This window comes from Opisthocomus hoazin, chromosome 2 (genome assembly GCF_030867145.1).
Source record: "Opisthocomus hoazin isolate bOpiHoa1 chromosome 2, bOpiHoa1.hap1, whole genome shotgun sequence".
Lineage (NCBI taxonomy): Eukaryota > Metazoa > Chordata > Aves > Opisthocomiformes > Opisthocomidae > Opisthocomus > Opisthocomus hoazin.
In genome coordinates, this window is record NC_134415.1 from 128,911,410 (window position 1) to 128,982,679 (window position 71,270).

The 71,270-nt window shown below is 49.1% G+C and overlaps 1 protein-coding gene across 1 annotated transcript; it reads right to left on the reverse strand.

The window, feature by feature from the left end:
* Positions 1 to 32,983: 32,983 nt before the first annotated feature.
* Positions 32,984 to 47,368, reverse strand: LOC104336472 (L-threonine 3-dehydrogenase, mitochondrial). Its single transcript, XM_075415031.1, has 10 exons — positions 46,088 to 47,368; positions 45,604 to 45,715; positions 41,388 to 41,589; positions 40,986 to 41,028; positions 39,462 to 39,532; positions 38,552 to 38,701; positions 38,290 to 38,462; positions 37,383 to 37,473; positions 36,212 to 36,481; positions 32,984 to 35,975 (listed from the first exon to the last, which is right to left on the reverse strand). Exons 3-10 carry the CDS (start codon positions 41,569 to 41,571, stop codon positions 35,836 to 35,838), a joined length of 1,122 nt encoding a protein of 373 aa, XP_075271146.1. The 5' UTR covers positions 41,572 to 41,589; positions 45,604 to 45,715; positions 46,088 to 47,368; the 3' UTR covers positions 32,984 to 35,835.
* Positions 47,369 to 71,270: the final 23,902 nt, after the last annotated feature.

Genomic DNA, 71,270 nt, shown 5'->3' on the forward strand with positions numbered 1-71,270 from the left:
GCTGTACCTGCTGGGGCTGAGCGTGTGCCACAATGCAAACCACGGTGTGCAGATGGGGGTACGCAGGCGTGTGCATGCCCACAGACTATGCTGAACATTCTCATGTGTGTAACACAGCCTTCGTATGTGTATGTGTATACAGGTAACATGTTCAAACCATTATAAAGTGATAATAAACTGCATGTGTGTGTGTACCACAATCACAGAACCACAGAATCAAAGAATCGTAGGGGTTGGAAGGGACCTCTGTGGGTCATCCAGTCCAACCCCCTGCTGAAGCAGGGTCACCCAGACCGGGCTGCACAGGACCTTGTCCAGGCGGGTCTTAACTATCTCCAGAGAAGGAGACTCCGCAGCCTCCCTGGGCAGCCTGTTCCAGTGCTCCATCACCCTCAGAGGGAAGAAGTTCTTCCTCATGTTCAGACGGAACTTCCCAGGCTTCAGTTTATGCCCGTTGCCCCTTGTCCTGTCGCTGGGCACCACTGGAAAGAGTCTGGCCCCATCCTCCTGACACCCACCCTGCAGATATTTATAAACATTTATTAGGTCCCCTCGCAGCCTTCTCTTCTTCAAGCTGAACAAGCCCAACTCCCTCAGCCTCTCCTTGTAGGAGAGATGCTCCAGTCCCCTCATCATCTTTGTAGCCCTCCGCTGGACTTTCTCCAGCAGCTCCTCATCTTTCTTGAAATGGGGAGCCCAGAACTGGACAGAGTACTCCAGATGCGGCCTCACTAGGACAGTGTAGAGGGGAAGGAGAACCTCCCTCGACCTGCTGCCCACACTCCTTTTGATGCATCCCAGGATCCATTTGCTTTCTTGGCAGCCGGGGCACGCTGCTGGCTCATGGTGCTCATGCTTGTGCACATGCGTGTATCACTGTGTGCATGTTGAACGCTGCAGTGTATGTATGAAAGCTCATTCGCACATGGTAAGTGTAAACCTCAAAGCGCATGCACAACACAGAATCATAGAATCATAGAATGGTTTGGAAGGGACCTTTAGAGGTCATCAAGCCCAACCCCCCCTGCAGTGAGCAGGGACATCTTCAACTAGATCAGGTTGCTCAGAGCCCCGTCCAACCTGACCTTGAATGTTTCCAGGGATGGGGCCTCCACTGCCTCTCCGGGCAACCAGTTCTGGTGTTTCACCACTCTCACTGCAAAAAATTTCTTCCTCATGTCCAGTCTAGATCTACCCTCCCTTGGTGTAAAACCATTAATCCTTGCCTTGTCACAACAAGCCTTGCTAAAAAGCCTGTCCCCCCATCTTTATTGTAGGCCACCTTTAGGTATTGAAAGGCAGCCATAGGGTCTCCCTGCAGCCTTCTCTTCTCCATTTTGCATGCCTGTGCATGTGTACCACTGTGTGTGTGTGTGCATCAGCGTGCAAACGTGTGTGTGTGTGTCTCATTGTGCTCTTGTGTGAGCACAACATGTGTGGGTGCATAGGGCTGGTACTGTGCACGTGGCTCACTGCAACACTCACTTTAATCTTCATTTTCAGGATGTTTCCTTGTAGAGCACCGAGCGGCAGAGCTGGGCTCCAAAGCTGAACATGTTGATGCTCCCAGGTGGGACTGCAAACCAGCCCTGGAGATGTACCACCAGCTGGGCCAAGCATGCCCGTGACCTCCAGCCACCTTGTTCCTGCCTGCGTGGTGCTCCTGTGGGCAAGGATGGGGGACCACCCCGCTGCTCCCAGTAGCTCTGGCCAGCGCAGGGAGGTTGGAGGATGGAGAAGAGCTGTGCTGGCTGTCCTTGGGGACTGGAGGTGCAGCGCACCCCTTTGGTACCTAAGTAGCAGCTCCCCAAATAAAAGCCACTGTCAGAGGATGGATCCTTGAGACACATTTAATTCCCAAATCCTCCTTTCCTCCTCTACACCGGTCTCCCAAGCCTGCTTTTTTGCATCGCTGTTCTCGAGCTCCTCTCCCCTCCCCAGCATCCCCTCCAACACTCTTTTTGCTCTGAAATGCCCTCGGCTGTGGGACTGAGATAAGGGCACATGCTTGAAAAGGATGCAGATGTTCTTCATTCAGTCTTGCCTTCCAGCTGGCTGCCAGAAACTCCTGCTCCAGCCCCTCTGATAGACAGAGGATAGTGCCGATGGCGCAGAAACCTCTCCTTGAGAGAGGAGCTGCTTGCTGGCTCACGTTTCACTTTCTCCTTCCCCCACATCCCAAACGGTCAAATATTTGCCTTTCCTTGTAGCATGTCTTTGTAGAAATAAAGGAGGGGGTGTTAACAAAATGGTCTCAGTTCATCCAGCCCATCTGTCCTGTGTATCAGTGTAGATCTCATTATAAGAGAGGACATAATTAAAAAGCAAATAAATAAAAAACGTGCTGGCCCTGCTTTACTGTTTAGTCATGTTCCCAGATCTTTCTCTGCTCAGCTGCCAGTGCTTGTCCTGCACTGGGTGTATCCAAGGGGATCCCTCCTCTTGACCGCTGCGAGGTTTGGAGCATTATATGCAAGCAGACTTCAAGTCCACAGCAGGCAGGTGCTGATCTTTGCACTGCTCCTCAAGGGCGATGAGGGACGGAGCCCCAGCTGCCCTTTTGGTGATATGTCCCTTTCTGCATGGAGCTGATTCATTGTGTCCATCTGCCTCAGGATCTCTGCAAGGCTGGGGCTGCACCCACACATGTACCACTTCCAGAGCTCTTCTGGGTACAGTAAAATATTTTTTCCCCTTTTTTTCCCCAGGTTTTTCATGGGGACTCTTCATATACTCCTCCAGCTCCATTGTTGCAATCTCCAGAGCTTGTAAGCATGGGAGCTGGTCTTAAAATCTACACACCTGAGCTTAGAGGACCTCGGAACTTTATAAAACCACCGCAAAAGCTCCCAATGCAATCGCTTCTCGGGGCAGTTGCTTTATACTCTGATGTTTTGGTGTTCAAGTACCAAAGCCCATAAGCCAGAGGTGTAGCTGGTTTGGATCTGCAAGGTCCCCTACACAAAGCCATGATTCCCCATCCAGGTCCTAAAGGATGACTGCTGCCACCCCAAGAGCCTTTATGGGCCCATCAGTCCAGGAAATGGCAGTGGCTCTCCTCATCACGGCAAGGGCCAAGTGGGAACAGGATTTCAGTGGGAAAGGATGAAGGCAACCTTCCCTCCTTGGGATCTCATTTTGAGGGTGCATCTACATTCTGGCCCCCATTTTTAAGCTTCTGCCATCAGTGTAAGGTTTTTCTGACCAAGACTGTGTTCAGTTGCTTTGGAGACCAACTGTCCACAAATTTCTCTTATCCCCTCCATGAATCTCCATACCCCCTGGGCTCTGCAGGGAAGGAATGCATCAGCCCAGGAGTCAGGAGGTTTTTGAGGGCTCCCAAAGGCTTATGCTCGAGTCCAGGTTGGGAAATGTGTCGACTGCATGTGCTTGGACCAGTGCTCAACCACCACTAAGGCCAGGAGCAGCCGTTCCCCACTGCACCATCATGGTTTCAGCCCTGCGATGAGGTTCATCGCACTCTCAGTCCTTCCCGAAAGGTGCCTGAGCTGGGGGGTGAGATGTGGGAAGGACCAGAGCTGCTCTGGCTTTTGAAGCTGCAACACCATATCTAAAGCAAGCAGCTTCCAGATCACGCAAAAAACAACCTCAGGCGATCCCCTCCTCCTCCTCCAGCACCCTTTTCCTCAGCAAGGCAACTTCAACCTCGTTCTGCTCTGGGGAGACAAGGGAGGCAGGGAGGGGGTTGCAACTCGAGACAAAACTGGGTTAATTCAGCATGGAAGGGTTTTTTGTCTCCCTGTTTCTCGCTTGTCAAGGGAAGAGTGTGCTCCTTCTCCTTCCCCTCTCTATTTGTATTCTGAGCTCATTTGCTGCAGTGGGAGCTGCACGGCCGCCAGCCGGGCTGGAAAGCACATCTGCATCCTGATGTAGACAGAAACTCGGATCTCCAAATCAATTACTGACCTTCTGCTTCTCCAGAAATTGCTCAGGATGGATTTGCATGTTGGATGTGGGAGGAGAAAGACTCTCAGCCTCGTTTTCTGCCTCTCTGCTTCTCTGGCTTCCTCAGAGGCCGCGCTGTGATTTATTTGGTGGATCTGATTAATTATACCTTGTAAAATTTCCCCATTTGTCTTTATCTTCCTTCTATCGGTATCAGCTCTGATTGTTGATGCACAAGCTGGTTTTGGAGTGGGTTTTTTCCCTATGGCTCTTATGAATGATGCCAATTGTGTATCCTTCTGTTTGTCATCCATCCCCTCTTCCCTCGGAACAACTTCAGAACCTCCTGATCCCTGCCAGATTTGACAGAGTAGCAAACCTCAGGGATGTCACATTCCCGCAAGTGTTTCTCAAGTGCTTTTCCATCAGTGTATTTATCCAACAGTGGACAAGCTTTAGACTAGCTATGTCCACACCAGTGAACTAACCAGTGCCTGGACTTGTCTTCTGTCTTGAGGCACCCCTGGCCGTACCAAGTGGCCACGAAGGAGGTGGATGTGATAACTGCAGACCCACCTTTCACCAAGTCCTAGGGAGCAAGTGATGAAACCATCAGGAAATCAGTTTAAAACAGGTGACACAAATTAGCTCTTGGCACAGTAGACATCAGAAAGAATAAGGATGCTGGGAAAAGAGCAAGAAATAGTCATGGGCAGCAGGGCCGTAAATGGATGTTAAAGACTAGGTCAGGATGTCCTCCCTAGTATCCCTAATCCCTGTGAGGGGTGAGGATGCTGAGGAAACACTCACGGACTGGCCCATGTAGTGGTGCTGGGTTCACGAGCTCCTCCTAAAAAGCATCGCTTTGGCAAGCATGGGCTGAAGGGACCATGCTGCAATCCCTGGAGATATTTCCTGTGTGCACTTCTGCTTGTACCACCTCTTGGGACTGATGCTCCCCACCACATCCCGAGGGAGCCCAAGGCCTGGCAAGGAAGCAGGGCAGCAGATGGGGGAAGGCAGACACACGTCACAGCCTCAAAAGTGCTGCAAGGATAGAGACCTTGGAAGACAGAGGACACTGGGTTCTCGGGGGGAGATGATTTTCCCCCCGGAGCAGCTCTCCATCTCTGTCTGCATCATGTGCAGAGCAGAGCTGGGAGTGCCCAAGAGCCAAGCGCCTGTGTTTGCTGAGCCATGAACGCGGAGAGGCTGGTGTCATTTGTCTCAGTAAACTGGTTATTAATTTTTGCAGCCAGGAGGGGATGCATTTGCATTTCCTTGGCAGTACCGTGTGCTGGCAGGAAACGAAAAGGCAGAAATGTCAGCTCTTCCCATATTTAGAGAACACAGGAACACCCAGTCAGAGCCAGGCTCTTCCCAGCCATCCACGGAGACACTCAGAAAGCACCTGGGATGTGTGCAGTCACTGCCAACACTCAGATCTACCTAAATTTGAGGGGTGCATTTTAGTCTTTTCAGGGAAAAAAACGAAACAAAACACAAAACACCAGCAAGGAAATCCAAGCCCGTGTTCATTTAAAAATCCCTATACATACAAACATGCCCAAGCACACCGTGCCAAGTTAATAAACAAATACAGGAAACTTGCTTTAGTTCTCCTAGGGTTTTACCCTCAGCTCACTGCTGGAGACCAGAGCATCTCCTGAATAATATCAGTAGTCGGCTCAAATTCCCAGCAGGCATCAAGGAGGCTCTGGAGTTGCTCCTTTCCTCAGATAAAATATCAGCTTTGGAGGAGGGCTTTGGGATATTATTATTTCAGTTTCTGTTAAATCCTTTCCTTGTTTTCCTGGTTGCTTGGGGCTTACGGGAGAGGAAGAGTGGTGGGAAATGTCCCAGCAGGGTGAATGCCAGTGGGGGGAGTCACAGGCTGGATTTGGAAGCAAGGGGCAAATGCTACAGGGACCAGAGCATGAAAGGATCCCTGAAGCTTCATGCTGGTCAAATCCCTGTCCCTCTGAGCCAGGGAGTTCTGTGTCTCTCCAGTGTTGCTGCACTCAGAGCTCTGCTGCCAACTGGGAGAGCCCAAAAGCTCCATTGGAGTCATTCAGACCTCCCCCTGCATTCAGATATCCCCCTGCAACTGCTTCTCCGGGGAATTTGGGGCTGCTGAGGTCATCCAAGCCAGCTCAGGCAAACTGCTAAACCCCAGGAAAAAGCAGAGATGGCTGGTGAAGTAGACTGGGGAGGAGGAATCTTCCTGGCTTTTCAAGGATCACAGTTCCACCAGCACCTTTGAAGCAGGGGGCAAGAAATCCATTCCCAGAAAAAGATGAGATAACGTCTCTCCGCCTGCAGAGATGAAAAAAGGCAGAAGATTCACTAAAAAGGGTTTCTGCATCCCTGGAAACCTTTGAAAAATGCTCTTTGATCAGGAAAAAAGGCAAAGAAGCTCCATGCAATGGATGAATCTTTACAGCGTACAGGTTTGTCTCCCACAGCTCCTAGGCTTCTTTCACCCATCCACACAAGACCCCCAGATAATCCCATAACCATCATTTCTCCTTCCTACATTCCCTTGATCTCCCAGGTGCAATACTTCCACTCCCTTCTCTCCTCCGTTCCCCTGTCTGCTATGCATCCTTGGCTCTCTGGCTGTGGATACACCATGTTTTGGCCTTGTTTGGAGCTATGCAGGTGCTGAGCAAGAGGGAATAAGCCCTGCCTGCCTACTGTGCCTCTGCTCTCATGGATATAAAGCAGTCTGAGGCACTTCCACCCCTGCCTTCCCTTCTGTTCCTACAGTAATGCATCTCCTGTCCTCCAGCCAGCAACCAGTTTTACTAAAAACCTGCAAGAACAAAATATCTTTGAGACCTGCATTCCTACATCAGACGTGGCTGTGATTTTTCACGTATTTCAAGGTGACTAACCGTGCAGAAAAGCAAGAGGCATAGATCTGCATAGCTGTGTAAGCCCCTTTCTTTAGGAGATCCAACAAAACAGCATTTCAGAGACTTGAGTTGGCTGTTGGCTGTAGTGTGGTTTCATTTCCTCCAAATGTTGCTATATAAACACTCATCAGTCCAAATTATTCAAATCACAACTGTCGAGCATGGAAGTAGTATTAATGAGAAAAAAAGGGAACAGATCGGTAGAGCAGAAAGTGTCCTTTGGCTGGAGGCCGGTGGCTCCCATCCAACACATGCAACTCACACCCCTTCCTCTCCCATAGCGTTGGAACTCTCTCCTGTTGGGAGAGAGCTCTGGGCCACGTTGTCCAGCCCCGGGGTTCCTGGCTGGCTAAACGTTAGGGGATATTTCCCTTTCCATGGAGAATATAAGCACCTTGGAGTCTGACTCCAACGCGAGATGTCCCAGAGACTGGAATTGCTCTGTCCTGCTGTGCTGCCAGGTTTCCAGATAGTGCAGGGCCACCATGCATGGCTACTGCAAAACCAGGATGGGTGTGAGTGCAAGGCTCTGTTTCATCCTTTCAGTGCCCCTGTGAAGACTCGTGATTCTTTTAACTCATTCCCAAATCCAGCTAAGCTTCAGGGCACTCTTAACACCTACGGCTCCAGCCACAGCCATAGTGGTTCCTGTCGGCAGACTTACACCAGGTAATGGTGCCTGATGCAGCTTGGGCTCATCTCTGGGAGACGAAGCAATTGTAGAAGTCTGTCATGGTGTCAGATGAACCCTTCATGTGGTTTGGATCAAGGAAGGCACAAGCCTCCAAAGCTCAGGCCTATGAAGGCCATGGCAAACAACGTTTCCCCGTGCAAATCTATGTCTACTATGGCTGCAGGGCTGCATGCATTCATCACCTCTCCCTGCCTGCCTCCACAGAGCTGTAAGACCAGGTAGACTATGCCAGACAAGGCAAAAAGGCTCTCATCTTGCCTCAAAGGTTTATATGGCATGGCCAGGCCCTTCTTGGCCTCCAAACACCAAATCATGGCACCTCACATCGGCTTTGATAACTCATGCCCCGCACATTGCTTACTGCTTAGTATCCCATGCAAAGATTACAGCTAAAGCCAACAAACACTTTGCCTAGACCAAAAAGGGAAGGCAGATGTTACAACTGGTTGTTGTTTTCACGTTTGGTGTTGGCAAGACTGGGAAATGACCCAGGATGCATCCTTGAAGGTCTCCCCAGGCCACTGCAGACCTGCTAAGGGGCTGACCATGATGTAAATAACACTCACAGCTCCAGGGCAATCATCTCACATCATGCCCACCCTCCCAGGATAAGCTCCTAAGCTGAAAGAGCCACAGTGTGGACACCACTAGAAAAACCTCTCCCAAAGCAGAGGACACAAGTGCACACCTCTGCCAACCCCTGCCCCAGGGTGGCAGGTAGGCAAGTCGGAGCCGCTATGTCAGCCTAGGACAGGAAACTGTAGTTGGTTCTGCTACAAGGCAGCAGCTTCTGCAAAAGAAGTAAAATCAAGTTCCTTGGTGGTGTCCCAAAGATGCTGTGGGACCTTTATTCTTGGAGGTATTCAAGACACAAACTGGACATGGCCCTGAGTGACCTGATTTAATTAGACCTGCACGGAGCAAGACATAGGATGAGATGAGCTCCAGAAGTCCCTTCCAACCTGAATTATTCCATGATTTCAAATTGCTGTTGTGCTCTGTACTAATAAACTACCTACTTCCAGTTGCCAGGCCAGGAATAAATTTCACCCCTGGGGGCTACGTCTGGTGTTGTTTTGTTTTTTTTTTTTAAGTGAACTTTTCCAGATAGGTTTTGAACATCAGTGACACCAATACCTGAAATAGATGTGAACCACTCCTCCAGAAACGTCACGGCAGAGCCTTGCAGGAGGCTCTTCGAAGGTGGGAATGGGGATCTCTTGGAGGCTGTTCAGATTCAGCATATTGGAGCAATTTTCAAAAAGCAAAGCAGGTGTTACATGAGGAAAGGTTAAGCCAGACTCTGAGAAGGGACAAATCGACATCATCCCATGGAAAGCTGCTGGTCTATGGAGAAAGCTGGCCAGAAATCACTTGTATCCATTGTGGCACCCAACTGCAGCACATACTAAAGCAGGAAACCATCAAGTCAAGTAAGTCCTTGAAGCTGGTGTTTAAACTATCTGGAAAATATCCCAGGCATTAAACACTTGGAGCTGTCTGAATAAGGTCAGAGTAAGAGAAATGACACTTGGGAAAGGAAGGAAGGAACCCATCAATCTTCAGGCCTGAGGAAGACCAATTTTAAAACCTTCAGGGCAAAGAATGTCGAATTTGGCCAGAGCACCACGAAACACTTCACCTAAGGTGTTTGGGTTTCCCTCTTTGCTTTGCTGGCAGTCCTGTTTTCCACCTGTCTGGCCCAGAAACGTGGAAAATCTAGGTGTTTTGCTTTGTGGCCCTGCTCCTTTCTCCACTGAGGTATGAAAGGACCTGTTGTCCTCATCTCTGCTTCAAAGGCAGCAACATTTTCGAGGGACAGAAGCCAATGTCTGCGTCCAGAATCTGGAGGGAGGTTTCTGTATTTCTCAGAGACTGGCTGTTACCGTGTTTTCTACCCAGGTTCAGTTCAATTTGGAAAGTGATTTAAAAAAATTCGGTTACCACTACTGTGGAACTACTTGCTGCAAGATGTTATTGCTGCTAAAATTTGTCATGAAGCTGACGGAAGACCAGATTATTTTGTGACAGTGAAATTCAGTGCTAGTAAATGAGCAGACAGAAACCACAGACAAATTCCGGAAAGCCTTGAGGCACAGCTGAGGCTGGAAGAGTACCTTGGGGAAGGATGTTTTAAGTTTGCCTTTTCCTTATGTATTCCCTAGGCATCACCTATGGACACTGCAGCAGAGATGTTGCGAAGACACACCTAACTCATGCGGACTGATGTTTGAAAATACAGTTTTGTCTGTCTGATCCACCTGGTTTTGTATGTCCCAACCCAGTGAAGATATTTGTCTCTTTGGTCGCTGAACTCATGCAATTCAGACTCTGGCTCTTTGTGTCTAGTGTGATCTACTCTTATTAACAGGGCTTGGGGTTTGGTTTTAGAGGGGTAATTTCTCCCTCAAACAAGAGCTCCTGATTAGCCTTAGCTGTGCTCGGCTCCAGCTTTCTCCTGAGTAGAGATGAGAGCAGTGGGGTCAGAGTATGCAACTCCAGAGACTCCCAGGCCACCTTCTGGTAGCCTACCACAAAGGAAACCAGCCCCCATCTGTGACTCCATGCACCTGATTTCCAGATGTCTATATTCTGCTCTAAGTCGATGTTTGCATCAAGGAAGCTAAACTGAGGTTGGGATTACGCTTACACCCTCAAAATGTTCTCTTCTGATGGCTAAAGAGCTGTGACCGATAAAGATGCTTAGGTAGGTGCAGCTGCCTCTCCTCCAGTCAGACCTTGCAGCAAAGTCAGCAACGTGGGTCAGGGCTGCTGCTCAGCCACCAGCACCCAGCAAAGCAACCCTTGGCACCCCTTTCAGATGCAGGTACCCCAAAACCCTTGCATGGAATGTTTCCTGTGGGCTTTCAGGAGTCTTCAGCATTGGAAGCACAAAGCAGTGCAGGGGGGGTTAGGTGGCAATTAATCCATCTGTGCCCAGCTCCTGCATCCTACTTACTGCATGGCAAGTTGGTTTTCAACACATCATTGATGCTGTGGATCAGAGCAATGGCAGATTTATTACCTACCCCCCAGCTCACTTTGCCTGAAGACAGTGTTGGTGTGACAGAACTAGCATTGCTGATCAATTATGCAGGCAAGACAGAGAAGGAGGAGGGAAAAAGAGCTGTGAGGTTTGCAGCATGATCCATTCAGGCATTTCACAAGGAGATGGGAAGCAGCAGGGCGGACTGAGCCCCGAGATCACACAGGCAAACTGCTCCAGGCAGAGGCACCCCTGGGGCCAGCCCTGGCTTGGGACTCATCCTTTGGTGAAGTAGCTGGCAGCACCATCCACTCCTCTTCGAGGAGTTACCCCTAATTTAGCCATCCCCTGCTTTGCTGGGCATCTACTTGAGCTTTTTGTAGAATGTCGCTGAAGCTGAGGGATGCATGCAGCATCCTAAACACTACACACTTCCCAGCAGCTGCTGGGATGAATGATGAGTGAGGACCTAGGGGCACTTCATAGCACCCATCACCCAAAGCCAAGGGATCCTCTGAAGTGGCCTTGAGAACCTGCAATCCTCAAGGATGTGTTTGAAAACCCGCTCTCAGGATCTTTGGGGTGGTGTTAAGGTCAGAAGAGGGCACCCCTTCCAATGGGACTGATTTTGGGAGGGAGTTTTGCCCATTGATCCCAGTTTGGTGCAAGTCTGGCACGAAGCAGGTACTTACCTGCCAGGGACACACCTTCCCCTCCATGACACCACATAGCAAACGTGGTCTCAAGAAACCTCAGACTTTGACCAAGTTAAATGGTAAAGAAACAAAGAGCAAGGATTACTGTTCTCCACCATGAGAAGATGTGTTCTAGATCAAGTCCTGGCTTGGTGAGCATGCAGACACCTGGCAGAAGGACCTCCATCTCTCAGAGATCATACAGACAAACAGTGGGAAAGAAGTCACTGTTCCCAGTCTCTCCACTGTCCTACCGCTAACTCTTTCCCTTCCAGATGTGAAGTGGAAATCCCTGATTTTGTAAGCTGTGGGCCATAACTGTGGGAGGGACCATGACGACCCAGGGAAGATGGCCATGGTCCAGTGAGTAGGTCCATCTCCTGGCATACAGGGACTCTGCTGGCCAGCACAAATGCAGCTAACAAAACCCACTTCAGCCTGCATCCACTTGCACCAGGCCTTGGATGAGATTTATGTGGGACTTCACCTCATATTAACCCCACGTTCTTTCAAGGAAACGTGACAGGGACCCAGAGTTCCTCAGAAGCCAGGACACAGTTGATTAGTGTGCAATTGCATGACCAATTACAGCAGAAAAACTGAAAGAAACCTAAACATAAGGGCCAGCCCCAACCACAAGCTACTAGATGGTATGCATGTCCTTGCGCAACTGCATACAAGACACAAAGGAAAGTTCGATGGCTGCAAGAAGTGTAATTAGCTTGCAGTGATGAGTGGGAGACTAGGAACAATATTAGTGCAGCATATATCATCTTTTAAACAAGTCTTGTTTACTTATGACAGGCTCCCATGACCTGTGCCCTGAACTTAAACCTCCCCCTTTGCTCTCTTATCCACTCATCTCTGGGTTTTTGTGTTGCTGGGTGAAAGGGAAGGTCAGTCTGATGGTTAGCAATCTCGCTCGGCCCTTCGGAAATGCAGATTAATAGATCTGGAAAGGGCCTTGCGAGGTTGTTCAGATCCTTTCCCTGCCCCCTGGGAGGACAAACTACACGTAAATCAGCACTGGAGTCATCTGTCTGATGGTTTCATCAAGTATCACACCTGGCTTGTGTACGTCACCTTGTGTCCTATCTGCCCTGGGTTTTCTCTGCCACAGACTGAATGATCCCACAGAATCACAGAATAGTAGGGGTTGGAAGGGACATCTGTGGGTCATCTAGTCCAACCCTCCTGCCAAAGCAGGGTCACCTACAGCAGGCTGCAGAGGTCTGCATCCTGGCGGGTCTTAACTATCTCCAGAGAAGGAGACTCCACAACCTCCCTGGGCAGCCTGTTCCAGTGCTCCGTCACCCTCAGAGGGAAGAAATTCTTCCTCATGTTCAGACAGAACTTCCCAGGCTTCAGTTTGTGCCCATTGCCCCTTGTCCTGTCACTGGGCACCACTGAAAAGAGCTTGGCCCCATCCTCTTGACACCCACCCTTCAGATATTTGTAAGTATATATTAGGTCCCCTCTCAGCCTTCTCTTCTCCAGGCTAAACAAGCCCAGCTCCCTCAGCCTCTCCTCGTAGGAGAGATGCTCCAGTCCCCTCACCAGCCTCGTAGCCCTCCGCTGGACTCTCTCCAGTAGCTCCTCATCTTTCTTGAACTGGGGAGCCCAGAATTGGACAGAGTACTCCAGATGAGGCCTCACCAGGGCAGTGTAGAGGGGAAGGAGAACCTCCCTCGACCTGCTGGCCACACTCCTCCTAATGCACCCCAGGAAACCATTGACCTTCTTGGCAGCCAGGGCACACTGCTGGCTCATGGTTAACCTGTCATCCACCAGGACACCCAGGTCCCTCTCCGCAGAGCTTCTCTCCAGCAGGTCCACCCCAAGCCTGTACTGATGCATGGGGTTGTTCCTCCCCAGGTGCAGGACCCTGCATTTGCCCTTGTTGAACCTCATCAGGTTCCTCTCTTCCCAACTTTCCAGCCTGTCCAAGTCACGCTGAATGGCAGCACAGCCTTCTGGTGTATCTACCACACCTCCCAGTTTGGTGTCATCAGCAAACTTGCTGAGGGTACATTCTAACTCTTCATCCAGGTCATTGATGAAGAAGTTAAACAAGACTGGGTCCAGTACTGACCCTTGAGGGACACCACTAGTTACCAGCCTCCAACTAGACTCAGCACCGCTGATGACAACCCTCTGAGTTCTGCCATTCAGCCAGTTCTCAATCCACCTCACCGACCGCTCATCCAGCCCACACTTCCTGAACTTCCCTAGGAGGATATCATGGGAGACTGTGTCGAAAGCCTTGCTGAAGTCGAGGTAGACAACATCCACGGCTCTCCCTTCATCTACCCAGCCAGTCATGTCATCGTAGAAAGCTATCAGATTGGTCAGGCACGATTTCCCCTTGGTGAATCCATGCTGACTACTCCTGATAACCTTCTTTTCCTCCACTTGGTTGTTGATGACCTCCAGGATAAGCTGCTCCATCACCTTTCCCGGGATGGAGGTGAAGCTGGCCGGCCTGTAGTTCCCTGGGTCCCCCTTCTTGCCCTTTTTGAAGATTGGAGTGACACTGGCCTTTCTGCAGTCCTCGGGCACCTCTCCTGTCCTCCAGGACCTCTCAAAGATGATGGAGAGTGGCTCAGCAATGACATCCGCCAGCTCCCTCAGCACTCATGGGTGCATTCTATCGGGGCCCTTGGATTTGTGGACGTCCAGATCACTTAAGCGATCCCTCACACAGTCCTTCTCGTCCAAGGGAAAGTCGTCCTCTCTGTAGGCTTCTTCTCTTACCTCCGGGGCTTGGGATTCCTGAGGGCCAGTCTTAGCACTGAAGACTGAAGCAAAGAAGGCATTCAGTAGCTCTGCCTTCTCTGCCTTCTCCATCACCAGGACTCCCGCCTCATTCAGCAGTGGCCCCACATTGTCCCTAGCCTTCCTTTTGCTGCTGATGTAGTTGAAGAAGCCCTTGTTGTTTTTGACATCCCTTGGCAGCTTCAATTCCAGGTGGGCTTTGGCCTTCCTCGTCGCATCCCTGCACGCTCTGACCACAGAGCGCCTCTGTCCCTGCTTGGTCCCAAGGCTCTGTATACACCAGTGAACCCGGTCCATCCCTTAGCTTTGTCTTTCCAGCCCTCGATGATGCCTACAACATAGAGAGGACAGCAGCAGGGTTCATCTCCACCCAAGTCCTGGTGGTGTCTTCTGGAAAATCCTCTTTTTGCCAAAATGCCCATTTTTTTCTAAGTCCACCACCCCCACATGCACATGTACAGGGTTTTTTTTGGGTCAGTGGGACTCATCGTGCCCAAACCTATGCCCACAGCCAAATGGGTGAGTGGGTGCAGAGCAGGTCTACAGCTCTGAGCCTGCCTGCAGCTTTATACGGGCTCTGGCACTGCCCTTCCCACGCAGCTGAAACTAAGTCAACTCTTTAATTATCCCACGTTTCCCAGAAAAGGCACAATCTTCTGGGGAATGTTCTTAAATATATGTTTAATGTATATCTCGAAGCAAGCACTTTCAGCAAGGCAAGCTGCGTGGCGGGGACAGAGAGACCTCCCAGCACTGAGAGAGGGATCTCTGAGGGGATGGGACCCGGGCACGGTGGGTCCTTGGCAGTGCTGGGGGAAAGGGGACCTGCCCCTCACTCAGCCTGCCCTGTGCAAGGGCTACCAGGGACAGACATGGGTCAGGCCCTGCTGTAAACTATGCAAATAAACTATAAATAAATGCAATTTCCTGCTGGAGTGTGTTTGGTGTTGTTTTAAGGGCCTGATCTAGTTGCTGAAGTCCCCATGAAGCCAAGGGAAGCGCAGGATGTGTTACAGAATCACAGAATCACAGATTGTTAGGGGTTGGAAGGGACCTTTGTGGGTCATCTAGTCCAACCCTCCTGCCGAAGCAGGGTCACCTACATCAGGCCTCAGAGGACCTAGTCTAGGTGGGTCTTGACTATCTCCAGGGAAGGAGACGCCACCTCTGTTGCTGCAGAGAAGCTCAGTCCTTCCCACACCAGTGCCCAGGCTGACCCCAGCACCAGATGTTCTCTAAGGCAGAGTCCCTGTCACCATGCTGTGGCCCGGGAAGTGGGTGCCCAAGACTTCCTGGTGTTGAAGACAATTCACCTCCTCCCTGTCAATGAGTCAGTTCCTTGCCATGCCTCCCTTTGACCTGCTGCATGTCCCTGGGAGGTAAGTCCTGTAGAAATGGCAAGTCCCTTGCAGCAGGATTAGAGAGTGGGAAAGGTTTTCTCACCAAAGGGCTCACTCAAGAAGGGAAATTCCTTAACTTCCATCCATTTTTTAAAGTAGCCCAGACAAATACTTGCCCGGATGAGTTTAGATAGCGTGATCCTACTTTGGAGCGAAGGCATGGGAATGGGAGCTCTCCTGACAACTCTTTGGTTCTGTGACCATCACCAGAATCAAAACAGCAGTGGCACAGATCTTACTGTGAGCCCTTCTAGCTGCTGGGCTTGGCCTTAATGTCTGCCCTATGCATGAGGCTTTGGCAGGAAGGTCTGTGCCATGCCCAGCTGCGGTGGTCATGGGATCCAGGGCTTGAGGGGGAGGTCAATATCCTCAGACTCAATCTCTCAGTTCATCTTGCAAACAAAAACATCCTGCACTCATTCACCTGCTGGTGCTTCCCACTGACACCGTGGAGTGATATTTCCACCAGCTGAAAAAGGGAGATCTCAGGCTGGAAAGGACCTTTGGCCTTGAGCACTCCCTGGCCAATCTGCTGCAGCAATCCCTTCCCACAAACCCAGCCAAGAGCTGCACATGTGAAATGGATTATTCAACAGCACCCTTACTTCTGGTTTGCATCCCATGGTGGGTGTCCCCTTGCCCTCCATGCAGAGACTCGCATCTCCTGGCCACCCAGCCAATGTCACCGGACACTGGGTCAGTGGCAATCAGGCAGGGCTCCCTCCATAGCTGAAAAGGGAGAGCAAAGCAGGGGAGGGCAGCGGGGCTGTCCTGCCTGCTGCTCTGCCTCTCTTTAGAAGCAAAACATCTCCAGCTTAACTACGGAACGCCTGAACAAGGGGTTTGGGAGCTAAGGCCGTTTGCAGGTACCACTGCCTGCTGCAGCTCAAAGTGCCTGTTTTTCAGAAAGCAATACATAGAATTAAACTGGAGGGCTAGTGCCTTTGACCGCAAAATCAGAGAGAATCTGTGCTTCTGTTTTGACTGGGACTTAGTTTCGAGGAATGAGCATTAATTCACCCAGAAACCACTAAAGCCATTTTTAGACTCTGAATAGCTCTTAAAGCCAAGCCCACGCTGACACTGAACTGCTCTTGGCTAGCAGCAGAGCCTCTTCGCTGCCTACCTGTGCCTCTAACCCATCATTTTCTATATCCAAGCACACAGAAATACAGCCCTTTGTCCCCTTGAGATGAATTCTGGCTTTCTCTTAGCAGCCAGGGCTCAGTGTTTTTCTCCCTCTGACCTGTAGACCCACCAGCACTGTGGCTGAGGAGGCCCCAAAAGGTGACATGAAGACCCTTTGCCTTCCCCTGGTTCCTCACGTGGCCTCCGCAAGCTGAGTTGAAGACCCCTCAGACAGCCTGGGCTCTCTCCAGATCCCTTTCCCTGATGGACTGTAGTAAGGGTGGCCACTCTGTTAAACAATCTCATGCATTCAAAGCCATCCTGGTTCTCCCTTGGTATTCTCCGAGGTCCCTGGCCATCCTTTGCTCCCTTCCTCCCCCCTCAACCTGCTGAAGTCAGAGCAAAACCACAGAAAGAGAAAGAAAACCTGTTCCCACCTCCAGCCGACGGGGAAAAGGTCTGGAGAGCTAATTATAGACTAATGCATCAGAGCCATCAATAATTCAGGAAGCTCTGAAACTGAGCTGGAGGTAGGATGAAGGACAGTGCTTGCTCAGCTCCTGAAGCACCCAACACCAGTCTGTCCCCGGGGTCAGGGTGGCCAGCACGTGGGATGCAGCACTATCACCTGCACATCTCAAGGGGCAGACACCAAATTCAGGCTTTCCATCCTTTTTCCTGCTTCACCGACAAATGAACATGGCAGGATCCTGCTTCTCTCAAGGCTTCAAGACACCAGGCTCCACCTTGCTGCTAGGCTCTCCCTCCCAAGAAACACACAAGTGTTGTTTTTCACCTCTTCCCACACTCGGCTCTGTGCTTTTCTCTACCCTGAGTAAGGTTTTGATCTTGCTGGAACAGAATTTTTTTTGTGAGGTTTGGGTTAGGGCATCCATACAGTACCGCACATTTTCTGGCACTGTAGAAATGCTCCACTCTTATCATCCTTGAGTTCTTGGGATGGAGCTGTCACATCTTTCTGAGCGTTCCTTAAATTCAGAGCTCATGGGGAGAAGGAAAACTGGAAGATAAGAGCCTGAAGCTGAAGTTAACACAAGAGCACGCGAGTATCTCTTGCTGAATTGGGAGTTCAACCCATTCTTGGATGTATTTCTTATCAGCTGAGCTTCTGGAAGGACATGTGCCCACCCCATCTTAGCTTCAGCAAAACAAAGGGATTGCATTTGCCAAGGCAGATAAATCCAAGCAATTTTGATGTCAGCATAGCCTGAAAACACAGCTCAAGAGTCTCCTGCCTGTCTCATGCAGACACCACGAGTGCAGACCTGGATGAACTCTCAAACACGTCCCGGTCAGTGCACACCTACATCCAGCCCCGCGGCCACACGTGTGTACCTATGTGTGCACCGGCTGGCCCCACGGACACACCACCATGTGCTGACACACATGGGTGTAAATCAACATGTTCAGATATGCAGAACATATTTGGGGAGGCTGAATTCAGGTTCTAGCACAGCAGAAAAAGGGGTAAGGAGAAATCCCACCCAAAGCACATAGCACCCACATCACTCAACGCAGTTAAAATTGAGGGTGAAGCTCCGAAAGGGCTTACAGCTGCTGTCCCACAGGGCACTAGTTGTTTGTGCTGACCACACCAGGATTTGTCTCCAAAAATTCAGGCCCTGACAGACCTGACTTGTGCACTAAGAATCCTCAAACGCAGCTGGGACCAGCTCCAAAGCAACTGTGTACTCTGTGATGTCCCTGTTAACACATTATTTTATTATTATTATTATATTGTTTATTATTATTTCTATTATTGTACAATTATTATAATGTAGGCTGTGGATGTTGTCTACCTGGACTTTAATAAAGTCTCTGACACCATTTCCCAAAGCATTTTCCTGGAGAAACTGGCTGCTCATGGCATGGGTGGGGGTAATCTTCACTGAGTAAAAAAATGGCTGGATGTCCAGGCCCAAAGAGTGGTGGTGAACGGAGTTAAATCCAGTTGGCGGCCCGTTGCAAGTGGTGTTCCCCAGAGCTCAGTACTGGGGCCAGTTGTGTTTAGCATCTTCATCAGTGATCTGGATGAGGGGGTTGAGTGTACCCTCCATAAATTTGCAGATGACACCAAGTTAGGCAGGAGCGTCAATCTGCTTGAGGGCAGGAAGGCTCTGCAGAGGGATCTGGACAGACTGGAACGATGGCCCAAGGCCAGTTGTGTGAGGTTCAAGGCTCAATGCCGGGTCCTGCACTTGGGTCACGACAACACCATGCAACGCTGCAGGCTTGGCAGTGTTAGGTTTACAGCTGGACTCGATCTCAAAGGACCTTTCCAACCCAAACAATTCTATGATTCTGTGATTCTATGATTCTTTCCTGGTGAGCAGCCCTTCCTGGTAGCTCTCACAGCTCTCAGCTGAGGCTTTGGCTCCCTCTCCTGACAACTTTTCCTCCTCCAGACATCCTCCCAAAAACTGATAGCTTCTTCCAGAAAACCATATTAATCACGCTGAACCAAACCAAAGCACCCCCCAGCTCTGTGCTAAGCGTGGCCGCTGGCAGAAGCGTACAGGATACACATCTTTCCCCCAGACCTACGGTGAGCTTCCCCCCATCCCTCTCTTTCCACTGCATCAGAGCCTGCACATGGGAGAGCTCCTCTTGCTTCTCAAGGCCCTGTTGGCAAGAGGTCTCTCCCGGGGTGGGATTTACAGCCCCCCTGACCCCATCAAAATCCATGCCATGGCCCCTGTGGGCTCATCTTTGGGACTTCCACAGTGAGGAAGGTGAAACCAGAAAAGAAGCAGCAGGGACAGGCTGGAGAAGAGAGCATCCATGACTCAAACCGGAGGGACCAAGTGGGGAGGTACCCTGGAGGGACATTTAGGAGAGGGATGATACTACCACAAGATGAGCATGTTTAAGCAGATATTAGTAGACCACAGGAGCAAGGAAAGCCTTCTGAAAACCAAGAATAATGACACTTGCAAGGCTGTGCTTGGTTCCCTCCTGAATGCATTGGTCCCCCACAGGGCTGCCAGAAGAAGCACAGGGACTCAACCTGCAGCTCAACCCCCGAATCTCCTGCTCCTGGTTGTCCTCTGCCCCTGCTCCAGTTCCTCTGCCGAGCTCCCACCAGTAGATGGCAAGACAAGCTCACATTTTGGGGTGAGAGCGGCCGCGAGCTCCAAGAAGAGAGACTTCTGTCAGGGAGGGGCTTCTCTGGTGTCTAATATGGGGTTCAGGTCACCCTGGGGCATCTCTCTCTCACTCCTTCCAGCTACCTCAAAATTTCTAGAGACTTGGAATTTTTTAATCTCCCTAGCCTTCAATGCAGCCTGGCTGCAATCAATCATGGGATGCAACTATTGCTGGGGGAGCGCTAATGGGCAGACAGACAAGCAGGCAGGCATATAATGCTTCATTTCCTTAGCAAGTAGGCTACAAAAATAAATATGGCACGGACTTCATGTCCTTTAGAAATACAACAGAAAAAGCAGTTCTGACTCTGTGCAAAACCTCCTTGCAGGTCACCTGGCTGGGTTCCCTGCCTGGATTTGACCTTCTCAGGAGAGCTCTGGTTCACTCACTCCCTCAGTTCCCATTCTTCATACCTTTGGGATTTATTCCAGGCCACCACTTTGTCTCTCTCCATAAGCTTCCCATCCTGACCTCCTGCTTACTGGGCCACGTGGGTTTCCGAGGCATCATGCATGGCTTAGGGCAGGAAAGCTCCTCTCCCCAGGGCTGGGGACCACGCTGTTAACCTCTCCCAGCTGCTGGCACTGGCTTGGCATTAGCGTGGCACTCGCTATCCTCTGACAGTGCCTGGAGTCACTTTTGGGGGCTGCAAGACCCACCATGTGACCAAATGTTACCACCATGCATATTGACCTTATCAGACACCCAGGTTTCACCTCACCAACACACGGAAGAGACGCAGGGGCAAAAGAGAGTTTAAACCAAGATGCGTCATGTTGCAGAATAATTGCACTGCTCAGGTTACAGAGCCATGCTGGATTCACCCTGAAGTGCCAATCCACAGCTGGACCGGGAAAAAATGGCAGGGAAAACAGCGATAAAGTTTGCTTGAAGAAGTTGTTAGGAAGGGAAGGACCGGTTTCACATAAATATGTGCATCGAAGTTGTGCACAAAAATTGGTTTGCCTTGAAAAAAAAAAAAACCCCAAACAAAAAGCCCAAAGAAAATCGAGTATTTGGGAAGTTTTGCATCATCAGCCCCTGAAATATAGCATGCACAAGGCCTTCAAAATCCAGGGTGGAGAGGGGAGACTTATTCTTATTTGTTATTGCTTTATTATATTATTCTTGTAATTCTAAAGAAAGAAGAATAATAATTCTTCTTATTCTTATTCTTATTCTTGTTTTTTATTATTTATTCAACTTACTCATCAATGACCTGGATGAAGGGACTGAGTGTACCCTCAGCAAGTTTGCTGATGACACCAAACTGGGAGGAGTGGTAGATACACCATAAGGCTGTGCTGCCATACAGCGAGACCTGGACAGGCTGGAAAGTTGGGCAGAGAGGAACCTGATGAGGTTCAACAAGGGCAAATGCAGGGTCCTGCACCTGGGGAGGAAAAACCCCATGCACCAGGACAGGCTTGGGGCAGACCTGCTGGAGAGCAGCTCTGCGGAGAGGGACTGGGAGTGCTGGGGGACGACAAGGTGACCATGAGCCAGCAGTGTGCCCTGGCTGCCAAGAAGGCCAATGGTGTCCTGGGATGCATTAAGTGGAGTGTGGCCAGTAGGTAGAGGGAGGTTCTCCTTCCCCTCTACACTGCCCTAGTGAGGCCCCATCTGCAGTCCTGTGTCCAGTTCTGGGCTCCCCAGTTCAAGAAAGATGAGGAAATACTGGAGAGAGTCCAGCGCAGGGCTACGAGGATGATGAGGGAACTGGAGCATCTCCTACGAGGAGAGGCTGAAGGATCTGGGCTTGTTTAGCCTGAAGAAGACAAGGCTCAGGGGGGACCTTAGAAATACCTATAGATATCTTCAGGGTGGGTGTCAGGAGGATGGGGCTAGACCCTTTTCAGTGGTGCCCAGTGACAGGACAAGGGGCAATAGGCACAAACTGAAGCCTGGGAAGTTCCGTCTGAACATGAGGAAGAACTTCTTCACTCTGAGGGTGACGGAGCCCTGAAACAGGTTGCCCAGAGGGGTTGTGGATTCTCCTTCTCTGGAGATATTCAAAACCCGCCTGCCTGGATGAGGTCCTGTCCAACCTGCTCTATGTGACCCTGCTTTGGCCGGGGGCTTGGTCCAGATGATCCCCAGAGGTCCCTTCCAACCTCCACCATTCTTTGACTCTGTGAGAGGATGCGCAGTGCAGTGCAGCTTTTTCAACCTGGGCTCACTGTCTGAGGATGGAGAATCCCCCACCTCCCCAGTTCTCTGAAATTGCTCCTTGAGCAAATTCTTTGGGGTCACAGAAGAAACCCAGGTCAGATGTACCTCTGACACCAACCTTGGCTGTGGAAAAGCCCTCTCCAAAGAATTCTCCTGCTCCAGCAGTGTTGCTTGCCCCAGTTACACCCCAAATCAGGGCAATTGCTGCACACCCAAGTGTTTCCTATGCCCAGAGGAGCAGCATCACTCACCATCTCTACTTCTGCACTCACCATCTCTACTTCTGCCTCCTGGCCAAAGGCTGTGCTAATTAATTCATAGCTTCATAGGAGAGGACAAGTCAAGCCTTAAATTAATGTTTCCACTTCAACAGCGCCTCAGCAGGGACAGAGACCCCTGCCCTGGCTGTACGACCAATAAAGCTGTGACAGGCTCCCCATGTCTTGGAAGAGATGGAGATGCTGCTTCCTGTGGCATGGCAGGTGGCTGCGATGGAAAGGGATTTGGAAACTAAGATGCGAGCTCAGCAAATACCTAATCACCATCCCTAGTAAAAAAAAAAACCATCAAGGAGTAACATAGGCCAGAGCAATGAGCAGAAGCTCTTTGGCAATAACTGCAAGGTGCTGGAAGAGCATCCAGGCTTTCAGTTCCCCAGGTGGAGCCGCTGGCATCATCGCCTCCAGTGTGAGCAGCAATCCTCTCGCTACATTTTTATCACTGCATTGAAAAGGTTTAAACAGGGCTTTTCTTTCAAAAATGCTGCCTGGTCCGGAATTGAGAAGGAGTACTTTTAAGCAAGAAAATGATCCCTGAAAAATGCTGCTTATTAAAACCCTGCAGTTTGGTAAATAAAAAAGTACTTTTTAATTATTGTTATTTAAAGTACAATTTTAAAAGTAAATATATAACACCGGAAAATGGAAGAGAAAAAAAAGACAAGCCAACGTCAACGTAATAAACATTTTTTCTGCTCCTTTGATGATGGAGACTGCTGGGAGTGGGAAGAAATTTGGAAAAATCTTCCCAGCTAAAGCTGAATCTGACTGTCCTGACCTCCCTTTGCACTCTGTGCAAGCGAGAGAGGCTGGAGGACACCACTAGTGCCCTAACTGGTGTGTGTGGTGGAGCTGGGACACTGCGTGTGGTTGTTTTTAGGAGAAGAACATCTGGCAAGGAGCTCTGATCACCCCGCACCACCGGTCACCCCACGTCCCAGAAACCCCCTTGGAAGGTCTCAAATCCTCATGTTCTGTCTACACAGCAGTTTTATGGAAATATAAAATGCGAAGACAGAGGCCAACAGCCAAATTTCACGTCTTTCTCCCAGCTTTTGGAATTCCTCTCTGGGTTCCCCACTGCACACCCGTTTCAGCTGTGGCCAACTCAGGGACTCCCCAGTGTCCAGGCTACATGGGGCCTTCACAGCTTCTCCACTTGGCCTCTTTAGGTGGTCCACTGATTATTGAATGGTGTAGTGAGAGGTACACAGACAACATGGAAGAAGGCCCCTGTAGAGATCTCACTGTGGGAGACTGACTGGAGTTCCTGTGTTTCTGCCACAGGAGGTGGCAGGTGGATTCACACCAGGGTCATGTCCAAGCCCCAGAAGGGCCAGCTGAAGGAGATCCAGTGGTGGTGGTTCACAGCCTCCAGTCAACAGCTTAGGAGCTGTGGACTGGGGTCGCTCATCCTCCTTGGGGTCCCAGTTCAATGACACCTTTTTCCTCCTGTGCACAGTGCAACTGCCATTGCCCATCACAACCCTCTTCACAGTGGTGGCTGTAGCTCTGTTGCAGTCTCTGGAGAGTCAAAACCCCTCCAAACCACCCTGGACCCTTGCACAGACTCACTGTCTGGAAGGAGCCATTGGGGACCCAATATATACTTACAAATATCTGCAGGGTGGGTGTCAGGAGGACGGGGCCAAGCTCTTTTCAGTGGTGCCCAGTGACAGGACAAGGGGCAATGGGCACAAACTGAAGCACAGGAAGTTCCGTCTGAACATGAGGAAGAACTTCTTCCCTCTGAGGGTGATGGAGCACTGGAACAGGTTGCCCAGGGAGGCTGTGGAGTCTCCTTCTCTGGAGATATTCAAGACCCGCCTGGACAAGGTCCTCTACAGCCTACTGTAGGTGACCCTGCTTCGGCAGGAGGGTTGGACTAGATGACCCACAGAGGTCCCTTCCAACTCCTAACATTCTGTGATTCTGTGATTCTGTGTGTCCCAGGGAGCGAGGTACAACCACTTCCACACGATGTGTGTCTTGCTGGCCCCACTCTCCCACCAGCTAAGGACCCACAGGGTCACTGGCAGGCCACACCCGGGGACATATGAGAAAAGTTCTCCCTCTCTCTCCCAAAGGCTCAGCTTTAGCTTGGGCAAATATCCCGGCCACTGTTGCCAGGCGGGCGGGCTGGAGATGGAAAATCTACTCCTGGCACTGATCCCTGGAGATGCTGCCAACAGAGCAAACACCCCGGACAGCCATGGGTCATCAGCAGCTCAAACACCTGCTCTGCCCTCTACGGCGTGTCTCAAGTGAGACTCTGCTGCTCTTGTGCGATTGATGGGGCAGCTATTCCACCCAGTAAGAAGACAGCAAGACTGGGGGTCAGTCAGACGAGTTGTTGCTGTTTTCTGGGCAGCTCATCAGCCATCAGAGAAAGCAACCAAGCAAACCTCTGGATAGACCCAGTCCTCTGCTTGGTGTCATCATGAGGCATTGCAAGTCCTCTGCTGTTAATGGAGGAGGACGTATTCATGGACAAGCACTGAAAGAGGTGGCACCACGGTGCAAATCAAGGGCTGAACCTTAGCCATTGGGTGTGGGGATCTGATGTCCACGGGGAAGATTGGACATGCAATGCAGTGGAGTGACGGGGGACACGCTGAATGTCTAGTGAGTGTTGGGGACCTGTTGCCCCTGGCAAGAGCTTAGATTTTGCCAGAGTCCACTTTCTACCTGCATGATGGATACAAATCCCCCTGGTCTCCATCAGCACACTCAAGCAGAAGCAGCTCCTCCAGGGAGGCTACTGCGTGGCCTGGTAGGGAAACCAGAAGATCAGCTGTCCTGGACTTGGATAAGCAGGATCTGCACCGCGTCGACTTCTTCTCCTGCCATGAGCACTGGTAAAGATGGCTGTTGCCTGATTTGGGATTTTTTTTGTAATATATATCAGGTTTCGTACCACCTTCAAGTGGGGAAGAGATTGCAGGAGGAATTGGGGCTATTTCCAGGTTCCAAAGCATGTTTGTCTTCAACAGGGCTAGCTGTTAGGCCCTGGCACAACTTCAAACCTGCTTAACCCACACATGGCCACGGAAAAAAAACAAGTAGATGTAGAAGGAGGAGAGATGGCATAAAAAAGGAGTAACACAAAGAAAGAGAATATTTCTCATTTATTGACCTTTCCTCCCTTCGCATTCCCCAAAGGCAAGTGCAACGGGAAAGAGCACAGAGGGACACGTGTGTGGGTGTGAGGGGGCTGGACTCAGGTAAACGGAGGGGGCATCTATTTGCAAAAGGAACATTTTTTACTCCATTATTAGACACCCACATCAATCTACTGCAAGACATAAATCCACACCAAACCACGTTTCCCTCGTGCTGGAGCTCCATAAAACACTTGTTCCATGAAGCAGCACCCTTGGGGTGGTTTTCCTGTGTATCTGAAGACACTCAGACACTCTGTGATGGGCTCCCTATAAGACACTCTACAGAAAATGTCATTTTAGCAGTTTTTATCACAATTTAAGGAATGTTGGCAAGTTGTATGTGAGCAATAACAGTGTAATTCCTGTGTTTACCAAAGGAATGTGTGAATATTGCTGTGGCCATAGAGTGAAAAACTGTGAGTCCACTAAATTAAGTAAGGTAATAGAAAGAATGATTATAAATAACATAACAATAAAACACTAAATATCTTCACTTTTTAAATTAATTACAGATTTTTGAGTTCATACAGTTCATTTTCATTTTCAGAAGATTATTTTTTCCTTAAAATTACAAGGGTTAGAAAGGTAGGAATTGTTTCTAAACATCAGTCTCTCAGAATAACAGTACTCCAGGAGGCAGGGCTGTAAAAATACACCAGATCTCATGAATTTTGGGCTTCAGATGCGAAGAACTGGCAGCACCGGTTGAAGGGGAAGCGGATGGTCTGTGGATGAACTCCGGACTTTGCTTTGTCTCCTCTGACACGCTGCTTTCGCAACAGTTCTGCTGATGATGGGTCTTTACCCTGGCATTACGGAAAGGCTGGAGAGATGAAGGACCTGTTGCACCAGATGGGTAAGGAGAGATTATCCTTGCAGCAATGATCCTTTCATGCCAAAACACGATCGGCGTCCTTGGAGCTATGCTCTGACATCCCCTGCCAAGAACCTCCTCTACTGAGGATTGGTCTAAATGTCATCCCACCCATCCAGCAACATGGTGTGACCTCACTGCAGGAGGGAAATTCCTGGAGATGCATTTATCCTGCTGGGAACATGGTCCCAGCCCTTTCCCCTTGGCAAGGAGAGGGTTGTGGAGCCCCACAGGACTGGGAACAAAGGCAGAGGCACACTGAGCAACCAGCAGCAAGGTGGAGGATGAATCTGATGAGCTTTAGAGAGCCAGGGGACATATCATTTGATTATGGGAAGATATTCAAGAGCGTCCTCATGCTTCTTGTCAAGCATGGATGGATGGCCAAGTCCCATGACCTTGGTGGAAAGGGTAGACTGGAGATGGCCAAGCCCATTGGAGTGGGACCCCAAGGAGGAACACATCGCAGTCCACCCTGATGCACCACATGCCCTTTCTCATGCTTCTTGGTTCCCCATGCCAGACACTAAGCCACGCATACAAGGGCCTGCATGACTAACCTGAACAAAGCCTGGGTCCTCTCTGGCTGGCACAGTTTGTACCTGTACACTGGACTTCTTTGCCCTCCAGAAAAGGGTCACTGCACCAAAAATGCCGGTTGGGTAGGGCCCTTGCTCTGGGCTAGTCCCTGACCCTAATTCCCAGGGATGGGGTTGGCAGGCAACATAATGAGCACACCAGCTGTAATCTGGGTAAAACAGTGCTGTTTCCCCCTAGCCCCCAAACTTCTTCCTGCCCCAGACCTCACTCCCAAAGCAGCAGGGGTTCAGACCTCAGCTGCTTTCCTCCTCAGGACAGTGGCAGATAGCGTCGATCAAAGCCATGGATCCAAGAATGTCCACAACGAGTGCACAGGCTGGGAGATAAATCATGTGAAGGGTCTCATTTGGTCCTCTGGGAAAATTTGGCTGAGAAACCTGAGGTTACATCTGTGCTAAGAAATAACCCCTCGTGCAGATGTTTTCCATTCAGCTTTACATAAACCTTCAGAAGAGCTGAGGGGATGTACAGAGATGTCTTCAAATCATCCAAGTCTATCTGCCTTCAACCATGATTCCAAGCCCATTTTCCTTCCCTCTTCCATCTGTCCATACCCACCTCTTGTCATACAGTAAGACCAAAACTCTAGAGCCAGAAAGATCTTCCCAGCCTTTCCCAGAAGGCCAGAAAGACCTTCCCAGGCCTTTCCCATCTTCCCTGCACAGTAGCGTGGGGATTGCTCTGCATTTAAAGACCAAAGTCACTACACTAATACAAAGAAAGAAGATGGCCTTCAAGCATTGACATCTGTAGGGTGTTTCTCCTTTTGCTGGTGCTCAGATGAGGTCTGCCCAAGCAGCCTGGGAAGACATGGCAGTTAGAGAAATTCGTTTCTGTGCTGGAGAAATGCCTTCTGGATCAGGAAAGGAGTCACTGGCTGAAACTCTCTGAGGTGAAACACATTTCAAGATAAAGGACTGCTCTGGAAAAATAAAACTGAATGTCCTGTTCTACTTCCACATGGGAAGTTTCTGACTTCACTCAGGAAAAGCCATTTATAGGAGATCTATATATTTTGCACATGAAATGTCATTGAAACCAGCACTTTTCCTGTTTTTTTGTCTAAGGTCGGCACTTTCAGCTAGAAAAACTCTTAGCTGTGAGTGCCTGCAGCAGCTCCCAGGAAGATCTTGGTGGGCCCTCAGGCTGGCTGGAGAATTTCACACCTTCCTTGGAAGGATGAGAGATAAACGAGGTGGCACCACACTTTACAGGGTGGCCAGAGGGAGAGTGAAGCAGAATGGAAACATGGAATGGTTTGGAGGGCTTTGCTTCACAGGATATCAGAGCTCCACTCGAGGTCAGAAGAACTACAACCCTGCACTTTCGATCTTCTCTGCTGTGGGCACCCATCTGAGAAAGGGAAGAGAGGGCAGTTGGGTATGTAGAAGGCACTCAGCCATTTGTAATTTTTGGCAAGAAGATGAAATCCCCTCCAAGCTGAACTCTAAGCTGTGCACTGCACTTCTCAGGAGCTTCGGTTTGCTCCTTTGGGAGACTGCACAAGGGCTATAGAAAATGCAGTCCGGAAGATATTAAATGCATAGAATCAATGCCTGGGTCAGGATGAATGACAGCTGCACTGGACAACCACTCCAGCGCTGAACTGGATCTCAATTTCACAAAACTGTTGGCTTGATTCCTCAAAAATACACAGATAATCACTGCCAGTGTGAATGGAAATGCCCTAAATTGATCCCAATTGCAGTATCGGGTGCAGGAAATAAATTTCTTTTCTGGCTGAGCAATGCCCACTCCAGATTTGAGGTCCACAACGGTGCTGCTGAAGCATAAATGTCTTCTGAATCCTGTCTCCACTGGCAAAAGCCAGCCTCTCAGCTGCTGTATGGAGATACGGTCATCTTTAAACGCCTGGTTTTGTTCCAGAAGCTGTCCCTGGCTTGAAGATGTAGGCGTCATCACAACCCCCCCTGCACGACATAAATGAAGCACCCAGGAAGGACGGCAACAGCGTCCTTCTCGTGACACTGCTACCCAGCTGGTGTGTGCGAGCTCACCCCTCCGCACCCCCTGCCCCACCCCCAGCCCCAGCCTGCCACAGGCCCTCAGACCTGTGGCGAATTTAGGACCATGTACAATTGCTGAAGAGCACTCGTCTGGCCCAAACCTCCATGCAAAGTTGTTGCAATGCCAGCTAACCTTCATCTAAAATAGAAACAGCCGGCCCCGAGGGGGCCAGGAAAGCCCCTGGCCCTGCCCAAAACTCAGGGGAGGCTTCATGGACAACACAGTGGGTAAGGAATTGGCTGGATGGTCACACTCAAAGAGCAGCGGTCAACAGCTCGATGTCCAGTGGAGATCAGTGATGACTGGCGTTCCTCAGGGGTCAGTACTGGGACTGGCACTGTTTATCATCTTTGTTGGCGACATGGACACTGGGATTGAGTGCACCCTCAGCGAGTTCACCGATGACAACAAGCTGGCTGGTGTCGTCGACACGCTGGAGGGAAGGGATGCGATCTAGAGGGACCTGGACAGGCTTGAGAGGTGGGCCAGTGCGAACTTCATGAAGTTCAACCAGGCCAAGCGCAAGGTCCTGCACACAGGTTGGGGCAATCCCAAACACAAACCCAGGCTGGACAGAGAATGGATTGAGAGCAACCCTGAGGAGAAGGACTTGGGGGTGTTGGTTGATGAGAAGCTCAACATGACCCAGCAACGTGCGCTGGCAGCCCAGGCGGCCAACCGTGCCCTGGGCTGCATCCCCAGCAGCGTGGGCACAGGGCGAGGGGCGGGATTCTGCCCCTCTGCCCCGCTCTGCTGAGACCCCCCCGGGAGTCCTGCGTCCAGCTCTGGAGCCCTCAGCACAGGACAGACCCGGAGCTGTTGGAGCGGGGCCAGAGGAGGCCCCAGCAATGATCCGAGGGCTGAAACCCCTCTGCTGGGAGGAAAGGCTGGGAGAGCTGGGGCTGCTCAGCCTGGAGAAGAGAAGATTCTGGGGAGAACCTACCATGACCTTTCAGTAGCTGAAAGGGACCTATAGGAAAGCTGGAGAGGGTCTTTTGACAAGGGCATGGAGTGATAGGACAAGGGGTAATGGCTTTAAATTTAAAAAGGGCAGATTTAAATCAGATATAAGGAAGAAATTCTTTAATGTGAGGGTGGTGAGGCCCTGGCCCAGGTTGCCCAGAGGAGCTGTGGCTGCCCCCTCCCTGGCAGTGCTCAAGGCCAGGTTGGACGGGCCTTTGGGCAACCTGGTCTGGTGGAAGGGGTCCCTGCCCATGCAGGGGGGTTGGAACAAGATGGTCTGTAAGGTCCATTCTGTGATTCTAAGGTGGGCATCCCAGCCCCTGGGGCTATGTTCCTGCCCTCTGACTAACCCTGCTGCTCATCTCTCCACCGCCCTGGGCTTGGCTTCTCCTCCCTGGAGGGATGCATAGCAGTGAAAAACGGTGTGTTAGAGCCTGACACCATCCCGAGGAACAAAAGGAGGGGTTTTCCAAAAGCAAAGACCCTTATCGCCCGTGGCCCTTGCACTCTTTTGCTGAGGGAATAAGGTTCCTCCTCTTCTGCACCTCTCACTGACGACTTAACCACCCACAAGCAGAAAGCAGCTGCATCTGTATGGGCTTAAACAAAGCAATTTAGTTTACCTTCTTAGGAACTGATTACTGCAACAGGACCCAGATCCAGGCAGGATTTGCACTTCTATCCCAGGCTCAGGCAGTGACCTTCAGCATGACAGAAAGACCCTTGCCCGGGCCCCGTCTCAAATCCAGCAGTCTGGGTATTAATAGCGCATTGCCGCAGAGGCACGTAGTCCAGTGCCGACTTCAAAACGTCAGGGAAGCTGAACAAGCGCGCTCCGTCAGCAATCCCACCCTGAGAAGGAGAAGAGCTCCTTCCTTCAAAGCTTTTTAGCGTACTCCTGCTGATAACTGCGGTGTCTGTGCGTCCGCACTCACACGGGAACAGTGAAGCGAGGACCATGAAGCCAGTCACTGTCTCCAAGGCAAACCAGCAAGGAGAAGTAAATCTGGGAACTAAGAGCCCAGGCTTTTGGTTTTGCTTCATGAATATGATTATAGGGTCAAATCTTCTTAAATCTCTGCAGAACAGGGTGGATGGAAAAGGAGAAAAATGGAAAATAGCTGGTTTTTGCAGGGCCTGGAGGACCTGAAGGGTAATGGCAATCCTGCCCTCAGGTACAGCAGCGTTGGATAAAACAAAGTCACCTATAGAGCTTACAGAAGCCAGGTTGAGCATGTGTAAGCAAGTCAAGCTAATTATCAAAGTGAAGCTGCTGGAGAGAGCACGGTGCTGGAACACCCTCACCTGCTCTGCAAGGAACAGAACACCTGCGTTGGTCATTAAATCGCGGCCCAGTGAGATGCTTCCCCTACAAGAAGTTCCCATCATTAGAAAGACGAGGCGTAGGAGGAGGGACAGGCCCTGTTTCCCCTGAAGGGAGTGTTTATTCACAAATTAATGAGGCTGGGTAAATTATTAAGAGCACATTCCTTCTCACTTATGTCTGCACAAACTTCTCCTGACGACGAGCATTACTGGTTGTGCAACTGCTGGAGTCAAGACCTTCTGGGATGCATTAGGAGGAATGTGGCCAGTAGGTAGAGGGAGGGTCTCCTCCCCCTCTACTCTGCCCTAGTGAGGCCTCATCTGCAGTACTGTCTCCAGTTCTGGGCTCCCCAGTTCAAGAAAGATGAGGAGCTACTGGAGAGAGTCCAGCGGAGGGCTACGAGGATGAGAAGGGGACTGGAGCATCTCTCCTATGAGGAGAGGCTGAGGCAGCTGGGCTTGTTCAGCCTGGAGAAGAGAAGGCTGAGAGGGGACCTTCGAAATGCCTATAAATATCTGCAGGGTGGGGGTCAGGAGGACGGGGCCAGACTCTTTCCAGTGGTGCCCAGCAATAGGACAAGGGACAACGGGCACAAACTGAAGCCTGGGAAGTTCCAGCTGAACCCGAGGAAGAACTTCTTCCCTCTGAGGGCGACGGAGCCCTGGCCCAGGCTGCCCAGGGAGGTTGTGGAGTCTCCTCCTTCTCTGGAGATATTCCAGACCCGCCTGGACGCGGTCCTGTGCAGCCTGCTCTGGGTGACCCTGCTTCGGCAGGGGGTTGGGCTGGGTGACCCACAGAGGTCCCTTCCAAACCATTCTGTCATTCTGTGATTCTGTGCACAGGAGCAGAACCAAGGACCCTCTACAACCTCAAATTCTTGGCGCTTGTTCCCTAAAGCTCCTCCCTCAGAACACCCCGGCTCTTTTCTTGCCCTTTCAAAGCTGCAGGGACGTACAGAGAGACAGAAACGCGGCTGGAGGCAGACCACCCGGCTTCTCAACATGTGACAGGGCTAAGAAATGTAGAAGTGGCGGAGGAATATGTGAAACCCAGCACCTCCTGGAGGGCTGCCACCCACAAGCGCAGCCCGTTCACCTGCCTCGTGGCTCAATGAAAATTAAAGGGTAACCGTGCTGCATCTGCCTGTGAGCCCTGGTGAGGCCTCATCTGGAGTACTCTGTCCAGTTCTGGGCTCCCCAGTTCAAGAAAGATGAAGAGCTACTGGAGAGAGTCCAGCGGAGGGCTACGAGGATGAGGAGGGGACTGGAGCATCTCCCCTATGAGGAGAGGCTGAGGGAACTGGGCTTGTTCAGCCTGGAGAAGAGAAGGCTGCGAGGGGACCTAATAAATGCTTATAAATATCTGCAGGGTGGGTGTCAGGAGGATGGGGCCAAGCTCTTTTCAGTGGTGCCCAGTGACAGGACAAGGGGCAATGGGCACAAACTGAAGCCTGGGAAGTTCCGTCTGAACATGAGGAAGAACTTCTTCCCTCTGAGGGTGACGGAGCCCTGGAACAGGCTGCACAGGGAGGTTGTGGAGTCTCCTTCTCTGGAGATATTCAAGACCCGCCTGGACAAGGTCCTGTGCAGCCTGCTCTGGGTGACCCTGCTTTGGCAGGAGGGTTGGACTAGATGACCCAAAGAGGTCCCTTCCAACCCCTACTATTCTGTGATTCTGTGACTGTCTGCTACGCAGAGCAACCGGAATAAGCAGCAGACAGTTAAGATATACCTAAATATTTGAGAGTCACTGCACAGACGTGGGGAGGGGGAATGGGGGGGGGGCTGTATCTTTCTCCATGCCTCAAATCACCCATCACTTCTGCCACTGAAGAACAGGCTTCAGCGCTAACCAGCATCCGTCATCGCTCCTCTTACAAGATCTAAACAAGGATAACAAAACCAGGATACACCTGCGCAGGATTTTAATAAAGTAGGCATCATCCACAACTTCCAATATTTCAAAAAAACAGTCTTAACTTTTTTCCTGAATAGGTAATTTAACAGCTACAATGCTCAAATGTCACGGGAGAAGTCTCTGCCCGGAAGTCAAACTTCAAACTGGTAGCAAAAGTTAAGATGTTTTGTACCACATCAAACTGGTTTAATACAGAAAATACTGTAACATAGTTACAACAGAAATTAACAGGGAAGATACGGAAAAAAAAAAACCCACATGCACCACTGGTTACAGGTTGAAAACCAGAACTTCAGACAGACCATGTAGACATACCTAACCTCGCTCCCTGGCTATCACCACGTTGTTACCTCCAAACACCTCCCTGTTGCAGTGTGGTTTATTTCAGATTTTGCAAACCACAAGTTTGTTAAATGGCTGCTCCTAAATGAAGGCAGCAACTTCTGGCAGGAAAAAGAATAGAAAAGAGAAGAAACTTCTGTTCACAATGCCATAGGTCTGGATTTCACCTTTGCTGCAACACCTTATCCAAAGCTTTTGTGCCATGTCACAGCCAGGGACAGTCTGTTTCAGAAGGAAGAACATTCTGTTTGCTTTTCTTGGTGTTAACTGGAGCTCTGAACAAGGGTGAGGGGAGTAGACCCCACGACTTTGAGCGAAACAAAGAAACAGTGTAAGACCCACCAACAGCTCTCTATTTTACACCTCTCATTGAAAGGAGACAATGAGGAGTCCCCAGGGTCTGACCCATGAAAGACCAGAATGGAAAAGGCCCTTCAGCTCATGTTAAAGCCCTTCCCCTGATGGCTCAGCGTTAACAGCTCACCAGGAGATAATCCTGGGTCGGGAGGGCAGAGGACAAAACCTGAGCCAGTCTTTCCTTGGCAGGTACGAATGGAAGGCCAACTTTGCTGACCCATTGGGCCAAATATTACACTTGAACAACGTGACAACAGCGGCCAAAGTTTAAAAACATGTCTTTTCAGAAATGTAAACAATATTAAAAAAAAAAAAAGTTTCAATAACAGGCCACAGCCTTAGAGGTTTGTCGAGCTTCAATACCTGGGAAACGCATACTGTGCCGACAGATCAAACAACAGGATACATACAAAACCAAGAGATACAAGTTTAACAAATGTTTAAAATGACTGGGTTTCATCACGGAATCTTCATCTGAAGGTTACTTTTATGAGAAAACATATTCCTTGCAGCATGTAGACTCCTTCACAAAGAGACAGAAATCCGGTCATGTCAGTTATCCACTTCCCCCTCCACCTTTTTTGTCTTGCACACTCCAGCAGTGCACGTAGGTGAACACCGCAGGATTACAGAGCGCTTAACAGACTCGCAACTGCCAAAGCATCGTCACAAAAAACAGGGCACACAAGTTGTAGGAAAAAAAAAAATACTTGAACATATTTACCTACACGTGCTATTGGAGTATGCAAGACAAAAAAAGATGGAGACCTTCATATCGGGAAATTCCAGTCATTTTGAAAATGAAAGATATTTTTTCTCTGAAAAAAAAATACAATCAAAGTTCCCAGATGCTGTTTGTCAAGGCATGCTATCGCTGTAGTAGCCAGTGGCTCAGATTCACATCCACAGAAACTGGTATTTTACCTAAAAATGGCTTTCCTGTCTCTCTCTCCAGTTTGTCATTTCTGAAAGTCTCCTAAGTAGCTTTGGAATCGACATATTTTCCTCACATGTGTCTACTAAGACTCCTTTGTTAATCCCAGAATCTCCTGTGCATGAAACTCAATGAGCAGAACAGCCCTTAACCGTAGCTAGAAGACGGTTTCAGCTTCTGCATTCCTCTCTAAAGAATAAAAGCATAAATACACATAAATAGCATCTACAAATACACTTACAGTGCACGCGGAAATGCAGCGAACAGGTTTCAAAGGCTGACTTCACCATAAGGCTCCACCATCAGCCCACCTTTACAACTTGCTCCAGGCACTATGTTGTCACGCTAGCACAGCAAACAACTGGGATAACCAAGAGCAGTGCTAATTAACAACAAACCCATACCTGGGCATTGTCTTCTTGCAACTCGCCCCAGGTTCACACACACGTAACAGCTCTTTGGATTTCAGATCTGCCTCTGAGGTTAAACCGAAGGCAGCAGCACTTTCAAAGAACAGGACAAAGCTTAGCTTGTGAGCCCTGTTTTTTTAAAGCATAATGAGAATTCAAGTCCTATTCCTCTTCACATTTATAAGCTTTATAAGAATAACGCTGCTTTGTGTGCCCTATGTATAGAAAAGTATATGTTTATACAGCACTATATATAAAAATAGGAACTATCAACCAAAATTTGATTTCAAACTAGAATTGCAACGACCCCCGCAATTTAGAAACATGAAGTGGCTCTTCTGATCTCTTGTAAGCAAAGAGTAGAAAGGATCGTATCTTACTACGACCTAATCTCCTCCACCAGGAAAACAAAAAACCTATGGCTAACTTTGCAGGATATGCCGAAACACCAGGTTTGACAGTACTGCCCCGTGTCGTTTGCCACAGAAGAGGCAGGCAGCAGGAATGATCAGAGAGTCATCAGCCAGGAGTAAGTGCCTTTTTGCCTTTTTTTTTCCTAGGTGCTTAAGTGTGAAAGTTCAAGAATTCTTTGTTTGTCGTCAGTGCCGTGCTTGGAGACACTACCAAATGATGTCGTTTATCTAATAGCACATTCCAGCTACAGTATGCTTCTGCACAACTCTATTGCTACTTACGAAAATTAATAACTGACATGCTCTAAGACTCAGAAAATTATAAAATAATTTAGCCATTTCTTCCTGGTCCTCTGTGGAAATCTGGAAACATCTTACAAAGCATTTCAGTTAGCTTGAGCAATCCTGGAGTCAGACCCAAGGAAGCTAAACATCGTAGTCACCAACTCGGGCAGATCATAATCATGTTTCCAACCCCAATCCCTCCGGGCGTTCCTGTCATCAAAGTTCATCGGCCAGTTGTCAGCTAGAGTGAAAAGAAAGAAGAAACACGGACCGTGAGGCTTAGGAAAAAATTCTTTAAACTTCAAGATGTATCATCACTGGCCATGTGAACTACTAAAGCTGAATTTCAAACTGTAAGACTTGAACCATACAGAAGCAATTTGCAAGTAGCTACAAGGAAAAGCAGCTTTGTTTTGCCCTTAACATATAGCAATAGAAGGTTTTTACTAACCCACTGCCAAAGAAGCTGATACTAACCTATGGCCTGCCTGACTTCATCCACATTGTAGGTCACCTGCAGCTCAGGAATGTGCTTCTGCACCTCTTGCGCCAGCTCTTCAGGAGTGAAGCTCATGGCACTGATGTTGTACGTCCTCATGCTCAGGGCCTCTGCGGGGACCTCCATGACCTCCAGCGTCGCTTTCAGACAGTCATCAATATACATCATAGGGAGACGAGTGTCCGGCTTTAGGTTACATTGAAATTTGCCGGTCTTTATGGCATCATGGAAAATCTGGACAGCATAATCTGTAGAAAAGAACAATGGATGCGTGTACTCACAGAATCACAGAATGGTAGGGGTTGGAAGGGACCTCTGTGGGTCATCTAGTCCAACCCTCCTGCCAAAGCAGGGTCACCTACAGTAGGCTGCACAGGACCTTGTCCAGGCAGGTCTTGAATGTCTCCAGAGAAGGAGACTCCACAACCTCCCTGGGCAACCTGTTCCAGTGCTCGGTCACCCTCAGAGGGAAGAAGTTCTTCCTCATGTTCAGACGGAACTTCCTGTGCCTCAGTTTGTGCCCATTGCCCCTTGTCCTGTCACTGGGCACCACTGAAAACAGCTTGGCGCCATCCGCCTGACACCCACTCTTCAGATATTTATAAGCATTTATTAGGTCCCCTCGCAGCCTTCTCTTCTTCAGGCTGAACAAGCCCAGCTCCCTCAGCCTCTCCTCGTAGGGGAGATGTTCCAGTCCCCTCACCATCCTTGTAGCCCTCCGCTGGACTCATCTGCCTCCATTTGTCAGCAATCCTCAGACCACCCCCAAAGTCTCCCATCTAAAGTCTAGCAGCAGAACTGTGCATGATTTACATTGTAAGAGTCATTCCGAACTATCCCGATGCTATTCTAGCATTTGTACATTGCAGCAAGACAGCACAGTCTAACATATTTTTAAAGGAAATGGTCTCAGCGAGTGTAATTAATCTAATATCTCTCAGATACTGTTTAAATGTAAAGGTTATGAAATTAATGCCCTAGGCTGGAGTGGACAAAAGTATTGCCGTAACACTGTTGAAACAGCGTCTCTACACTGATGCTCTGTACTGCCACAGGTTAATCTCTACAGACACATTAAAAATGAGTGTGTTGGTTTATGTTTCTGCTGTTCTTGCCTGCAACACAGAGAAATACGCACAAGTCGCTTACCAGTTGTTCCCCCACCAGGCTGAGAGTCAGCGGATATAATTCCTGGATACCTCAGGCAGCGGAAGTCTAGGCCATACCGATAATGGTAGTACTATGGAAGGATGAGAAAAAGACAGCTTTACGTATCACGACTAGCCTACCCAACTCATTGGGTCCACAGGAAAAATCTGCCACAGGACAAACTTCCACTCTGTAACCCTTCCCTGAGACGGATGAAAGAAAAGGAGCTACTGAACAGTTTCCATTCCCAGCCAGGCAGCTGAGCTCTCTGCTTGCTCTTTTCTAGTTTTCATCCACATCAGTAGATATTGATTCTCAACAGGGATGGGCTTCTACCATAGGGTCTAGATCTAGTGTTCAGAAACTGAAAATTCCTAAGCATTTCAGCTAAATACAGCCTTCAGCCCTGCCGCTGTCCTTCATTGATTTGAAGCGTGAGGAAACTGTATGTAAAAGTATCAGCTTTAACAACGTTACATTTCTAAAATACTACAGAGCAAAAAGAGAAGTTGTGCATATAGAGGCTCCTCCGGCTTTGACTTTAAAATCTTTTTCTTTTTTTTTTTGGCAAAAGTTGTCGCTGTCTAGCACGCTTTCGCAAGGTTTTGTACACTATCATTTACGCAATGCCATTCATATTGGCAGATGAGGCAGAGAGGCCAAAGTCAAAAGAACCACAGAAAGAAACGATATTGAAAGTCAGGTGTTTGCCAGCTTCTGATTTTTGTATTTTTTCCAATAAAAATTCAAAAGATATTTGTCCTTAAGAGCTGCCTCAGACTACGGCTGAGTACTAAAGCCTGAAGGAAAGAAAGAATGGGGAAAACACACTGCAGTGAGGACATTTCCAAACACAACAAAGCTCTCCCAGAACTTTAATGAAACCAATAAGCTAAAAAATTCTCACTTCTCCCATGAGCTCAGCGTGAACCTTGGAGACTCCATAGATTGTCCTTGGTCTCTGAATGCAGAGATCGGGAGTTGGATCCCGAGGAGAGGTGGGTCCAAAGGCTCCAATGGTGCTTGGAACAAAGAGTCTCAAATTATGCTCAGCTGCAATATCTAGAACGTTGTGTAAACCTGGAACAAACAACAGGATTTATCAGAACATACGCTGCACTTTCTCAAGCCTCTGGAGGAGTCATGAACTGGAAACTCTTGTCACATACCGGTAATATTGACAGCTCTGGCCAAAGGGACGTTTGCTTCCCCAACAGCACTGAGCAAAGCGCTATAGTGGAAGAGCCAAGTAATCCGATTATTCACTACTATCTCACGTAAATTCTTGTAGTCCAAGATATCCGCGAAGATAAAAGGACCTAGAAGAAACGGAACCAGTACAAAATTTAATACCAAAAAGAATGGATGCAAAGAGAAGTTCTACATGAAACTCCAACTGATGCTTCTTGACCATACCTCTGTTTGGGATCTGACTGTGCAGCAGAAGGTGCACCTAACAGCAGGGGTCAATAAATTAGTAAAGCAGCAGGAGAAACGAAGGAGAGCTGCTACCTTTACGTCAACAACTGACTGATGCAAGAACTCCTGTTTTAGCCAGTCAACGTCACGAAAACAGGGAACATCTAGTGAACACTATTCAAATATCTAAATACATCATTAAGCAATAATGACGGAGAAAAACTTATGCAAGTTTCTAATGAAAATAAAGGAATCCAAAACACCTACTCCACATCCATCTTATCATAAATACTGCCTGAGTATCGTAAAACAAACAAACTTAATTTCCAGCTTGTTCCCTCCAAAAGAAAAAATGCATCTCTTTTTACAGTAGGAGCACGACAGCCAAGCTCAGCTTGAGTCAGGTACTTCTTCTGGTCAACAACACAGCAAAGCAACAGTGGAAAAAATGCAAAGAAAAGTATTCAGAAAACAGGAATAACAGACAGAAGAAATCAACATCTTGGCAAGATTTCAAAGCAGGAAGGCATTATCCAGAAGTCTCGAACAGCAACTTGTTCAGTTTAATCCACTTATCATTTAGACTTTGGTAATTAGTCTATTAACATCAGAAGTAAAGTCAGGATTTTTTTTTTTCCATGTGCTGCCCCAGGCACTTACCACTACGAAAAACATTATCCGGAGGCTTTCTAATGTCAGACAAGATCACGTTGCTCTTTCCAAAGCGTTTCCTGTGTAAAAATACCCACACGGTACAGTGAGTCTGCATTCTTTGAGATTATTTATAAGTTGCCTTGCTGCCATTTCGTTCTGCAGGAGCGGTATCACAAGAACAATAATTTCCACAATTAAATCAGCTATTGCACTAAAAAAACCCAACCACTCTAAAAAACATCAATACAGCATCTTAGAAAATTAGTAAACTACTTCTACTAGCCGTGAAAGACTGCATAAAGGTAGAGAAACTTCCTAGAAAATGAAAATATGTTGAGAAGAAAGACCTTCCTAACCTCTTCTTGCTGAAATTTTTACCCGGGACAATTTACTCCCCTGCAGACAACAAAAAGCCACTCGGCACACTGTAACTGCAGCTACTTTTGTGTCAACAAAGTAAATACAACTGAGTAATCTCTGCCTTGTGCTTTTCTAATCAGCACAAGGCTATTGCAGAGAGCAAGCCTGATGGCACTGGAGTACATTCCAGCCTTCCATTATTTGGATGAGTTTTAAATATATCATAGAAATTTTAAACATAACCATAGAAATGGTAGAAAACATTCAAACTGCAACACGGTGCTGAATGCAGCGAGTTTGCTCACTTTTGGTCATAGTCCAAAGCGTCTGCAGCAAACACTGTCTACATGCAAATGACACTCAGGAGCTGAGCAGGCACGGATATAGACAACGATATGGACCAGGGAGAGCTCTGGGAACACTTAACATTTCTTGAAAAGACACCATGAAAAAATAAGGTAACTGTGTGTGTGAGGCAGGTGAACAGAAAGAACAAGAAAAAACATATTTTCAATTTACTCCTTTTGCTGCATCAGTTGATCTTTCACCAAATCACAAAAAACTTCCAAGATCTTGTATCCTAATCTTCATTTTTGTTTGCACTTTACTAAATAGGGCACTTCATTCCTGAAGTTACTTCACTGAAATTCTCAGAGACATAAAACTCGGCAGATGCAAAGCCTCATAGCTGGGTAATTAGCAGAGGACTATGCATTTTTTCAAGTGGATGTTTGCACTTTTTTCTTTTCTGTAGCACCTGCAGAAATTCACAGCCTCTGTTGAGCACTCAAACCCAGCCTTATTTGGCTAGACTAAAAAAAGAGAAGGAAAACTGACCACCCTCTGAGGATTCAGATTCTGAATACTCCCATTTAGCTGGAAGCAAACGGAACTCAGTGGCTAGTCTCTTAGACAAAATTGTGTTATTTTGGGAATTGTGACCAATATATGCACAGAAATCACGTCAGCAAACCTAAACCGAGCACAGCAGTGAAAAATAAAAAGATGGTGAAAATTTAAAGTTGCTTACAAAACCACGCAGCAAAAAAAGGATCTGCAATTGTCACTAGGATTCTTTTAAAAACAACTTTCCTGAAAAGTGTTGCTTCTAAAAGCTATGGCTAAAGCTTGAATACCTCACTAATAGCAAGTCCAAGAACCACGACATACCTCAGAAGCTTAGCAAGTCCCACTCCAAGCTGGCCAAGACCACCTAAAAGGCAACACACACGAGACAAAAATCAGAGGAAAAGTGGTATCAAAATAAAGATTCCCACCACTATATGTATCATATCAGAAATGAATACTATTTTTCTCGGCAAGTCAAAAAGGTTTTATATTGTTCTCAAGGAAAATACCATGAACTGGTTTTAGCAGATTTCTGGAATAAAAATAGTAGGAAAGTTCACATGGGACTCTGATTCTATCACCATACGGCAAAGGTCATCACAATTTCAGAATATTTTGAGTATTTTTGCTTCCAGCTTTCTGCTCACCAGAGAGGGAGGAGGGGGACCGGGAGACTCAAGTGAGAACCTGGAGCAGGAATAGAGTTACGGCAGGAATGCTGACCTGTAATTAGCACCCGAGGATGATCAGATTCGGAAAAAGAAACCGAGTGAAAGCTGGCATCGGAGGCCACCTGGCGAGGCGAGACCCCGATGCATCGAACAGGCACGATGGAAATCCCACATCCACAACCAGAGCTCTGTAGCAGCTGGCTGACAGCTCTGCTCACGGTTTTGACAACTGGCATCTTCCTCCTTCAAATGTGCTGTGAGAAAAAGAGAAAAAGATTAGTCACAAGTGACTCAATCATATTAAACTTATTAAACGCTCCCTTAGAAAACTCTTGAAGGGGTTTAAGAGAAGCTTGATGCAATCCAGGTCCTAGGTGACGTGCCAACTGAGAGCCACGTCTACGAGCAGCAGCCTGTGAAGTAACATGAACAGAGGTAATATATTCACCAGAGTGCACTCAAGAAAATATCCGCAGCCCAGCAGAGTCCAGTATAACGAACACCAAGAATATGTTTCGAGCTTAAGCCTATTTACAAGGCACTAGAAAACATGATTTCAAGCACAGAAGACAACAGATACAGAATTCAGCAAGTTCAGCTGCTATGGTTACACAGCTTCACTGAATGATTCACTTCTGAATGAAAGTTCTGTGAGCTGCCAGAAATAAGCTAACCTTCCCAGCATTGCATCAGCAAGATTCCAGGAAACAGCAGTGTGCCCTGGCTGCCATGAAAGCTAATGGGAACCTGGGATGCTTTAGGAGGAGTGTGGCCAGCAGGTCAAGGGAGGTTCTCCTTCCCCTCTACTCTGCCCTAGTGAGGCCCCATCTGCAGTACTGTGTCCAGTTCTGGGCTCCCCAGTTCAAGAAAGATGAGGAGCTACTGGAGAGAGCCCAGCGGAGGGCTACGAGGATGGTGAGGGGACTGGAGCATCTCTCCTACGAGGAGAGGCTGAGGGAGCTGGGCTTGTTCAGCCTGGAGAAGGCTGAGAGGGGACCTTATAAATGCTTATAAATATCTGCAGGGTGGGTGTCAGGAGGATGGGGCCAAGCTCTTTTCAGTGGTGCCCAGTGACAGGACAAGGGGCAATGGGCACAAATTGAAGCACAGGAAGTTCCGTCTGAACATGAGGAAGAACTTCTTCACTCTGAGGGTGACAGAGCACTGGAACAGGCTGCCCAGGGAGGTTGTGGAGTCTCCTTCTCTGGAGATATTCAAGACCCGCCTGGACAAGGTCCTGTGCAGCCTGCTGTAGGTGACCCTGCTTCGGCAGGAGGGTTGGACTAGATGACCCACAGAGGTCCCTTCCAACCCCGAACATTCTGTGATTCTGTGATTCAGCTAAGCCAACAGAGGCAGCAGTAAATCTCTTCACAGGGCACTGCTTTTCTCAAACTTACTATGCGTGATGGACAGTATCCAGGAAGCAAACAAAGGAGAAACAGTATTTACCCAAGACTCATGACAATGCCCTAATTACTTCACAAAGAAAAGCATGAATTGCTCATAGTAACACACTGCAAAAGTATCCCGAAATCACCCCGAGCTTCACGCAGGTTTGGTTTTCCTTCTTTCCAATCTTCCATACTGGGGAAGGGAAGGAAATGGAGAAGAATGTACCCATAAATCCCACATGCATCCACAACTGGTCTTCTCTGAGATTCCAGTTTACTTCTTTCAAATGCAATTCTTACGGTTCAGTCACTTAAATTCTTCCTTACCCTCCTTCAAACAACTTTCAACTCTCTTTCCCAAAGTGACAGAATGAGTAAGTTCCCAGATGAGAACATCTTTCAAACTAGCTCGCTTGAGACTACCCTGTCAATTCCTTTTCCACGTGTGTTCTTGTTGCAGATATTATAAAAAAGAGTCAGGGTGAAGGAAGGCCACAAGAAATCGCGGCAGCTAACTGCTGCAGATGAATTCCAGCACTATCAATTCTAGTATGCATAGAACAGCAAACAAGTAATTAATATGGGCGTTCCTTTCACCTACGGCAACACAGGAGGCTGAGAATTTTCTGATACTTAGGGAGTCCTGCTATTTAAACACAGGAGACTTGCTAAACTTCCTGTCACATGCTTAAGAAGATACACCTCCTCAAAAAGTGCATTCTTAAAAATCACACTTGCATAATAAAACTAATCAAAGACTTCTTCTGAGACGCACCTCTCCCCCTCCTCAGACTTGTTTGCTCACTTGTTTAATGACTTAAAAAGCATCACCAATAAGTATCCCGACAAATTATCCAAGCCTCTGCTGCACCTCACAGCCACGAGCCCGTCAGAGGGATCAGTCTGCCTGACCTACCAAAGCTGCACGTCTCCTGTCACGGTGCTACGGAAGCAATCGCTCTGTCTTCTCTCGGCTTTGCACAAGTCTCTTGCAATTCGTTATCATACACCAACCCTACATACCTACATCGAACTCCACCTGCAAAACTAGAGCAAAAAAGCTATTCCTTGAGCACTGAATATGAAGAATCTCCTTTTCCTGAGGACTCAATCTCAGAGGCAACTAATTGTTATCTAAGAGGTTGTAACATCTTTCTCCTGTCCTGATTCTCTAGTGCTGATTAGTACAATCCAGCTTATATTGCTGATGGGCCATGAAGATGATGAAGGGACTGGAGCATCTCTCCTGTGAGGAAAGGCTGAGAGCTGGGACTGTTTTGCGAGAAGAGAAGGCTCAGGAGGGAACTCATCAATGTATGTGAAGACCTCCCAGGAAGACAGAGCCAGGCTCACTGCAGTGGTGCCCAGTGCCAGGACCAGAGGCCACAGGCACACAACGAAACATGGGAGGCTCCCTCTGAACATCAGGAAGCACTTTTTTATTGTGAGGGTGACCGACCACTGGCGCAAAGTGTCCAGAGAGGTTGTGGAGTCTCCAGCCTTGGTGATACTCAAAACCCATTTGGACACAGTCTTGGGCAACCAGCTCTGGGTGGCCCTGCTCGAGCAGGTGGGTTGGGCCAGGTGACCTCCGGTGGTCCCCTCCAACCCCAACCATTCTCTGGTGCTCAGCCAAGGCACTAATGAGATTTCCCTCCCCTACGAGTCCACTTTCACAAAACAGATGTGTTCTTGCTCTTTTTGTGACTCAGTCCCTGTCAAGCTTACTTCAAATTAGCCGACGGGCGCAAAAATAGGTGCGCAGGGGAAGAAGGCAGCAGGCAGACATGTCCAGACAATTCAGTCTCCTAAGACATGTTTCTCCCTCGGAAACCAACATAAGGGTGTTAAAGGGCATTGATCGCCCTTTAAGGAGTCACCATAATCCCTTCTTGTTTCAGAATGTGATAATAAACAACTCGTATAGCACGAAGAGAGACTCACTGATCTCTGTTGCAGACAATTTCCCCTTAAAGTACCTGAAAAGGCATTTCAAGCTCTATAAACAAAATATAAACTAAAGCTGGTTGCTACTAAAAATGCCATGCTAGGATGAAATTGGTTTCCCACCCACTGGACTGGTTTCTCCAAACATGCCTGGAGCGAAACCTCACAGGCTTAAGCTGAGAATTTACTTGTGAGTCTAGGCTGACTCAGAGGAATAGTAAACACATTTTATACCACACACTGAAGAAACCCTGGCTCACCAAGCAGCACAGTTGCATGTAGAAATCCCACCTCTGGCATGCATTTATTTCTATTTCAAATACAAAGAGTGGGAAAAATACCATAACTAGCTATTAAATTCTAAAATTGCCCAGAAAGTGCACAGATATATAAAGAAATTAACAGCACCCCGAAAAACACTTCTGCAAACCAACCATGAGATAAAGCTAGCCCCTACACAGTGATTTACTTGCAAAAGCAACCTGGACAGAAAAGCCCATTCTGCTGGATCAGTTTCCCATCTTAAATAACTTCAGGGAGTTATTAACAGCTCTGAACAAAAAAAAATATCAGTTTAACTGATGTAAAACACCTCAATTTTTTTTATAGGTTTCTCTTTCTTACTGTCCCAAAGAGGAATACTTCTGTACTGTTAGGAACCGGAGAGAAAAAAAAATTCTATACATATTTTCACACCCCCCACCTCTTACATTACGTTCTGACTAGTTTCTCATTCACTGGCTTTACTCATTGACTCAAACCAATACTAGGAACTAATCCTTTCGACTTCTACATTAAGTACAATGAGAAAGCTTTATCCTGAAACATGCAAGTTACTTCCCCCACCCCAGTAATTTAAATTAACAACCAACGCTAATTTCAAGGATTAAGCAATACACGCCGGAATTTTTCCTCTTTCGTACTCACCTGTCCCTCAGCCGGCGACAGAGCAGAAGCAGAGTAGCAACGGCAATTTATAGGACACTGCCTCTTTCGACAGCCAATGAAAGTCTGACAGAAAGTAGGAGAGGTCCCACACCTTAGGGGAAAAAAAAAAAAGGGAGGAAAAAAAAAAGCATGCGTATGAGAGCAGCGGCAGCCTGGGATATCACTTCGTTCACATTCGCTTGATTTTGTAGCGTCTGTAACTTTGTGATAAGCAGAGGACTGCGAAGCCGTGCGCCCAGCTCCTTTATCTCACAGAACCACACAACCTGGGGTCATCTCGGAAGGAGAGGCTTCAAAACTAATTAGTATAAATTATTATATTCGTATAAAGCAAACACACGTTCAAATGTAAAGCAGTAATTTCCCCTGGATAGGAGGAAATTTTTGAATTTTGCAAGATTAAAGCACAGGGAGAGGAAAAAGAGGGGGGGGAGAAGAAACAGGTTCATAAAATGACATTTACCAAGTTAACTTGCAGCCGCTGTTCCTGTTCCTTCGCAGGATTTCCAAAGCGACGTACAAGCAGCAAGCACCTGTAGCTCATAGCAAAGGGCAAAAACATGTTTATAGAAGGTAGTACTTTCTTATATATCAGTTATTAATAGAACATTACGGTGATAAGAAAGATAAGAAACTCATGGGTTTGGTCTGGAAAATCTCACAACAGCAAGCTTCAAAGAAAAAAAAAAAAAAGGAAAAGCAGGAGAGGGAGGTCGGAACCAAACCCCCAATCTCCCACAACACTTCTGGGGACCGCGCAGCTGCTGAGACGCCGCGGGATGCTCCTCCACAGAGCTACCCGAAGCAGTCCAAAGCCTGCTTCTTCCAGAGAAAGTGCAGGCACTCTCTGGGGTGCAGGATCTTGCAGATTCCCAACCATGAGCACTTTCCAAGCGGCCGACATCCTCGGGTATACGGTCCACGCCAAGGCACTGAACTCCCGGTTATCGTTCTCAACTCCCGCTTGTCTCCAAAACACAGAGCTTCTGATTCAGACCTGAAGAAGGGCGTACGCATCGGAAAGCTCCTCTACCTTTTTTCCCTTAAAAAACGTATCACGAAGAGCTCGAGTGGGGAGACATTGCCCGCCTTGGGCACGCAGAGGGCGAAGGACGTGCCACCTCGCTGCCCCTTACTCCCCGATGCCCACGCTCTGCCAACCAGGAATCCCACCAGACCTCCGCCGTTGGCAGCCCCCGAGCTGCACGGATGAGGGGATGCTCCCAGCTTGAGCCACAGCTAACGCGGCCCGGGTGGATGGGCAGAACGCAGCCCCGGTTGGCATCTCCCAGGGCTGGGAGAGCCCCGCATGGGGCAAGGTGACCCGGTCTCCATGACAGGGCTCTCTCCAGCCAACCTCGGCCTGGCCAACCTCCACACGCAGGCTGGGCCTCCGTGGCCTGCTCCTCTGAGGTGACGGTGGGCCCACAGCGAGCCCCCCTCGCCGAGCCCGCCAAGAGACCCGACAGGACGCCCGACTTCGGCAACCGAAAAGAAAATAAAATAGAGCGGGGTTATCGCCCGGCAACCGGGGTGCTGGTGGAGGGGCTGAAGCGGGGGGCAGGCCCTGGGGGAAAGGCCTCGGGGGGTCCCCTCCCCGGAATGGCGGCGGGGGGGGGAGCGGGTTCCCTCCCCGGGGCGAGGCAGGGCCCGGCACCCCCGAGCCGCTCCCCGGGGATGAGGCGATGCGCGGCGGGAAGCGGCCTTCCCCCACCCGCCCCAGTCGCTCCTTCACGGGGCGGCCCCGCGCTCACCCAGACGCCCGGGGGGTGTGCGGGCGGGGGGGAGGCGGGGCTAAAGCGCGACGTCACCGCCTGCCGGGGAGGGGATTGGGGAGTGGGTGGAGGGAGGGGCGGGGGGTGTGGCGTGGCGTCAGCCCTCTGAGGCGAGCTGCTTCCGGTGGGCGGGGCTTCCTTCCCTCAAGCCCCGGCGGAGCGGGCTGGGGGCGGCGGGACGACATGGCGTGCGATGGAGGCCCCAAGGCCAGCCCTGCCCCGGGCTGCGTCCCCGCAGGGCGAGGGGCGGGATTCTGCCCCTCTGCCCTGCTCTGCTGAGACCCCCCCGGGAGTCCTGCGTCCAGCTCTGGAGCCCTCAGCACAGGACAGAGCTGGAGCTGTGGGAGCGGGGCCAGAGGAGGCCCCAGCAATGATCCGAGGGCCGGAACCCCTCTGCTGGGAGGAAAGGCTGGGAGAGCTGGGGCTGCTCAGCCTGGGGAGGAGAAGGCTCCAGGGAGACCTTAGAGCAGCTGCCAGTGCCTGCAGGGGCTGCGAGAGAGCTGGAGAGGGGCTTCTTACAAAGGCATGGAGTGACAGGACAAGGGGCAATGGCTTCAAACTAAAAGAGGGGAGATTTAAATTAGATCTAAGGAAGAAATTCTTCCCCGTGAGGGTGGTGAGGCCCTGGCCCAGGTTGCCCAGAGAAGCTGTGGCTGCCCCCTCCCTGGCAGTGTTCAAGGCCAGGTTGGATGGAGCTCTGAGCAACCTGGGCTGGTGGAAGGTGTCCCTACTCACTGCAGGAGGGTTGGACTAAATGGCCTTTAAAGGTCCCTTCCAACCCAAACCATTCTGTGATTCCATGTACACAGCACTGGTCGAGGTCAGGTTTGCAGACAGAAATTCAGGACACGTGCCAGTAGGTCAGCGGCGAGGGGAGCCATGGTGGCTCCTTTGCAAACGCTGACAAAAATAATATTTCTGACTGCAAAGCATCCTCTATTGGGCTGCAAGGTAAGACTGTCACAAAGCCTGTCTGGCTGTGAGAATCACAGAATCATAGAATGGTTTGGGTTGGAAGGGACCTTAAAGATCATCTGGTTCCAACCCCCCTGCCATCAGCAGGGACATCTTCCACCAGACCAGGGTGCTCAGAGCTCCATGCAACCTGGCCTGGAACACTGCCAGGGAGGGGGCAGCCACAGCTTCTCTGGGCAACCTGGGCCGGTGTTTCACCACCCTCATGGGGAAGAATTTCTTCCTCATATCTCAATCTGCCCTCTTTTAGTTTACAGCCATTCCCCCTTGTCCTATCACTACACACCCTTGTGCAAAGCCCCTCTCCATCCTTCCTGTAGCCCCTTCAGGTACTGGCAGCTGCTCTAAGGTCACCCCGCAGCCTTCTCTTCTCCAGGCTGAACAGCCCCAACTCCCTCAGCCTGTCCTCGGAGGAGAGGTGCTCCAGCCCTCGGATCATCTTTGTGGCCTCCTCTGGACCCACTCCCAACACATCCATGTCCTTCCTATGTTGGGGCTCCAGAGCTGGATGCAGGACTCCAGGTGGGGTCTGACGAGAGCGGAGTAAAGGGGCAGAATCCCCTCCCTCGCCCTGCTGGCCACGCTTCTCCTGACGCAGCCCAGGACACGGTTGGCTTTCTGGGCTGCAAGCGCACATTGCCGGCTCATGTTGATCTTCTCATCCACCAGTACCCCCAAGTCCTTCTCCTCAGGGCTGCTCTCGAGCCACCCCCCGCCCAGCCTGTGCTTGTGTTTGGGATTGCCCCGACCCACGTGCAGGACCTTGCACTTGGCCTTGTTGAATTTCATGCGGTTCACACAGGCCCACCTCTCCAGCCTGTCCAGGTCCCTCTGAATGGCATCCCTTCCTGGACTGATTCAAGATACAGTGAAGAAACTTCTGTTGGGGATTGGTTGACCTGTTGCTTAACTCCTGGAGCAGAATGAGTGCTGCTGTTGATGGCTCCTCTGGGTGAGAGGAAGGACCAGCAACCAGTGTATTTGGCCAAAGAAAACATTTCAGTTAAAGAGCTGTTGAAGAGGGCATGGCAAAATGGTGAGTTTTGCAGGCTTTGTATACTTGGGAATAAGACCGTTCAGTCATCAGCATACAAATGGAAATTCTTCTGCCTGCAAGAAGGAATTGGTACAGACGTTCAAGAGCAGGTTCATTTATCAGAGTTAAAATGACAGAAAGGCTTCTGAGTATTCAAAAAAAGAAAAATACCAGGAGCTCCATCATGAAGAAGACAGAAGGGGAAAGTCCTCTATGACCATGGTAATTATCTTCTTAATTAATGGTAGACCACTGATGGCAAGACTTCAGGAATAATTAGATATTTGCCTGTCTAGATGGAGGAAGATGAAGAAGCAAAAGCTGGAAGGTGTTTTATCTCCCCTCTTCCCCATGGTGAACCATTTAAGACCCATTTATGGGCAGAAATTAGGCAAGATGGAAAGACTATAATCTGCAAAACACTGTGTAAAACAACAGACTTCTGAAAAGATAGGTAACATGTTTAAATGTGAAATGCAGGTCAAAGGAGGAGGCTGCTTTGCCTTCAGGAGCACCGTCAAACACAGAAAGTAAGTCCTGCTGAGAGCAGGGTAAACATGACTCAAGCACTAACCATTTTTAAACTAGAAACTGATAACTTGCTAACAGAAACCAGAACCATTTTTAAACCAGGAACTGACTTGCGGTGTCAAGTTTTTGTCAGCATAAACTTGACACCGCACAAAAAGGACTCCATTGTATGAACAACAATCAAGTGGGTCCAGCCAACAGAAAGGATCCACATTTAAAAAATGTAATTACTGCACTTAGCTTCCTTATGCCTCAAATGTTCTGCTTATAATAAATGGCCTTGAAAAACAGCATTTTTATAGCGAGTGGTCGGTTTGCAAAGCTCCTCATCTGCTCCTTGCTGTGGTTAGGCAGGTATTGCTCATCACTCAGTGAACTGAACTAAGAACATAAAGGCAACTACAGCAAATCCATCAAAGATCGTCCTAGTCCGGTTTTCTCGTCTCCAGCAGCAGCTCTTTCCCCACAATACTCTCACAGACCTCTGTGATCTACAGGTGAAGATCTTTCTGAACCAGACATGGTATCTTCACATTCTGTATATCTACAGTCACTCATCATTAATGTTTTTCTCCTCCACAAACTTGCCCATTCAAACTCAGGTAATCTTGTAGTAGCCACACTGGATAATATGCCTGCTTCATATATAATTTATATATAATATAATTATATATAATTATATGTAGCTAAGCTGTTAGATAACAATCTCCAACCTGCCTGCCAAGGAGTGAAATTCATAGGCAGGAAGGAAGGGAAAAAAAAAGTCTTGCAAACATCTCTGTGGCAAGCTAATCTTATCTCAAAGCCCTTGTTCTTCAAGATTGTGGAGTTAATGTCGTATATGGTTGTGAAACACAGAAGTCTTTGGAATAAGGGAAAAAAAAATCAGTAGTGTTTGCTAGAAGTGCAGCTCAACAGAAGGAAGGAGGAGAAGGGTCTGGAGATGTGGAAGCTGTACAAATGCTGCTGGCAATGAGAAGACTTGTGAGGATCGGCTCAGGGAAAGGAGGATTCAGTCAACTTCTGTACGAAAGCGGGCAGTGTAGACTGCATCCCCTGTTTAGAACTTGCCATGGTCCACCAAATCAATGAGCCATCAAACACAGTGTCCTGTTTGCCAGCAGCTTGTTTCCTTCTCTTCTCTGTCCTTCAGAGGACGTCCTACTGATCCACATAGTCACAGCGGATCAGGAGCAGAACACACAAGCTTCCCCTGCCAGCAGCACCTTCTGCTGTCAGAAGCTGCTTACTCCCTCAGCCAGAAACAGCAGGAGAACCTTGATTTAGGAGTGGGATTCCCATATCGAGCCCTGCTTCCTAGGCTGCAAAAACCTAGCACACCAGAACGCTGCTAAGAGTTTTAGAAAATGTGACATGGGATCAGGTTTTAAGTCCAAATACTTTCCACAAACTGCTCCAGGCTCTCTCATCCCTCCTGGTTGCTCATTAAAAACTTCCTGCTCCACCTTTACCAGTCGCCTAGGAAATCCAGAGCGCCCGGACTGCGTCAAACTGTGTCATGTCAGTGGGCTTCTGCATCCTTCCCTCTCTAGAAGGATGTTCTGCCAGGACCCGGAAAGAAATGTTGCCCTCGCTGCCTCCACGCAGTGTTACGGTGTTATCCCATCGATTTGGGGAGTGTCTGTGTGTCACCCCCAACAGACAGGATTGCCCTGCAGTGGGCTGCCTGCAAAGGACAGGCAATTCGGGACATTCCCCCTAAGTAGACCAGGCAGAGGTGAGCTGGGGAGGAGGAGTACCACAGATGGGGGCAACAAATTGCACGTGATGGGCTGAGAAGCAGAAGAGGACGAGACTCACAGCCCTGAGGCAGGCAAAGGAGCCCTGAGACGCTGTGGAGAGACCGAGTGATGGAGAGCGTTGGATCAAATGGGCAGAACTAGCGTACCGAGGTCCCAGGTGACTGTGTGAGCTGGCTGCTATGTACAGGCACTTCTCACTGGAGACTCAGCAGCCCGTCCAGGAGGGTTCACCGCGGGCTCCACTCCACGGCTTTCCCGTTGGGCTACCAGTCGGAGAGGCACCGGCAGAGATCTTGGTGTGTCAGGTAACACCTGCTTTGTGTCCTGCACTTGCAGGACAGCCTTCTGGGCCCTCATTTTACCCCTAAGGGACCCCTTTGCTCCACCTACCTGTGCACCTCCTGGTCAAGTGGGAAGGAGAAACACCGGTGCAAAGGAGATCAGCATTGCGTGATGCAAACTGCAACCTGAAGCAACGGAGACAGTCCAACAGCCTTGCACACAGATGGCTATCTATGCGGGACCGACTTGGAAGGCATCTGACGCCCCAGAGCCCACTTTACAGCGATGCACTTGGAGGTAAGAAAATTATTTGGAACTGGATGATCTATAAGGTCCCTTCCAACCCAAACCATTCTATGATTCTATGATTTGTAAAAGATGCTTTCTCTGTTGTAGATGTTAAATACCTGCACAGGTGCTTCCAATGAAGACCATTTCCCCAGAAAGGAGAATGAAGATGCAGAATTTGTAAGCAAGAAGCAGAGCTCCAAAACCTCAGTACAAGGAGTTTTGGAGGACATGGTAAGGGAAGACATAGGACTGCATTTTCTTCAGAAGGCTTGTCAGCTCACAGGACACATTCCTGTGGCTGAGATCCAAAAATGTTCAACCTAGGTTAATAACCCAGGAAGCATTCAGTCTTGAACTCTTGTCCTGTATAGAATCACAGAATCACAGAATGGTAGGGGTTGGAAGGGACCTCTGTGGGTCATCTAGTCCAACCCTCCTGCCGAAGCAGGGTCACCTACAGCAAGCCGCACAGGACCTTGTCCAGGCGGGTCTTGAGTATCTCCAGAGAAGGAGACTCCACAACCTCCCTGGGCAGCCTGTTCCAGTGCTCCGTCACCCTCAGAGGGAAGAAGTTCTTCCTCATGTTCAGACGGAACTTCCTGTGCCTCAGTTTGTGCCCATTGCCCCTTGTCCTGTCACTGGACACCACTGAAAAGAGTTTGGCCCCATCCTCCTGACACCCACCCTTCAGAAATTTACCACTCATGTTCCAAAACAGCATAAAAAGAAATGTCTCCCATGGAAAGTGCCATCCTATCCCAGCGCAATGTACCTGATATTGAGCGAATTCCCTTGCTAAGACTATTCTAGTTTTCACCTGCAGAATCTAACAGTATCTGCGTGTTAGCCTTACCCCACAGCCTAACGCTCAGTGGGATCCTTGCCGTGGACATGCAGCTCTGCTAACTTTACTCTCTACGTGTCCTCCTACTTAGAAGAGGAAGTATATTGATAGGATGAGTTTTATTCTTGGAATAGCTACGCCCAGCTCCTGCACAAAATTACCCGGCAGACTCTCGCTCGTGATATGCTAGAAGCTGCACCAGAGTTTGCTGAGCAGCTGTTGGCTGGGTCTGTAAATGTGAGTCTGTGTACTGATAAGGTGTGTATCTCCAGTTTTGAACCATGGTGTCACAACTGTCAGGCTGTGCAGACAGAACGAACACAACGGTTCCTACAGGCCCTGTTCCAGCGACCATCCTCTTGACTGAACAAAGTCCCCCCTACATTGGTTTCTGCACCTAAGACCATGCAGGTGACATTCTGCTGGGCTGTGGCCTCAGTTAGCAAAGCCAGTTAGGACTTTGCATATACATGAGACGCTGTCCTTGACAGGGAAGGGGGACCCATCTCCTTGTATTATTCTTTTAGGAAGCTGGGGGGGCTGTGCAGCCTGGAGAAGAGAAGGCTCTGGAGAGACCTTGTCGTGGCCTTTCGGTACTTAAAGAAAGATGGGGACAGACGTTTTAGCAGGGCCTGTTGCAATAGGACAACGGATGATGGTTTTAAACTAAAAGAGTTAGTTTAGTTTTAAACTAAAACTTAGGCTAGAGAGAAGGAACAAAATTTTTACAGTGAGGGTGGTGAAATGCTGGCACAGGTTGCCGAGAGAAGTGGTCGATGCCTCATTCCTGGAAACATTCTACAAATTCTAAGAAGCACAACCTTGCTCAGAAACAATGTAGAACCTAATGGGTTCTACCCTGCCGCTGGGCTGGTGACCTCAGTAAGAGTGGGAACATTAGAAACCACAGTCTAACGAAGGGAGAATAACTCTTGGCAGTTGTTCACACAGAAGAGCCACTGGAAAGATACAAAGTCAGGAAAAGCAGCGGAGGAAGTTTAAAATGCAAAGGTGACAGTTAGCAACTGAAAGATCAGTTAGGTACTACAGCCCTCTCATGTCTGGGCAGCCAAGGACCTGGTGATACAGCCTAGGAGGGCCACCCGTATCTGTGATGAGCCGCAGCCCTGACCAGGATGCAGATGGTGCAGAACAGCCCTTGAGAACATGGGCTGAACCAGGCAAGGCTCACGGGAAGCAGAAAGAACAAGCTATAGCTTTTCAGCAAGAAACTGGATCCAGGTGACACAGTTAAGATGCCAGCAGATCCTTCCACGACCAGATCACTTACTTGGGTAAACCGATAGAACCATACTGATGTACACTCAGTGAGAACAGCAGGTTCTCCACCATGCTTACTGGTGAATACTGATTTGGACCCCATTTCAGCCCTCAGACAAGTATATGTAATTCCCATAAGAGGCAGTGTATGCAGCAGTTTAGGACTATAACATGTATCTCTGGGAGAAATAAAACAGCTCAAATGTCAGAGGAAGGAAGTTACAGTCTCCACACGAGTGGTATAGCCTGATTCATTTTATTTCTCGTCAAAAAAATCATAGAAAAGTTGTTGCTGAGGATATGACTGCATGGGATCACATTGATCTGGAAGCAGTGCTGAGAGGTTGGCTCAAAGGACCCACGCGAACTGCAGAACATAGCAAGACATGATATGATCACCAGAGGAGAGAGGCATGTAGTACTGTAAGTTCACTGTACACTAGGCTGTATTCTTACGGTTTTTCTACAAGCTTTTGCCCCTGCCTGCTCTCAAGAGACTGGCTAACAAGGAAGTGGACTTTTGCCTTGACTTCGTACGGTCTCAGACCATAGCAGCCAGTCCTAATGAGTATATTGTCAATTCTAGATACAAAATCCTGTTGTGTCCATATGTGCCATGGTAGACATAAAATCATCACCAAGGAAGGAGACTGAACTTCACTTCGGTGACAGCTCAACCACACAGAATATGAAAAGAAGAAACATCTTCTCCCTGTGGCGCTGAACTGGTTTAACCCTGATGTTCATCATCCCCAGCAGATCTGACACAGGCTGTGCTTGTGGACAAGAAGGTGTCACATTGTGTTGGCAGGCAAGGCAGAATCTCATCCCCATCAGTCTGTTGTAATCTTCCCTCTGTGAGTGACTGGCATTGCTTTGGCACCCAAACATGTGCACCACACTGGATTGCCATTTCCTTGGAGGAGAAGAGATGGGGAAGATTTTATTCAGAAGTCATTCTTTTTAATTAAAAGAATGAGCTTGGTGCTCTTCGGTTCAGTTTGTCTTGCCCTTTTTTTTTAAAGAAGAGGTGAAGCACTGTGTGAATCATGGATGCATAGTTTTTAAGATCGTTCACCTGGCATCATTCCAGTTCTTGTGAGCTCCTGCAAAGTGAAAATACAGGTGTTAGCCCTTCAGGTAGGCTGAGAAGGAGGCATGATTCTGCTGATGGCATCTTCCAGCCGGGCCGTTCAGCACTCTGTGCAAGATCATTGCCTGAAAGGTAACGTTTTCTCCAGGCAGGCTGCTCAGAGAAAGCAGGAGTTTCTGCAGCAGGTTTTACTCCAGCGCTGGGTGCACACGTCTTAGGGACTGCAGTCACATCTTTCTGCGTAAGTGTGCGGCATCCTGCACAGTAACGTACCAGGATAAAGCCTTCAGTGCTCCCCAGATGCTTCTGTATTGCTGCCCTCTTATAATCAACATCTTTTCATGAACACAGGCTAGCAATACTGCAAGGTAACTCCCCTTAAAGATAATAATTTGTCCACAGCAATGTGAGACGTGAATACTGCTAATGCACTGATGGCAGATATTTTATCTGGTTTCTTTTATATCCACAATGCTAATTTCCACACTCGTAGAGAAGGGTTTTACAAGAGAGATGAGACACAATTATTAATGACAGTTCAGAGCAACAAGAATTATCAAAAAACTGGGAAAAGGGGAAGGGAAGAGAGACAGTCCTGTAAAGAGCAGAAATGGCTGGAGGAGACAAGGGACCAATCTTCTAACGCAAAGCACCACCACCATCACTGCAACAACAAAAAACCCGAGAATATATTGGTTTCAAAGTCACATACTATAATAGCAGCAAGATTATTCATTAGGACAAAATTTTAGCTGTAAAGGAGTCCTGGAAAAGATCACTTGAGGAGAGAGGAGAGCTTCCGTTGCTGAGAGATTTAAGAGCAGGTTAGGTAAGCATCCATGAGAAAAGATGTGCATTTTGTGGATCCCGTCTCAGGGCAAAGGGAGAAGCTTAACGACCTCCTCTCTTCATATTTAGGGCCTGAATCTCTCCCTAGTTCTGCAGCTCTGGAGCCATCTAAGCACGTAAAATGGATGACGGCTGCCTCCCAAATATAAGAACAATGACTTGAGATATGTTTGCACATACAGGTAGCAAGCCAGGGAGGGAAAAATCAGGCCCTAAGTCATACCCTTCGTGAACGCTTGCCTCTACAGGGGCTGTAACACTGCTAAGAAATCCACGGCAAGCTGATGCTTACCCTGAAGCGGGGTTTTTGCACCTCAGAATGGATACACAGAGCTTGCAAGCGGCAGGCAGGGGCTCTAATTCAAAGTGACTCTCACTTCCCTTTTGCTGACTTTCCTGGTTTTCCAGCAGAGCTCCTGTAGCATGCCGAGGACAAAACATGGAAGGCTCGGAGCAGAAGCAGTAAGTCCCAGCCAATCTCCCTGCCCTGCACAGGTTCTATGAGGGCCGCATACATTCATCCTGTAGCAAACGTGAGTAGCCACAGCCAAAAACAAAGGCAGAGGGGAAACATTATGTACCCTCAGCAGTTGTTTCTGCAGAACTAGATCCCCTCTAACAGTGCCTGGGGTGCACACAGCATCCGTCGTTCTTCCTTACTGGCCTTGACAGAGCAGGTCTCCACACAAAGATTTACTTATGTAGGCTACGGAAACAAGATGCATAATTAGTGCAGCTAATGTCAAGGAAGAGTTTCCAGTCTAAGCAAGAGCAGCATTTCAGACAGCGCTTAGGACAGTAGAAGAGTTTGGGTATGAAAACAAGCTCGTACAGGTCTTCGAGGTGAGCAGATGTTGCAATATAGTGAGGGTTAAGGAATGTACCCTGTGAGATGTGAAAACCAGAATATCTTAAAAATTCAGACAAAGCCTCACACTGAGTTTATCACACACCACAAAAAACAATGGTCATTAACGCAATGAATTTATAGTCCTTCTCTATAAAGGTTCACTTGGATCTGGCCTTCCAGATATTCCACTGAATATCTGAGTTAGCGAATACCTGAATACACAGCAAGGTTTCAAGCTCCACGAGAAAGCGGAGACTTTAATGGAAAGGAAGCCAGGCTTAATCCCTCACTTAATTACAATGAGGGAGAAAAGCCTTGAGTTTTCTCTTAGAGAAGATATTCCATAGTCACAGAAATGCCTTTTCATTTTGCCCATCCAACAATATTAATTCTCTGATGACTTTCCAATCCAAACAGCGTCCGTCTGAGGCTGGCAGCATCTGCTGCACCGTTCTGAGGCAACCGCTGCAGTTGTTGGGGTGCTCAGCTAAACAGAAGCAGCACACCCTGGCAACCTTTGTACATGGATGGATCCCTTGATGCCGAGGAAGAGAATGTTTGGAAACCACAAAAGGCAAACCAGAATGTTTTGGAAAAACACCTTTGTGCCATGGTTTCTATAATTTAGGTTCACTGCAATGCAGTGATGCATCTTCCTGAGAAGTTCAGAAACAAAGAAAATGGGAAGTGACCATCTGATCCAAAAGGAGTGGTCTACCTGATGGTTTGCTCTCCTTGGAGCACTGAGGGATTACAGGGTTTCTTGATAAATGCTATCGCCCAGTAAATGCACAGCTATCAGATGAATCGGGCAATGAATACACTCCTTTGTAATTACAATCTGCATTTATTGAGCAGGAAAGGTTCTGCGTTGCTCCAGTCCCTTCCTTGCCATCACAGACAGCCAGGCAGGGGTGACAAGGGCAACCACCATCTCACAGCAGCAGAGCTGTACCCCCTGTAGACATGGTCTCTCTGAACTATTTCACTAGTCGGTGCAAAGCAGCCTCTGTAATTAGCAGAAACATGCAGCATTGCCCCACAGAGAAGATCCCACCTCCAGAGCTCTTGCAGTAAGAAGCAGTTGGGCTCAGCGGTGCGGCAGAAGCAAGCACTGAACACTGTGGTAGAGGAACAAGCCGCGATCACAGCGATGACCAAGGCAGGCACTCTGGGGCAAGCAGGGTGGAAGATCACCTCCATCTGCCCAAGAGATGGAACCTTGTCAAACACCAAAGTGCAGCCTTGAAACACTGAATACTTGGGAAATGGTATGCTGTGAAAGACTCGGATGTTCACAAGTCCGACATCGTTTGTTTCTTCCTCCTCTCTTCCCACCACCACAGCTGGCTAAGAAGAGGCCTCAGGCAGGGTTGGCCAAGGCCAGTTGCAGCCTGAGAGGACATGCCATTCATTAGGGTTATTTTCTGTGAGGGAACAAAGCAGAGGAGAAAATCCCTGTAATGAAGTTAAAGCCACTTTCCCAACTCTAACGAATGTGCTCAATAAATAGACTTTGGAGAATAAACAGCAGGCTTGTGAAAAGGACTCAGGTTTCATCTGATCACATAAAGTAAAGCTTCCCTGTCAGGGGCTCAAACACCGTAAAATCTGTGACTTGCTGGATCTGGGAGGAGATGCACAACTGCTCAGTGTAGCTCATTATGGTCCAGGGAATCACTGAGTTTCATCGGTCTTGAAGAGTGTAACCCCCATGAACCGACCTGAGAGAAACCTGCTGAAAACATGTCAGTGCATTTTATGAAATCTGCAAGGTCTCACGGACTTAAATCCCTCATCTCCAAAGTGCTCTGTTCAATTAACCTCAAAACTTTCACTCTAAAATAAAGCTGACTTTTGACGGAAGACCTTGGAGGGAAACTTCAGAACAGAAAAGTTAAAATGCATTTAAAATGAAATCTAAAATGGCCATCTCTGCAAAACGGAGCCATTACCACAGCTGCAAAGTCATTTATCAAGTGCTAGGAGCATGCTTGATGCGTCCAAGAGCAGGCAGACACCTTTCCCACAGACTCACCAGCCTCTCACAGCTGTTAAGACTGAGCAGAGCAGCCAGCGGTAGCACACAGAATATCAGTGAAAAATCGGCTTAGGAATTCCTTGCCTTTGCTTGAGGGTAGTAAGGCATCATGTTACAAGCCAGGGAGAGGCAAAGCTTTCAAAATTTCCATTTTCCATACAGAATTATTAGACAATTTTTATAATCTAGCACAATGAGTCTAAAAGCTTTGCTGTTGAAGTTTAATAGTCTTCTTCTTGAAATAAAGTTAGTTTATTCCCTCCTCTCACTGGATGTCTCTCAGGCAACAGGCACTGTAGATCATCTTTTCAGGATCTTTCTGCAGTTATGGTGCAGTCCCCTGTAGGACAGGTGATAGAGTTGGAATTATATTTTATTTTTTTAATTAGTATAATTTTGCAGTCATTTGTGCAGTCTGAACTGTAATTGACATTTTTCCATCTCCCCCACTGGCAGTATGAGGACTGTTGGAACAGGGAAGGGAACGGCATGCTGCCTTCAGCTCTGTATTTATCCACAGCTTTTTGTTGGAGCAAAATACAAACATACATCAGCATATGCTTTAGCTAAAAACAAGAGCTTGCCAACTCAAGCAGGTTGGGAATTTTCCATTCACAGAAAGAGCAATCTCATAAAAAAAAAAAACGGAAAAAAAAAAGAAGAATTGTCCTTGGGGCAAAAAAGGGAATTTTGCCTAAATCATTCCATTTTCTTTTCATTCTCCTTCAATCGAAAGTCAGCATTTTCTTGAACGAAATTCAAAGTGTTTCAAGGCATGTCAGTGTTAAGTTGCATGACTTTAGGCCACTCTTTTCCTGCTGGGACTGCAGCTTTGGGTGCCGTACATTTGGAGCCTTTCCAAAATAAACAGGAGAGCCAAGTGCTTGGTCACCGAGTCCCAAAGGGAACACGCGTTCAAGAGGCAATTTGCAGAGGGTAGCTCCATAGCGAGTACTAAACGTGACAATCCGGATATAGCTTCTGTCTCAAGAAGTCATTGAACCTCTTGTGACTGGAGTCTGGGAAATACCCCATTCCCTATATTCTCTCCTTAAATATCCACTGACGATGGTTGCTGGAGACCAAGTGTGGAGCTGCTTGAATCTTCTCTCTGACCAGCATGGTCAACCTTAAGTGCTTGCATTAAGCCAGCTCACCTCTCTTTCTCATGGCAGTGTCCTGCTCTTGGGAGACATCGCCCGGGCAGAAGTCCAGAGTGTGAAAATATGACACATAAAGTATCCCAGGCCCCTCTGAGTGCACCGCTCAGTGAGCTGGAACCTTTAGCTCACCGGCCCAGAAAGGAATCCTGAAATATTAAAATGCTTTTGTTAAGGTACCTAAAGGAAATACTCTGGCAAGCTTAACTACATAAAAAAAAGTCATACAGAAATACGCATGTATTCTCGGCTTTTTTTAGGTCTTAATTTCCAGTCAGGACAAAGACCAACATTAAAGTACCAGAAACAATTTCCTGGGAGGGAAACCACTCGCAGAGCTCTGCTAGCAAAATAAACCCCTCCGCTGCACCCACAGATCTCCCCAGCCTAGAGATCAGAGGCAGAGCTGTTAATCACAGCACCGAATGCCTGGCTGGGCAGGACATGAGCGCAGCTACAGGGCAGGAGCAGAAGACCCTACACAAAACACTGCGTCCTGATACAACAAAAGGAAAAAGCACTGCAGTTTCACCCTCCAGCCATTTCAAATGGAAGAGTGGTTTGTCATCAGGTCTGCCAAAAAATCTCTGGCATATGTTGCAGATGCATGATTCAAGTCAGTTCAGGGTTGGGACAGAGCCTGACTTTGTAAATTATTTTTTCTTCTATGTTTTTTTTCCCCCTTAAAAGGGAAGTGATGAATGAAATTGGTTTCAGAGCATTTCAAAGCTAGGAGAGCAAACAAAGCAGGACTGGCCACTATTTCCAAGGCTTTCAGACACTAACAAATGGCCACTTTTTAAAACCTCAGCGCTCAAAGTGTGGACATCTTGGAAAATCACGGCATAACAGAAGCTGCAGGGGGGAAAATCCTTTGCTCGCTGTAGAAGCTGAGTGTGTGCAACTCCTGGCTCCCAAGTGCCTAACTGAGTCTGAAAGAACTGTTAAGTACCACTCACAAAACCAGCTGTCTCTCTCTAAAAGAGGGCAAGCTACAGTAGGAAAATCATCACAAAGAACTCTCTTGTTCACTGCAGAGCCTGGAAAAAGGCATTTAAAGGCCCTGGGGAAGCCAAGCTATGGGAGTATCAGCAGTATCACTCCATCTGCTGTAGACTGTGCAGTATCTTCACCAAACTGAGTCAAACTAAAGGGCTGTCAGAGTCCTGTACGCTGTCTCCAAGGCCACCAGCAACCACCCAGGGCACCATATGTGGAGGAAAAGCTAACAGCTACGCTTCCCTGGCATCCTGATACCATATTGCTCAGGGACTGCGAGTGACAGCTGATGTCTGTATTAAATGACCCTTGATAGATTTTTCTTTCTCATATTTAGCTGCTTTTTGAACTCATATCATGTTTGACACCTCTGATGGCCCGCAGCCACGAGCTCCCCAGCTGAACCACGCACCCTGCCAAACACCACCTCTTTTTCTTCAAGTGCTACCTGATAATTACATCTGGTGCACCTTAATTCTTCATAGAATCATAGAATCATAGGTTGGGAAACACCTCCAAGATCATCAAGTCCAAGCATCACCCCAACACCACCATGACTGCTAAACCATGTCCTGAAGTGCCACATCTACACATTTTTTGAACACTTCCAGGGATGGGGACTCCACCACTGCCCTGCGCAGCCTATTCCAATGTCTGACCACTCTTTCAGAAAATAAATTTTTCCTAATATCCAATCTAAATCTCCCCTGACACAACTTGAGGCCATTTCCTCTCATCCTATCGTTAGTTACATGGGAGAAGACACCAACACCTGCCTCACTACAGCCTCCTGTCAGGTAGTTGGAGAGAGCAATAAGGTCCCCCCTCAGCCTCCTCTTCTCCACACTAAACAGCCCCAGCTCCCTCAGCCGCTCCTCAGCAGACTTGTTCTCCAGACCCCTCACCAGCCTCGTTGCCCTTCTCTGGACATGCTCCAACACCTCAATGTCCTTCTTGGAGTGAGGGGCCCAAAGCTGAACACAACACTCGAGGTGTGGCCTCACCAGTGCACAATCACCTCCCTACTCCTGCTGGCCACGCTATTCCTGATACAAGCCAGGATGCCATTGGCCTTCTTGGCCACCTGGGCACACTGCTGGCTCCTGTTCAGCCGGCTGTCAACCAACACCCCCAGGTCCTTTTCCACCAGGCAGCTCTCCAGCCACTCCTCCCCAAGCCTGGAGTGTTGCATGGGGTTGTTGTGACCGAAGTGTAGGACCCGGCACTTGGCCTTTTTGAACCTCCTACAGTTGGCCTCAGCCCATTGATCCTGTCTGTCCAGATCTCTCTGCAGAACCTTGCTACCCTCAAGCAGATCGACAGTCCCATCCAGCTTGGTGTCATCTGCAAACTTACTGAGGGAGCACTCAATCCCCTCATCCAGATCATTGTTAAAGGTGTTAAACAAGACCTGACCCAAAACTGAGCCCTGGGGAACACCACTCCTGACCGGCCGCCAGCTGGATTTAACTCCATTCACCACCACTCTCTGGGCTCGGCCATTCAGCCAGTTCTTTATCCAGCGAAGAGTACACCCATCCAAACCATGGGCAGCTCGTTTCTCCAGGAGGATGCTGTGGGGAACAGTGTCAAAGGCCTTACTAAAGTCCAGGTAGACAATATCCACAGCCTTTCCCTCATCCACTAGGTGGATCACCTGGTCATAGAAGGAGATCAGGTTACTCAAGTAGGACCTGCCTTTCATGAACCCATGCTGGCTGGGCCTGATCCCCTTTCACATGCCCAGTGAGCGCAGTCAAGATGAAACGCTCCATAATCTTGCCCAGCACCGATGTCAGGCTGACAGGCCTGTAGTTCCTGGGATCCTCCTTCCAGCTCTTCTTGTAGACAGGTGTTACACTGGTGATCCTCCAGTTACCTGGGACCTTCCCAGTTAGCTAGAACTGATGATGGAGAGTGGCTTGGCCAGCTCCTTTGCCAGTTCCCTCAGCACTGTTGGGTGGATCCCATCTGGCCCCATAGACTTGGAAGTGTCCAGGTCGCATAGCAGGTCGTTAACTGCTTCTTCCTGCATTAGGGGAGGTTTATCCTCTTGTATGAGGCAGAGCAAATACTGGCATGGAGAAGGTAAGGAACAACTATTTCATAGACCTCCGTTGTACCATCAGCCCAGCAATCACTTTTCCAGGCTGAGGAGCCTGCCACCAAATGAAAAAGAGCAGAGCCTCCAGCATGACTCCATGGCTGCTCTCAGGAAGGGCACCACGGATCCAGCCTTGCAGAGAGGGCAGAGAGATCTCATCTGGTGAGCTGCCGCAGAGGTAAAAAGTCTGGTTGTCTCCAGGCCCCTGGTAGACACACTCAGTTGAGCAAAAGGGCTTTTTCTTCTCAGGAAGGATGATGCACAGAGCACCTGAAGTTGCTCACTGGTGGTTTTAATGAGTCTGATAGCCTGACTCAATGTAAAGTTCTCTTCTAGACCAGTGTCACGCCAGGATGGCAGATCCCCCAGACTGACCAAGAAGCAGGAGTGATTTAATAACCCAGTAACTCAGTTGCCTCATGTAGCACCGAGGCGACCATCTGGAGCATTAAACTTGCATGAACGGAAGCTAGACGGAGCTTGCAGCAAGCTGGCCATGAAACCCGGTCCTCCAGGTTCAGCTGCGATCCAAGGCCTCCCTGATATGGCCCAGCTGGATAACCCTGCCTCTGAGAGCCAAGGAGATTGCCAAATTGTGAGAAAGAGCACAGAGCCCTGCAAGATAAGAAAGGTAAAACCAAGGACAGAGGTAGGATTGACCTTATAGCAGTTCAAAGGTACAAGAGGATAAACCTCAGTATGGGAAGGCAGAAAATTCTAAAGGGGAGAAAATCCAACCCCAGATGGATGGTGGCATCCATTTGTACCCTCAACAAGTTTGCTGATGACACCAAACTGGGAGGAGTGGTAGATACACCAGAAGGCTGTGCTGCCATTCAGAGAGACCTGGACAGGCTGGAAAGTTGGGCAGAGAGGAACCTGATGAGGTTCAACAAGGGCAAGAGCAGGGCTCTGCACCTGGGAAGGAACAACCTCATGCATCAGTACAGGCTTGGGGCAGACCTGCTGGAGAGCAGCTCTGCGGAGAGGGACCTGGGTGTCCTGGTGGATGACAGGTTGACTATGAGCCAGCAGTGTGCCCTGGCTGCCAAGAAAGCCAATGGGATCCTGGGGTGCATTAGGAGGAGTGTGGGCAGCAGGGCGAGGGAGGTTCTCTTTCCCCTCTACACTGCCCTAGTGAGGCCTCATCTGGAGTACTGTGTCCAGTTCTGGGCTCCCCAGTTCAAGAAAGATGAGGAGCTACTGGAGAGAGTCCAGTGGAGGGCTACGAGGATGGTGAGGGGACTGGAACATCTCCCCTACGAGGAGAGGCTGAGGGAGCTGGGCTTGTTCAGCCTGAAGAAGAGAAGGCTGAGAGGGCACCTTAGAAATGCCTCTAAATATCTGCAGGGTGGGTGTCAGGAGGATGGGGCCAGACTCTTTTCAGTGATGCCCAGCGACAGGACAAGGGGCAACGGGCACAAACTGAAGCAGAGGAAGTTCTGTCTGAACATGAGGAAGAACTTCTTCCCTCTGAGGGTGACGGAGCCCTGGAACAGGCTGCCCAGGGAGGTTGTGGAGTCTCCTTCTCTGAAGATATTCAAGACCTGCCTGGACAAAGTCCTGTGCAGCCTGCTCTGGGTGACCCTGCTTTGGCAGGGGTGTTGGACTGGGTGACCCACAGAGGTCCCTTCCAACCCCTACTATTCTCTGATACTGTGATTCTGTGGCATCTCAGCCGTGTGGATGGTCCATTCCAGCAAGCAGCTGAGGCCAACCCTCCCACCCAACAAGTGCCCACCTGGGCAGTGAAGACACTTTGGGTGTCTTTCTCGGTGGTCAGCACAGCCTTGTAGCTCACTAGCACTCACCTGGGTGTATCCTGCTCACAAAGTCTCTGTGCATGACAAAAGGTGCCCCAAAGAGTGCTCCAGGGAGAGAGGGAGCGTAACAAACTGCTGAGAAGCTTGTACATTTTATATTTTTCATGCTCTCTGGATTTTAAGGTTTTGTGGGTTTGCTTGTTTTTTAAAAAAATCCATGTCTGAGGGACTGCAAACAAGAAGAGCCAGTCTGAAGTTCAGAAACATGCTAACAGCAGAATATTGGAAATGCCAATTAAAAGAGCCAAGGGGAAGAGAGCAGGACATGTTCCAGCAAGCTGCTCTGCCTCTCAAGGCCGTGATGACAGGGAAGGGAAGTCAGCTCTGGGCCGGGTGTTGAGGCAACGTTCTCCTCAGAAAGAGACCCAGGGAGCTGAAGAAAGCGAGAGAGGATGCTGAAAGGCTGATTTGAACTCAGGAAGGGGGACAGCATCATCCTCATAGCAAAGCACCCTTTCTTGTGTCCAGTTCTGGGCTCCCCAGTTCAAGAAAGATGAGGAACTACTAGAGAGATTCCAGCGGAGGGCTACGAGGATGGTGAGGGATTGGAGCATCTCTCTTACAAGGAAAGGCTGAGGGAGCTAGGCTTGTTCAGCCTGGAGAAGAGAAGGCTGCGAGGGGACCTTATAAATGCTTCTAAATATCTGCAGGGTGGGTGTCAGGAGGACGGGGCCAGACTCTTCAGTGGTGCCCAGCGACAGGACAAGGGGCAATGGGCACAAACTGAAGCACAGGAAGTTCCGTCTGAATATGAGGAAGAACTTCTTCCCTCTGAGGGTGATGGAGCCCTGGCCCAGGCTGCCCAGCGAGGTTGTGGAGTCTCCTTCTCTGGAGATATTCAAGACCTGCCTGGACAAGGTCCTGTGCCCCCTGCTCTGGGTGACCCTGCTTCGGCAGGGGGTTGGACTGGATGACCCACAGAGGTCCCTTCCAACCCCTGGCATGCTGTGATTCTGTGATTGTTCCTCTCTCATACAGGAGGTGCCATCCTCTAACAGCAGCAGAGTTGTAGATTAAGGGTGCTTCTAGTTTGGAGAGCAGTGTACACAGCCAGCCCCTAAAATGACCTTATTTTTTCAGTAGTGAATCCTATTTCTTTTCTTCCCTCCTCTCCAGATGGTTCCAAAACAGCGACATGGTGTCACTCAGGTACAACGCAATCGCATTGTACAGACCGCTCCCTTCTAGGAGGGGCAGGTGATTAAAACACAGTACGCTGGCAAACTCCAGAGCATCTTTTGCGCAGCGTGCGGCGGGGCACTCCTCCGAGCTGGGTCTTGTGCGTAGCGCTGCCAGGAGGGCCAGGGCAGGGACCAGGGGTGCTGGGAATGGTTTCTGCTGTTGGGAGTCTCTGGCAGCAGACAGAACCATCCATCCTCCTGCAAGCAGCACGTGGCCATGGAGCTGATGGCTCCAAGATTGCTCTTGTTACTCTCCCCACTCTGCTTCACACAGCCACCTTTTTCCTCTCCTCTTCCATGTAGCATCCACATGCGCTCATCTTGTTCACAGCTTTCTGCAGCAGCCTCTCCCAGAGCCCCAGGCTCAGTCTCCCTCCCACCCGCTGCTGCTCACAGGGGGTTTCATGATCTCACCCCGGCTCTCCCTCCACCCACCTTCCTCACAACCCTTTGTGCTTGGACAGCTGAGCAAAAAGAGCTCTTCCTGGCCTTGCAGGACGCTTGGAGACACAGCAGAGCTCTTGCCATAAAGACATGCTATCCCCTCGGCTTGCTGCTCTGCACGGTACCGTACTCTGTGGGCACGAGCCTCATATTTCTGTAGACCAGTTATTTTTAGTCCTGCTGCCAATCATGCATGGCTTTCTGTACTGTCAGCAGTGGACAAGGATCGAGGTAAACCGCCTCTTCTCCCCTTTTAGCTCCACCTGGGCTTCACAAAGTGCTTGGTCGCTCAGCCCCAGGTCCGTGCCTAGAGCTTTGATCAAAGCCGTACAGCAGGCAAGCAGTCCTTGTCCGAAACAGTGAACACACAAGAGGCACAGGAGAACAGGGAATTTTGCCTGGACTCACTCAGAAAGTGCACTTCTTCGTCCAAGACTGATGCAATGAAGTAACCCACCTGAGATGACTCCAGGAGTCTGTGGCAGTGGCAGGACCAGGACTTTGGTCTCCCAAACCCCAGCTCAGTGCCTGAAAAAAAAAAAGTCACTTGTCCTTCCAGTCTACATGAGGATCCAGTTGCAGTGACAGAGCCTTAGATGACAGCTCATTAATCCACATGGGTTTTCACCTTACAAATCTTCTCTGTGACTCAATCACCAAAAGCGTCATCGCAATGTTTAACGCTGCAGATGCTGACTCAGGTAGCAGGGCTTTCCCTTTCTGGCTGGGTTACTTTTCCTTACCGGATTTTCCGATCCAGTGTGCCACGTGGAATCACAAGCAGCTGGACCAGCACAAGTGAGGGAGAAAAAGAGGTGGAGGAGAACAGCAGCATTTTAGGTTAGCGTTGCCAAAACCTCCCCCGTTGTGAAATGACAGCCTTGCCAGCTGCTGGCAGTGCAGCCGGAATATTTTATGTGCTTGATGTTGTGCAAGTGTCCCTTAAGGGTCTGTGGAAGAAAGCAAGGCCGGGAAAAAATATTTTTCTGTTTGCTTCCTTCCCAAACCTAGTGAAATGTAGAAACCGGAGCCCTGTACTTGCCCTACTGTAGTCCAAATTGCTGTTTTCTCCCTGAAACAATTGCTTAAATGAGAAACAGAGAGAATCCTCCTCACTCTAGCAGCACTGTCATCAAGTCTTCAGGGAAAGGAGGTTCAGGACAAGTGTAGGTCTCAGTCTAGTGCACCAAGCACTGCACTTACTCAAAGCTGTTCCTACATCACATCCAATCTGCTGGTTAACACAGGATTCAAGACTCCACGACCATGGAGGATATGGCCACAGTAGCTTAGATGTTCCAAGCACCTCCAAAAATGGCAGCTGATTAGATGAGGAATAATCTCTTCACCTATGGGGAATGGCTGAGAGAGCTGGGGCTGTTCAGCCTGGAGAGGAGAAGGCTCCGGGGTGACCTTACTGCAGCCTTCCAATACTTGATGGGGGAACAAAAAAGCTGGAGAGGGGCTTTTTAGAAGGGCATGTGGTGACAGGACAAGGGGTGATGGCTTCAAGCTGAAAGAGCACAGATTTAAATTAGATATACAGAGGAAATTCTTCACTCTGAGGGTGGTGAGGCCCTGGCCCAGGTTGCCCAGAGAAGCTGTGGCTGCCCCCTCCCTGGCAATGTTCAAGGCCAGGTTGCGTGGAGCTCTGAGCAACCTGGCCTGGTGGAAGCTGTCCCTGCCCATGGCAGGGAGTTGAAATGAGATGGTCTTTAAGATCCCTTCCAACCCATTCTATGGTTCTATGAAGCACACTACACAAAAGGCAAGCAGCTCTCTGCTCCAAAAAAAATCCCTAACTCTGAAACAACCCTTATTACTGCCGGGAAGTGTTTTACAAGCAAGTTTTTGTGTCATACCTTCAAGGAATTACCGACCAAAAGGAAACGGCTGAAACAGAAGACATGCTGTAGAAATGTTGCACTTACCTTGCTGGGGCACCTCAGCAATTTATTTCATGCAAGGAAAGAGACAGCCAGGAAGCAAATTTCCTCTCTCTCTTGTACTTCGGAATTATCCACTCACCAAAAGGCTGACAACATTTTTTCCTCCACACAGTGATCACAGGCTACACCCTTCAGCCCTGAAACCATTACCCTGTGCGGTACCACGAGTGATTGGGATGAGCCTAGCGCAGCCGGTACAGCGCAAACCCTGGGTCTGTGTCTTCCCAGCATGTGTCCCCTGGACGCTTGACCGGCCACCTCCTCGCAGGAGGCCCTCCTGCTCCCACACACCTTCCTTGTGTGAAGATTTACATCCTAGGTGACGGAGCCCTGGCACAGGCTGCCCAGGGAGGTTGTGGAGTCTCCTTCTCTGGAGATATTCAAGACCCGCCTGGACAAGGTCCTGTGCAGCCTGCTCGGGGTGACCCTGCTTCAGCAGGGGGTTGGGCCATGCTCTGAGAGCACACCCTCCATCAGCGTGACCTGCAGCATCAGATAAAGTGATCTAAACCCACCAGCACCGCTCTTGCAACAGAACATCAAAGGATCATCATCTCCAGCCCTGAAAGACAAATGCCACAGGCTCGTCTCCTTCTCTGGAGATATTCAAGACCCGCCTGGACAAGATCCTGTGCAGCCTGCTGTAGGTGACCCTGCTTCGGCAGGGGGGTTGGACTAGATGACCCACAGAGGTCCCTTCCAACCCCTACTATTCTGTGATTCTGTGACATTTACACTGCAGGAGAAGCTGCAAGCAACGCCACGCCGTCCAGCATCCCCGAGTTCCATTTAAGGCACGATAGTAGTTACGCCTTATTGTTTTCTTTCACTGCTTGGGGGAAAAACTGGCAGCATGGAAGAGAGCCCTACAATGGCACTAAACAAAACCACTTGGGCTTTCAAAAAACAAATGCCAACGGACTCAATCTGCTGAGTTTTAGCTTCCTGAAGATCTGTTCGTGCCACAGCACGTACAAGATAGCGGGGTTTGGGTGCTGCACAGCCACCGCCAGCCAGAGGAACCCAGCATTTCACGGGATGAGCTCGTGGACATCCCACCCGCAGGGGTTAACCAGTTTCTCCAAGTGCAAGGTCCTACACCTGGGTCAGGGTAATCGCCACTATCAATACAGGCTGGGGGATGAAAGAATCGAGAGCAGCCCTGCTGAGAGGGACTTGGGGGTACTGACAGACGAAAGGCTGGACATGAGCCGGCAATGTGCACTGGCAGCCCAGAGGGCCAACCGTGTCCTGGGCTGCATCAAGAGAAGCGTGGCCAGCAGGTCGAGAGAGGTGATTCTGCCCCTCTACTCTGCTCTGGTGAGACCTCACCTGGAGTACTGCGTTCAGCTCTGGAGCCCTCAGCACAAGAAGGACATGGAACTGTTGAAGCGGGTCCAAAGGAGGGCTACAAAAATGATCCGAGGGCTGGAGCACCTCTCCTATGAGGACAGGCTGAGAGAGTTGGGCTTGTTCAGCCTGGAGAAGAGAAGGCTGCAGGGAGACCTGATTGCAGCCTTTCAGTACTTAAAGGGAGCCTATAGGAAAGATGGGGACAATCTTTTTAGTAGAGACAGCAGTGACAGGACGAGGGGTAACGGTTTTAAACTAAAACAGGGTAGGTTTAGGCTGGATATAAGGAAGAAATTCTTTACAATGAGGGTGGTGAAACACTGGAACGGGTTGCTCAGAGAGGTGGTGGAGGCCCCATCCCTGGAAACATTCAAGACCAGGTTGGACAGGGCTCTGAGCAACCTGATCTAGTTAGTGGTGTCCCTGCTCGCTGCAGGGGGGTTGGACTAGATGACCTCTAGGGGTCCCTTCCGACCCAAAACTTTCTGTGATTCTATGATTCTATGATTCTCTGCCAGGCTGCCGCTTCTCATGAAGCTTGTAGGAACGTCACCGCCTTTTACTCCCTCGCCGAAGTTGGTGAACAGGTTGGAAAGGGGCGAGGCGGGACAGATCCAGTGCCAGAAGACTTCAGAAAGGGCGGCTTGGAAAGCCAGGCTAGAGTTAAAGTTGAGTCACAGACCTCTGCCTCCTCCACTCCCTCCCATCAGGTGTTTCTATGCATTGAATCAAAACATCGTGTTTTACCCGCAGATAACGGAGGCTGAAGAAATCCATCGCAGCCACCCTGTTGGCACCGCACAAGCTCTTTAAAGGCCTCGTGTTTTCACGAGCGGCATCTCCACTGTAGTTTGAATCCAACACAGGGCTTCATATCCCTTTAAGTATTCCAGAGCCTTTGCGTATTTGGTTTGAAACTGTTGGACTAATGATGCCCTCTTATCCATGCTCAAATAGAAACATACGAAGGAAAGTTAAATAAAAGTAAATTCCAACACTTGATCAGGTAGTTATTTTCTCCC

Excerpts from the sequence above, each read along its gene's own strand:
- LOC104336472 (XM_075415031.1), bottom strand. The coding sequence starts at position 41,571 with ATGCCAGTTGTCAAAACCGTGAGCAGAGCTGTCAGCCAGCTGCTACAG. Across the intron at positions 38,463-38,551 it reads CAGAGCTGTCAATATTACCG|GTTTACACAACGTTCTAGAT; the intron begins GTATGTGACAAG and ends TGTTTGTTCCAG. Across the intron at positions 36,482-37,382 it reads GCCTGGTGGGGGAACAACTG|ATTATGCTGTCCAGATTTTC; the intron begins GTAAGCGACTTG and ends TCTTTTCTACAG.